The following is a 58246-nucleotide window of genomic DNA, read 5'->3' as shown; positions in this document are numbered from 1 at the left end:
TTCCCCTTCCCCTTCCCCTTCCCCTTCCCCTTCCCCTTCCCCTTCCCCTTAACCTTCCCCTTAACCTTCCCAAACCTCCCCAAACCTTGCTTTCTCCTTCCCAAACCTTCCCAAACCTTCCCTTCCCACTCTGCTTTGGTTCTGCTCCCTACCCAAACTCCTTTGGATGCTGATGGTGTCACAGGAGCCACTTCCAGAAAAAAAAATTCTCTTTTTGGAGCATCTGGGTTTGATTCCCAAAGGCACCTGAAGTGCTGAGCATCTCTGATCCACAGCGATCCAGGGATCCCAGTCAGCAGGGATCCCAGTGAGTGACAATCCCAGTTAGTGACAATCCCAGTCAGCAGGGATCCCAGTGAGTGACAATCCCAGTTAGTGACAATCCCAGTTAGCAGGGATCCCAGTAAGTGACAATCCCAGTTAGTGACAATCCCAGTCAGCAGGGATCCCAGTAAGTGACAATCCCAGTTAGTGACAATCCCAGTGAGTGACAATCCCAGTTAGTGACAATCCCAGTGAGTGACAATCCCAGTTAGCAGGGATCCCAGTAAGTGACAATCCCAGTTAGTGACAATCCCAGTTATCAGGGATCCCAGTGAGTGACAATCCCAGTGAGTGACAATCCCAGTTAGCAGGGATCCCAGTAAGTGACAATCCCAGTTAGTGACAATCCCAGTTATCAGGGATCCCAGTGAGTGACAATCCCAGTGAGTGACAATCCCAGTTAGCAGGGATCCCAGTTAGTGACAATCCCAGTTAGCAGGGATCCCAGTGAGTGACAATCCCAGTGAGTGACAATCCCAGTTAGTGACAATCCCAGTGAGTGACAATCCCAGTTATCAGGGATCCCAGTTAGTGACAATCCCAGTGAGTGACAATCCCAGTGAGTGACAATCCCAGTCAGCAGGGATCCCAGTGAGTGACAATCCCAGTGACTGACAATCCCAGTTAGTGACAATCCCAGTGAGTGACAATCCCAGTCAGCAGGGATCCCAGTGAGTGACAATCCCAGTGACTGACAATCCCAGTTAGTGACAATCCCAGTGAGTGACAATCCCAGTTATCAGGGATCCCAGTTAGTGACAATCCCAGTTAGTGACAATCCCAGTGAGTGACAATCCCAGTGAGTGACAATCCCAGTTATCAGGGATCCCAGTTAGTGACAATCCCAGTTAGTGACAATCCCAGTTAGTGACAATCCCAGCTGGCACAGCTGCAGTCAGCTGCCAGCTCCCATCACCAGCCACCCCAATTAACAGGCTGCTAATTACCGGGGATGCCGGCCGGGGCCGATCCCAGGGAGTGCACCCAGAGCCCCCGGTGCCGTTAGCGGGATCCGGGTGGGAGGGGCTGCAGGGCAGGCTCCCAAAGCAGGGTCCCAGTGGGTCCCAGCGGGATCCCAGCCAGGTCCCGGTGGGTCCCAGTTAGATCCCAGCCAGGTCCCGGTGAGGTCCGGGAGGGTCCCGGTGAGGTCCCCGTGGGGTCCCGGAGGGTCCCGGGAAGGTCCCGGTGAGGTCCCAGAGGGTCCCGGGAAGGTCCCCGTGAGGTCCCTGAGGGTCCCGGGAGGGTCCCGGTGAGGTCCCCGTGGGGTCCCGGAGGGTCCCGGGAAGGTCCCGGTGAGGTCCCAGAGGGTCCCGGGAGGGTCCCGGTGAGGTCCCAGAGGGTCCCGGGAAGGTCCCGGTGAGGTCCCTGAGGGTCCCGGGAGGGTCCCGGTGAGGTCCCCGTGGGGTCCCGGTGAGGTCCCCGTGGGGTCCCGGGAAGGTCCCGGTGAGGTCCCGGGAAGGTCCCGGTGAGGTCCCCGTGGGGTCCCGGGAAGGTCCCGGTGAGGTCCCCGTGGGGTCCCGGAGGGTCCCGGTGAGGTCCCCGTGGGGTCCCGGGAAGGTCCCGGTGAGGTCCCGGAGGGTCCCGGGAAGGTCCCGGCGAGGTCCCAGAGGGGTCTCCCTGGAGCCGTTCCCTCAGTGACCGCCAGAGGGCGATCCCAGACCGCGCTGGGCCCCGGCGGGAGCAAGAGGGGACAGCGGGATGGGGACAGTGACATGGGACAGTGACATGGGACAGTGACACGGGACAGCGACATGGGACAGAGGGATGGGGACAGTGACATGGGACAGAGACACGGAACAGCGACATGGGACAGAGGGATGGGGACAGTGACATGGGACAGAGACACGGAACAGCGACATGGGACAGAGGGATGGGGACAGTGACATGGGACAGTGACATGGGACAGAGGGATGGGGACAGTGACATGGGACAGTGACATGGGACAGAGGGATGGGGACGGGGAAATGGGACAGAGGAATAAAGACAGCAGGATGGGACTGAGCCATAGAGACAGAAGGATGGGACAGTGGGATGGGGACAGCAGGAGGGGACACACCAGAACAGGACACATCAGAGTGGGACACACCAGGGTGGGACACACCAAGGTGGGACACCCTGGGCTGGCACAGTAGGCTGGGACATGCCAGGGTGGGACAATGGGGTAGGACACAGCAGGGTGGGACACAGCAGGGTGGGATAGTGGGGTGGGACACAGCAGGGTGGGACACAGCAGGGTGGGACACAGCAGGGTGGGACACGCCAGGGTGGGACAATGGGGTAGGACACAGCAGGGTGGGACACGCCAGGGTGGGACAATGGGGTAGGACACAGCAGGGTGGGACACCCAGGGCCAGGAGGTTTTCCCCAGGATGTTTGCCACAGAGGCCTATCCCGATGGATAAGGGGGGCTCTGAGCTGTCCCCTCTCTGTGCTGTGGTGCCATTGGCCCACAGGAGCTCTGGCTGAGCTTTGGGTGTCGCTGTGGGACATGTCCCCCCCGCCCCGAGGCACAGCAGCAATGGGGACCATGGCAAGGGGGACATTTGTCCTTCACACGCTGATTTTGGGACAGCAGGACCAAACTCCTCCGACTGCCCCTGGAGTCTGCTCCGGGGGTTGCCGCATCCCCAGGGCCACCGGCCCCTCGGGGGGTCCCCCTTCTGTCACCATCTGCCCCCAGACGTGGGAGGGGTCAGCGCCCCTCCATCTGCCAGCGGGAATGTCACCCGCGGTGTCATTGCCAAATCCAGAGGCGCCTGCGGAATTGATGGCGCCGGATTTCCAGGCCGGTGTGTCAACAAGGCTCCTTGGCCTGCCGGGAGCCCCCTTAATCCCGCGCACAATTGCAGTTTGCTGTGCAAACAGCGCGGGGGGCTTTGCATGACAAACGCGTCCTTGGGGGGGCGGCGGCGGCGCGGCCGGGCCGGGAGCGAATCCCGGCATCGCTCCCGGGGATTGAGGCGCCCCCGGCTCACCCCATCCCCCCGGGAGCGGGGGGCCGCTCCCCCGCCCTGGTATCCATCGATTGACTTCTGGGAAGGGTAATAACAGCCGGAGATTGATGCTCTGAATCCCGGCCGGAGATCAAATGGAGCAAATTTTCCATGTGGGATCCGCGGGATAAAGCCCCGAGCGTCGATTTTGCCCCCTGGAAGGGCGGGTGAAGGGGACAGGGGGGCGAGGAGGAGGGAGAGGGGCGGGAGGAGCCTCCAGCCCTCCCCCTCCGCCAAACAATCAGAATAAAAGCAAATTATTTCTCCCATTTCCCTTCCCGAGATGAGCGATAAAGTGTCCATCCCGAAAAGCGCCTGATAACGCTTTAATTTCACTGCCAGGCCTAAAAATGCCATTTCTACGCAAAGCAGGGCCCGCTCTCCTCCCCGGCCGGCTTTTGATAAATGTTGGGGGATTTGTCCTCCCCTTTTTTTGCCCATTCCCGGTGTGCTCGGCGCAGGGGAAATGCCCCCGTGGCTACGAGCGCCGCACAATAAAGCAAAATCATATTTTAGTCAAAATAGGCAGACGGCGCTCGCAGCCAACTTTCAAATTAGCATTTTGAGGGCAAATATGCAGCAATTTGAGATAATGAGGCCTGATTATTCAATCCAATGAATGTTAAATAGGCGGCGAGGGCGCCCGCGCCTTATCTCCCCCGCTTTCCATTTATGTGACTTTAGTTTAGTTTTAATCGTTTCCCATTTGAACTCTTTATTTGTCTTGGCTCAGGCCCCTTCCCCCACAGCCCCGCTCCCCTCCGCTCCCTCCCTCCGTTCCCGGGCATCCCTGCACTGCCAGCTGGGATTCTGCACTGCCAGCCCCTTCCCAACGCCTTGGAACAAGTTTTGCTGCTTGGATTCCAAGGAATTGGGGCTGGGGGAGCTTTGGGTGCTGCTGTCAGTCCTGGTCTCTGTGTCCGGGTTTCGGGGCTGTTTTGATGGTTTGGGAATATTTGCAGGGATGTGCATCCTTGGGAAGAGATGCCATGGAATGTTTTGAGTTGGAAGGGAACAAAAAACTCATCCAGGTCCATGGCAGGGACACCTCCCGCTGCCCCAGGTGGGTCCAGCCTGGCCTGGGACACTCCAGGGATCCAGGGGCAGCCCCAGCTGCTCTGGGAATTCCAGCCCAGCCCCTGCCCACCCTCCCAGCCAGCAATTCCTTGCCCAGATCCCAGCCCAATCTCCCCTTTCCCAGTGGCAGCCATTCCCTGGCTCCTGTCCCTCTGTCCCTTGTCCCCAGTCCCTCTCCAGCTCTCCTGGAGCCCCTCCAGGCCCTGCCAGGGGCTCTGAGCTCTGCCTGGAGCCTTCCCTTCTCCAGGGGAACATTCCCAGCTCTCCCAGCCTGGCTCCAGAGCAGAGGGGCTCCAGCCCTGCAGCAGCTCCGGGGCCTCCTCTGGGCTCTCTCCAGCAGCTCCACGTCCTCCTGCTGTTGGCCCCAGGGCTGGGGCAGCTCTGCAGGTGGGCTCTCACCTGAGGGAGGGGCACAGGGACACAATTCCCACCTTTCCTTTGGGATCAGCCCAGGGCTGGGGGTTTTTGGGTCATTTCCAGCCTCTCCCACCTTCAAGGTGCTGCATTCCCAGCTCTGGCTCTTCCTTCACCCCTTCCCTTCCCTGCAGGGCTGGCGCTGCTCTCACTCCCACCCTGGCTCTCAGCTCCACCACACAACGGATCCGAAGACCCAGCGAGCCCTGGGAATGGGATCTGAGCCCTGGGAATGGGATCTGAACCCTGGGATTGGGATCTGAGCCTTGGGAATGGGATCCGAGCCCTGGGAATGGGATCTGAGCCCTGGGAATGGGATCTGAGCCCTGGGAATGGGATCTGAGCCCTGGGAATGGGATCCCAGCCTTCCCAAGAAAAGCGTGATTTGGCATCCCCAATCCCAATCCCAGTCCCATCCCCAATCCCATCCCCAATCCCAGTCCCATCCCCAATCCCAATCCCAGTCCCATCCCCAATCCCATCCCCAATCCCAGTCCCATCCCCAATCCCAGTCCCATCCCCAATCCCATTCCCAATCCCAATCCCATCCCCAATCCCAATCCCATCCCCATTCCCATCCCCAATCCCATCCCCATTCCCATTCCCAATCCCATCCCCAATCCCAATCCCAATCCCAATCCCAATCCCAATCCCAATCCCATCCCCAATCCCAATCCCATCCCCATCCCCAATCCCAATCCCAATCCCATCCCCAATCCCATTGTGCAGCTCCCGCTGTTCCTGCAGTGCTTTCCTTCTCTCCCATGAAAATCCCATTTCTCTGCAGCCCCAACCAGGAGCTTCTCCCATGCCCAGGGCGGGGCAGCTCCGGGCTGGGCAGCTCCTGGGGTGAGCGTGGGATGGAGATCTCCATCTCCATTGGGATGAGGAGTGGGATTTTGGACTAAAAGTATGGGAAAAGAGAAAAAAAATCATCGTATTGGTGTTGTGTTCCAGCTTCTTGCCAGGATGGGAGCTGGGTTTGTTGGGAGTCCACACCCAGTGTTTCAGGGGAGCACCAGGGTGAGCTGGGGGAGGGAGATTCCATGGAGCAGGAGGAGGAAGAAAAAATTATGTCATTCAAAAATTGAAGGAAACGTTAAAGTTGAGGGAGAAATGAAAGGAAAAAATTAAATTAAAATTGATGGGAAAAAATGAGATTACAACAGAAATTAAAGTCAAAGCAAAAATTGATGTTAAAACAAAAATGTGAAGGAAAATTTAAAGCAAAAAAAATTAAAGTTGGAGCAAGAATTAAAGGAAAATTTCACTCAGCCCAGGCTCACTGAGGATGCTGAAAAGGATTCCTGTGTTCCCTTTGATTCCAGAGTGGAATAAAAATACAGAAATTGATTTAGGGGTAATTAAAAACCCTCCTTATGCATCAAATGCAAAAGTGAGTGTGAAATCAAAGAGATGTATAAATTCGAGATAAATAAATAGGAGCAGGGCAGGGAAGGTGAAGGGCAGTGGAAAAAAATCCCAATTATGGAGGTAAAAGATGGGAGGTGGCGGAGAGGAGGAGATGTGCTGAGAGTAGAGATAATAAGAGCATCAAAAACTGGGGAAAAACAATCAAAAGAAGGGAAAATCAAAAGCAGATGCTGAGGAGGGATAAGGGGCAGCCGGGGGAGCGGGAGCAGGCCCTGGACCGGAGGGATAATTGGATTGGAGTTCATCTCGGGCGATAAGCAATTCCTGGGGAGGGTTTTGAGGAGCATATTTTAATGGGGATTTGAATATGGCCGGGCCAGCGCACCCCAAGGGGAAAACACGGGATTCCTGCAGCTCTCGGGTTTGCCTGGGGGCTTTCCGGGGAAATGGGGCTCAGCCTGCCCCGGGCAGCTCCAGCGCTGGCAGCTGCCTTTGGGGTGAGCGGGGACCCCACGGGAAGGGACCCCACGGGAAGGGACACGGGAGTCACGGAATGATGGGGCTGGAAGGGACCTCAGAGCCTCTTTGGTGTCCCCTCTCAGTGTCCCCTCTCAGTGTCCCCTCTCAGTGTCCCTGCTCGTGTCCCTGTTCAGTGTCCCCTCTCAGTGTCCCGGCTCGTGTCTCCTCTCAGTGTCCCCTCTCAGTGTCCCTGCTCATGTCCCTGTTCAGTGTCCCCTCTCAGTGTCTCCACTCAATGTCCCCTCTCAGTGTCTCCTCTTGGTGTCCCCTCTCAGTGTCCCCTCTCAGTGTCTCCACTCAGTGTCCCCTCTCAGTGTCCCCTCTCAGTGTCCCTTCTCAGTGTCCCCTCTCAGTGTCCCTTCTCAGTGTCTCCACTCAGTGTCCCCTCTCAGTGTCCCCTCTCAGTGTTCCCTCTCAGTATCCCTGCTCGTGTCCCTGTTCAGTGTCCCCTCTCAGTGTCCCCTCTCAGTGTCTCCACTCAGTGTCCCCTCTCAGTGTCTCCTCTTGGTGTCCCCTCTCAGTGTCCCTGTTCAGTGTCCCCTCTCAGTGTCCCCTCTCAGTGTCCCCTCTCAGTGTCTCCTCTTGGTGTCCCCTCTCAGTGTCCCTGTTCAGTGTCCCCTCTCAGTGTCCCCTCTCAGTGTCCCCTCTCAGTGTCTCCTCTTGGTGTCCCCTCTCAGTGTCCCTGTTCAGTGTCCCCTCTAAGTGTCCCCTCTCAGTGTCCCCTCTCAGTGTCCCTGCTCGTGTCCCTGTTCAGTGTCCCCTCTCAGTGTCCCCTCTCAGTGTCCCCCTCCCCTCTCGGAGTCCCCTCTCAGTGTCCCCTCTCGCTGTCCCCTCTCTGTGTCCCTTCTCAGTGTCCCCGCCCGGTGTCCCCGTCCCCTCTCAGTGTCCCCGCCCGGTGTCCCCCTCCCCACTCGGTGTCCCCCTCCCCTCTCGGTGTCCCCGCTCGTGTCCCCGCGCCGGAGCGGAACGGGCGCGCCGGGAGCGGTGGCGGCGGTGGCAGATGGCAGCGATAGGGCAGGGCTGGCACGGCCCCGCTGCCCCGGCCGCCCCTTATCGCGGCGGGATCGCTGCCCCGCTGGGCCTGACCTTGCCCCGGGCACGGAACGGCGGCGGGGCCGAGCTGGGGGGGTTAACGGGACATTAGGGACACTGAGAGGGGACATTGGGATTGGGGCCCGGCCCTCGCCCGGCCGGGCCTGGGAAACGCTCCCGGCTGGGAGAGGTGAGCGGTGGGGAAGGGTGCGCGGGGCTCGGGGCCACCGGGGGCCAGCCGTGGGGACACCGGGGGCCAGCTGTGGGGACACTGGGGAGCTGCTCCCGTGGGTGCCTGGCCACGGCAGAACGGCCTGGGGGGGCTCTGGCAGCCGGGGGGGGGGCACACACAGGTGTGGGGTGTGCAGGTGTGGGGTGAGGGCAGGGCACACCTGGGCATGAGCACACTTGGAAATGGGATGTACCTGGGCATGGACACATCTGGGAACAGGCACAGCTGGGAATGGGCACACCTGGGAATGGGCACACCTGAGCACAGACACACCTGGGCATTAACACATCAGGGCATGGACAGACCTGGGCATGAGCACACTTGGGTACAGACATACCTGTGTATGTACGTGTATGTACATGTACACACACATACACCGTGTATGTGCAAGGTATGTACACACCTTGTATGCACATGGCATACCTGGGCAGGGACCCACCTGGGCAGGGACACACCTGGGCAGGGACCCACCTGGGCAGGGACACACCTGTGCTCACACTCGTGTGGGTCTGGGGAACAGGCAGGCAGAGCCGTGCCGGGGATGCGGTGCCGGGAGTGCCCGGGCCGTGGCGGTGTGTATACGGCGGGTGTGGCCGCAGGGGTGTGGCCTCGGGGGTGTGGCCGCGGGGGTGTGGCCGCGGGGGTGTGGCCGCCCCGGGGCTGAGCGTCACCCCGGCCCCACCCCCGGGCCCCGCCCCCTCCGTGCGCCCCGAGCCCCGCCCTCTCCAACAGCCGGGGGGGCGGGGAGGGGCGGGGCGGAGCGGTCGGGGGCGGGGTCAATGCGGGTGGGGCGGGGCAAGGGCTGCACTTGAGGCGTGGCTAAGAGTCAGGGGCGGGTCTAGCGGGCGGTGGAGCCGTTGGGGCGGGGCTAAAGCCGAGCGGGGCGGGGGCAGAGCGCGTTGTGGGCGTGGTCAGAGCCGCACGGGGGCGCGGCCAGCCCGTTGCGGGCGTGCCCCGCGCGTTGTGGGCGGGGCCGGCCCGCCGGTGTCGCTCGCGCTGCGGCAGCGGCGGCTCCGGAGCGGGGCCCGGCCCGGCCCGGCCGCTTCTCCCGGCCCCGCCCGGCCATGGCGCTGCTGCGGGCGGCCGCGCTGCCCGCCGAGGGCTGCCCGGCTTGGCTGCCCACGCACGTCCAGGTGACGGTGGTGCGGGCCCGCGGGCTGCGCTGCAAGGGCGGCGGCAAAGGCAAAGCGGGCGGCAGCGACGCGTACACCGTGATCCAGCTGGGCCGCGAGAAGTACAGCACCTCGGTGGCCGAGAAGAGCGGCGGCAGCCCCGAGTGGAGGGAGGAATGTGCATTCGAGCTGCCCCCCGAGCCCGGGGCCTGCGGCGGGCTGGTGCTCACGGTGATGCACCGGGCGCTCGTGGGCATGGACCGGTTCCTGGGCCAGGCCCTGGTGCCCCTGGAGCCCGCCCGGCAGCGCGGCCGCGAGCCCGACGAGCGGTGAGTGCGGGGCGGCAGCGGGGCTGGGGCCGGGGCTGCACCGGGCGGGCGGCACGGGGTCCCAGGGTGGGCACATGGACTCCCCCAGTGCCCTGGCATGGCTGTCGCTCTGTCCCTGTGCCCCAGGGTGGGGACATGGACTCCCCCAGTGCCCTGGCATGGCTGTCACTCTGTCCCTGTGCCCCAGGGTGGGGACATGCAATCCCCCAGTGTCCTGGCATGGATGTCACTCTGTCACTGTGCCCCAGGGTGGGCACACGGACCCTCCCAGGCCCTGGCATGGCTGTCACTGCGTCCCTGTGCCCTGTGGGCACCGCGGGGTCCCTGGGTCCCCAGGACGGCTGCTGGAGGAGGAAGGGCATCACGGCTTCCATGGGCACCCTCGGGATGTGCCACGGGGGTTGGGGTGTGGCGGGTCCGGGCGTGCCCGTCTGGGCTTTGCGGGGCTCCCGCACCGTCCGTGGCCGTGCCCGCCGCAGGAGGGGCGGCCCTGGGGAGGGGTCCCGAGGCCGGGCTGGCTGTGTGACCCCCCCCGGAAGGACTCAGGGCATGGCAGGGCCTGGGGATGCCCGGGAAGGACATGCCGGAGGGTGGGACATCCCGGCTGTGCCAGGACGGGCTGTGGGACGGGGGTCCCTGCATCCCCCTGGAGGGAACCTGCTGGACAGGGCACCGGAGCATCCATCCCCGGGCAGGCACAGCATGGCCCGCGGTCCCTCTGCAGCCCCCAGGGCTCTGTGTCTCCTGCACCTCGTGGTTTGTCCCCTGGTGGCTGCGGTGGCTTGGCAGCCCCCCCGTTGTCCCCCGGTTTGTGAGGGAGGGTCCCCAGTTTGCGGTGCAGAGCCCAGCCCCGGGCTGCCCCCGGCACAGACCCTGTGCGTGGGGGCAATTGCCGATCCTCCTCCCTGCCCAGAAGGCTTTACAACAACCAGAATGTTTTCCAGCCTTTGCCCAGCACAGAAGCGCAGGAATGCGGCGGGGATTCCTGTGGGGAAGGAGTTTTGGGGGCTTTGTTCGGGCAGGGCTGGCGGTGCCCCCCTGGCCCCCCGATCCCGGCGGCCGTGCTGGCTTTGTGCCGGAGCTGCGGCCTTGCAGGGAGCCTCCCTCCCTCCCTCAGAGCCGGGACCGGGGCAGAACTGCGGGAGCTCTCCCCGTGCAGAACCGCAGCTCGCCAGCCCCGAGGCCCCCGGCGGGCCCAGAGGGGAGCGTGGGCCGGGGGAGGCGTCGGGAGCCCCGGGGACACGGCTGGCAGCTCTCCCGCCGTCATTCCGCTTTTCTTCGCAAAACGCCGGAGCTGGGCGGGTTCAGGGGCTGGGCCGGCATTCCTGGGGCCTGCTGGAAACGGGGCATGTGGGAAAAGCCCGTGGTTGGGGAGAGCCCTGCCCTGGGAAAGGTTTTAGTGGAGCTGGGCAGAGCCGGAGCCCCCCAAGGCCTGCTCCTTGGCCAGGGCCTGCTGCTGGCTCCTGGCATGCCAGAGGTCTCGTCAGGGGCTGGTAATCCCACGGGAGCAATGTCCAGCCTGTGTCACCCCGTGACACCAATCCTGCAGGCTGGAGAGCCCCAGGGGCTTGGAGAAGGCTCCAGGGAGACCTTCCAGCACCTTCCAGGGCCTGAAGAGAAAAAGGTCCCTCCCAACCCAAACCATTCCAGGATTCTGGAGCCCCTCTGCTCTGGAGCCAGGCTGGGAGAGCTGGGAATGTTCCCCTGGAGAAGGGAAGGCTCCAGGCAGAGCTCAGAGCCCCTGGCAGGGCCTGGAGGGGCTCCAGGAGAGCTGGAGAGGGACTGGGGACAAGGGACAGAGGGACAGGAGCCAGGGAATGGCTGCCACTGGGAAAGGGAAGATTGGGCTGGGATCTTGGCAAGGAATTGCTGGCTGGGAGGGTGGGCAGGGGCTGGGCTGGAATTCCCAGAGCAGCTGGGGCTGCCCCTGGATCCCTGGCAGTGCCCAAGGCCAGGCTGGACACTGGGGCTGGCGCAGCCTGGGACAGGGGAAGGGATGCAATGGGATGAGTTTTGAGGTCCCTTCCAGCCCATGATCCTCTCATTTGCCATCTGTCTCCCTCCCTTCCTGTACTTTGCTTGCATAAGGAAAATTCACTTCCCCTTGAGGCATTCAGGATCGCAGGAGCTTTTAAAACTCTATTTTCACCCGTGGCCCCTAGGATGGAAATGAGCATGGAAAACACGAGGGAAGCTCTCACTCTGTGTCCCTCTGCAGCCTGGAGGGGCCGTGCTGGTTTTTGGAGGAGAATCCCAGGGGCTTGAGCTTGCCCAGCTGGGTGGGAGAAGAATCGTGGGGAGCTCAGGGGGTTCTGGCTCTTTGGGAGCTCCCAACCGGCTCTGACGTCTGGAAACAACTTTGTTCAGGAGGAAACTTTGAGTCCCAGATTAGAAAGAGCAAAACAAACAGAGGCTCCCACCCTGGGGCTGTCCCTGCTGGGCCCAGGCAGGGCTGTGCTGGGGAGATAACGGGGCTGTGGGGCTGAGCCTCTGCCCTCGCCCTGCTGCCAGGGCAGGGGGAGCCTGCTCCAGCAAAGCATCCCTTGTCAGTGTGCTGACCTTGCTCTCATTTCCCTGCAGGTTTTTATTGCACAGGAACTTGAGCAGTGATAATTGTTATCCTTGTTTTCGGCTGGCTGGAAAATGTTCCGTCAGGCTTGGACTCTTCCCCGGGAAGGGGGGCCGGGGGTGTTTACGAGCTGCCTCGTGCTGCTCAGCCTGGGCCATTTCGGTGCTTTGCCAGGGGAAAATCAACTCCTGGAGTTGCACAAGAGCAGCCTGAGAGCTCTCGTGGCCTTTCTGGGCGTCCCAGGGTTTGTCCCACGCTCAGGCAGCTCCGGGGATCGGGCTTGGCAGGCAGAGCAAGCTCTGAGCATCATTTCCCCCTTTGCATTGAGCCTTTGTGCATCCAGAGAGCCCTGGGCAGGATCTCCTGGTCCTCACCTCCCTCCCCTGATCTGGTCCTGCAGCTCCCTGTGCTGTGCTCAGCCCCTGCAAAGCCAGGGTCCAGCTCAGGAAAAGAGAGATTTTTGGGAACTCACAAGTCAGCTGTTGCTTCTGCTTCCCAACATCCAGGAAATGCCCTTGGAGTCCCCCGTGGGGCTCATCCTGTGGGGTGGCAGCGAGCCAGGGACTGTCCCCTGCACACCCAGCCCATCAGCTGAGAATCCTGGAGTGGTTTGGGTTGGAAGGGGCTGTAAAAGTCATCCAGTGCCACCCCTGCCATGGCAGGGACAGCTCCCACTGTCCCAGGCACATCCAAGCCCCAGTGTCCAACCTGGCCTTGGGCACTGCCAGGGATCCAGGGGCAGCCACAGCTGGGAATGCTCTGGGAATTCCAGCCCAGCCCCTGCCCACCCTCCCAGGAAGCAATTCCCAGTTCCCAATATTCCATCCAGCCCTGCCCTCTGGCAGTGGGATCCATTCCCTGTGCCCTGTCCCTCCAGCCCTTGTCCCCAGTCCCTCTCCAGAGGACATGGAGACATTTCCCTTGGCCCAGGTGTGGCACCCTTTGGGTGAGCAGCAAGGGAGGGGACACTGAGGGGACGGGAGGTGCCTGGGAACACCTGCAGGGCTGGACCCTGGATCTGCCTGCCTGGGAACCCAGAATACCCTGATTTGCAGGGTGAGGCTGATGGTGGGAGGGAGCAGCTAAGGTCCAAGGTGTCCTTTAGCCAGCCCTTAGTGGCCATTCCCTGGTCCCTCCCTCTCTGCAGAACCATTTCCATTTGTCCCTGTCCCAAAGATCTCCCAGCCTTGGGACAGGGGAAAGGTTGAAGGTGCAGGCAGGGCTCAAACCCCAGAGCAGTGGGTGCAGCAGGAGTCAGGACTCCTGGTCTGCTTTTCCTGCAGTGACTTGCACTTGCTCCCGACAGGGAACTCGTCTGGGGGAGTTGTTCCCTCTGCAGAATTAGCTCAGCTCTGACTTCCCCAAAGCCCTTCCGTGCTGCACTTCCCTCTTCTGGTTCCCCTTCCTGCCCAGCTGTGGGGCACCTGCTGCTGGGGGGCTCTGGGGGGCTGCCAGGGCCTGGGGCTCTCCTCCCTCTCCCCCAGCACACGGCCTTGCCTTGGCTGCCAAACTTTGCCAGCCCAGGTCCTTGGGGCCACCAGGGCTTCTCTGCTCCATCTGGGCATGGAGGAGCTCCTTGGGGGAAGGGGACAGGGAATTCCTTGGGTTGGGGAATGCCATGGAGGCAGAGAGAGCAGAGAAGGAGGTGTGAGCCCCAGCACGGGCAGGGAGGCTGGGAAGGAGAGGGCTGACCCCGAGGCTCTCTAAAGGGCCCATCCTGCCCAGTGATGGGTGCTGCCCATCTGCTCAGTGTGTTGGGACCTTGCAGGAGTGAGAGGCTCCCTCAGAGCCAGGGAAGGTCCCAAATCCCTGCCAGGAGCCTCACACCAGGCACTTGTCCCTTGCTGGACTGGTGGGACCTGTCCTGTCCCCTCCTTGCTGTGGCAGATGCTTTCCTGGCACTGTCCTGGTGTTCCCCCTGGCATGGACCCGCTCTCATCTCCTCCCCCAGCCCCTCTGGAGCTGTGTCAGCCCACGCTGTGCCTGTGGGGTCTCCCTCCCTCGTTTAATGAAGATCAGGAGATCATTAGCAGTGGAATGGGGCTGTGGCAGCCCGCAGGCTCGGGGCTGTGCCATCTCCCTGGGACCTGGTGCTCCTTCCCATTCCCAGCCTGGCCTTGGCTCCTCGTGCCAGGGGAGACTGTCACACCCAGGCTGGAGCTCTCTCTGCTCCCTGGGGAGCTGAGCCCAGGCCACATCCCTGCAGCTCTGTCCTTGGCACGGCTGTCCTCAGGCTGAGGAGAGACCTTGCAGTGGGGTGGGGAGGAAACTGCTGCCCTGGGATGGGTTTGGGATGGGAGCTTCGCATCCAAGGGCAAAGAGAGTGCCAGCAAGGCTGGTGAGGGTCTGTGAGGGGGCCAGGAGCACCAGGGAGCTCCTGGCATGCCCTGAGCTGGGATGGTTCGGGCTGAAAATGCAGCTCTGAGGCAGGAAACGCCCTGGAGTGTCGAAATGCTGCAGGGGAGGAGGGGCTGCTGCTGCCAAAACTGGGGCAGGATGCTCTGCTGTGGGGGCAGGGGGGACAGCCAGGGCTGGGATGGCATCTCTGGGGACCGGGTGGGGTGACACCCTTGTGACCGGGGTGGGGTGACACCCGTGGTGACCGGGGTGGGGTGACACCCGTGGTGATGAGGGTGGGGTGACACCCATGGTGACCAGAACTGGGATAACACCCTTGGTGACCAGCTGACCCCAGGCAAGCATTTTCCCCGAGCTGGGAGCCCAGGGCAGAGGCCCCAGGTGCTCCACAGGGTGATGGGAGGGTAAATTTGGCTGTAATTTTGCTCCTACCTGCCCAGTTAACCCCATTTTCACCCAGTTGCCATTGCTGGTTTAAGGAGTTTAAAGCCCTTGCTCTGCTCTCCTGCAGGAAAACTCTGCTTTTCTCATTTTTTAAGATATTTGAGTGGTCTGCTCCCAGCTTAGCTCATCTGGCACATTGGTGTGTTGGTGGCTGAGAGCACTGGCCCATCACCCTCCATCATCTTACACCCCACAAAGCTGCAGACTCAGGCTTCTCACTGTGTCACGTGGATTTTCCAGGGCCCTGACTGCCTCCAGCGACAGAAAAACCTGCAGGACAAACCTGGGCAAACCCCTCAGTCCTGTTGGTGCAGAGCTGCAGGCCTGGGGCAGTTGGTGCTGCTGCCTGTGCTGTGCTCAGTCCCTGCTCCAGGAGCCTCCCTGCTCCCTCCTGTGCCTCAGAGCCTGGCTGCAGGGTGGGCTCTGCTCCCCTCCTTTTGGGGGATGCTCCTTGTGGTTCCTGGAGGAGCCCAAGGAAAAGCTGGCATCCTCTCCAGTGCCAGGTGGCGATGGCCTTTGAGCCCCTGCTGTGCCCCTCTCTGTGCCTGGGGCCTGTCAGAGCCTGTGCCTGGCTGAGGTGTGCTCAGACCTGCCCTGGAATTCTGCTCCATCAGGAGCCTGCCTGGGACGTGGGCTCTGGGAGCTCCATCCCTGGAGCAGCAGCCCAGGGGCTCCTCCCCAGCTCTGCATTCCCAGGGGGCTCTTCCCTGACAGACCCAGCGAGGATGAGGGAGTGGAGCTGCTGCTGGGCCCAGGATTCCTCCCCTTTCCCCTTTCTTTGTGTGTCACTCACTCCAGAGCAGGGGCTGCAGTGATGGATGAGCAATCCCTGTGTGACCTGCTCCCAGAGCGCTGTAGCTGGTGCTTCAGGCTGTCTGGAGCCCTGGGGCTGCTGTCCCTGCCCTGGGGCTGGTGTCCCTTCCCTGTCATTGGTGTCCCTGCCCTGGCATTGGTGTCCCTGCCCTGGCATTGGTGTCCCTGCCCTGGGGCTGGTGTCCCTTCCCTGGGGCTGGTGTCCCTTCCCTGTCATTGGTGTCCCTTCCCTGTCATTGGTGTCCCTGCCCTGGGGCTGCTGTCCCTGCCCTGGCATTGGTGTCCCTGCCCTGGCATTGGTGTCCCTGCCCTGGGGCTGATGTCCCTTCCCTGGGGGAAGTGTCCCTTCCCTGTCACTGGTGTCCCTGCCCTGGCGTTGGTGTCCCTGCCCTGGCATTGGGGGTGTCCCTGCCCTGGGGCTGGTGTCCCTTCCCTGTCATTGGTGTCCCTTCCCTGTCATTGGTGTCCCTTCCCTGTCATTGGTGTCCCTTACTTTGGGTTGGTGTCCCTGTCCTGGTGTTGGTGTCCCTTCCCTGTCATTGGTGTCCCTGCCAGGGGCTGGTGTCCCTTCCCTGTCGTTGGTGTCCCTTCCCTGTCATTGGTGTCCCTTCCCTGGCATTGGTGTCCCTGCCCTGGCATTAGGGGTGTCCCTGCCCTGGCATTAGGGGTGTCCCTGCCCTGTCATTGGTGTCCCTGCCCCGGCATTGATGTCCCTGCCCTGGCATTAGGGGTGTCCCTGCCCTGGCGTTGGTGTCCCTGCCCTGGCATTGGTGTCCCTGCCCTGGCATTGGGGATGTCCCTGCCCTGTCATTGGTGTCCCTTTGGAGAACAGTCATTCCCCAGCCTCTGGGGGCTGGTTCTGTGTGTTCACTGGCCGTGGTGCCTCTCCCAGCCTGAAGTGGGAAGGATTCTCAGCAGAGGGTGTTTCTCCTGTGCCCCCTGTGCCCTGGAGGGGCTGCCAGGAGCAGCTGCTCCCATGGGGCCTGTGCAGCAGCCCCTGGTGCTCTGCAGTCTCACAGTCAGCCCAGGGCTCATGTTGGTTTAACTTTGGGTTCTCGTGGGCAGGGCAGGGATCAGCAGCACTGCCAGTGTCACCTTGTCCCCTGGGTTGTGGTGTCTGGGCAGGTCACTGGGTGCCCACGAGGGTGGTTTATTGGGAGGCAGCTGGGGGGACATAAACCATGGGTGCTGTGGAGTGTGAGCAGGTAAATGCAGCTGGGCTGATCATGTCCTGACTCCTGCTCTTGCTGTCCCCAGTCTGCTTTACAGCTCCTTAAATCTTCCCCTCCTTCCTCTTCCCACCTGTCCATCCTGTGCTAGAGAAAAGCCTCAGATCCCAAAACAAAAGTGATTTGGGATGAAGCTGCTGCCTGTGTTCCCATGCCAGCCCCATCCTGGTGGCTCAGAGCTCTTTTCCATCCCTGGTGTCTGTCCTGGTCCCAAAGCTGTCCCCTCCATGCCACCATCTTCTGACCATGCCAGGCCTTGTCCCATCCCTGGCACAGCCAGCAGGGCTGGCTTTTCCCTGCTTTTCAGGCTGTTCCTGCCACTGGTTCCCACTGGAGTGACAACACCTCTGTTCCTGGCCTCTGAGTGCTGGGATGAGCCCTTTGGCAAGTGCCAGTCCGTGCTGGGATTTTTCTCACCTGGGATTTTCTCTGGTGTCCCAGAGGAGCACCGTGCCCAGGGCTCCCTGCCCTTCCACACAGCTCCAGCTTGGAGGAGCAGGGCTGGGCTCTGGCTGTGTGAGGAGCTGGGCTTGGTTCCTTGCAGCCTTGTTTGTGAGCACTTCTGGGAAGAGCATTTGGAGGGATGAACTCCCCACCTCAGCTGCTCCATCCTCAGGGAACCAGCCTGTGTTTATTTTCCATCTGTGCTTTCAGCAGCTCGCAGGGATCACCTGGCAGCATCAGCCATCCAAAACCAGCACGGGAACCAGCCCTGCAGAAAAGCTTCCCAGCACTGGCAGGGGAAGCTGGGGCAGGAACACGGAGCCAGACAAAAAAGCACAGAATTCCCCGGGGCTGCCTTGTTTTCTACCCTGTGCTTCCCCTCCTGGCTAGGTGAGCTTCCTCCTGGCCCAGCTGCCTCAGCTGCAGGGAAATGTCCCTGTGCTGGGCTCTCAGGGGGCTGTGCCAGGAGGGGCTGGCCTCAGTGTTTTCCCTGCATTGGTTCTCCATGCCCTGCCCTGCTCTGTCCCTGTAGCAGCAATCCTTGACTGAAGCTCGGGGCTCTCCTGCCCAGCCAGGCTGACCTTGCAGCGGGGATGAATCAGCAGGAAATGCCAGCCTGGAGCCGTCTGGGAAGAGCCTCTGGCTCTGGGCTGGGATGTGCCTGTGTCTGACTGCAGCTCTGAGCTGGGCAGGGCAGGAGGATTTCTGCTGCTCCAGGTGAGCCTGGCCTGCCCTGACAGTGCTCAGTGCTTTTGGGAGCCTTTGGGGCAGCACCTGAAGTGGAAGTGCTCCAGAAATGTTCCAGCTGTGCCTCCTTCCCTGGTGCATCCCTGAACCCCAGGGGTCACTAAGGGACTTCCCCAGAAAACTCCTTTGAACTCCCTGCTGGCAAAGCACTGGGACCAGTCTGAGAGGGAAACTGGAGGTCCTGGAGCCCAGGGTGTGCTGAGCAGGGCTGGTGGGGCACAGGAGGTCCAGCTGAGCTGCAGCTTGGAGGGGAATCTTGGGGACTCCAACCAGAGCCATCAGAGGGCAGAGGGGATCCTCCCTGGGATAACCCCTGTCCTCCTAGGGAATAACCTGCTCATGGCATCCCAGGGTTGCTGGCTGTGTCCTGCTCATGGCATCCTGGGGGCTGGCTGTGTCCTGCTCATGGCATCCTGGGGGCTGGCTGTGTCCTGCTCATGCCACCCTGGGGGCTGGCTGTGTCCTGCTCATGCCATCCTGGGGGGTGGCTGTGTCCTGCTCATGCCACCCTGGGGGCTGGCTGTGTCCTGCTCATGGCATCCCAGGGGTGCTGGCTGTGTCCTGCTCATGGCATCCCAGGGGTGCTGGCTGTGTCCTGCTCATGGCATCCCAGGGGTGCTGGCTGTGTCCTGCTCATGCCACCCTGGGGGCTGGCTGTGTCCTGCTCATGGCATCCCAGGGGTGCTGGCTGTGTCCTGCTCATGCCACCCTGGGGGCTGGCTGTGTCCTGCTCATGGCATCCCGGGGGTGCTGGCTGTGTCCTGCTCATGGCATCCCGGGGGTGCTGGCTGTGTCCTGCTCATGCCATCCCAGGGGTGCTGGCTGTGTCCTGCTCATGGCATCCCAGGGGTGCTGGCTGTGTCCTGCTCATGCCACCCCAGGGGTGCTGGCTGTGTCCTGCTCATGCCATGTCCTGCTCATGGCCAGCCCCATGCTCCCAAACCCCGAGAGGTTTCTCACTGGTGGGGAGAGAGCAGTGCCCAGGCATTCCCCGTGTAGCTCCATGAATGTTTCATGGGCCAGGGGTGTCTCTGTGCCCCCCTGGAGTGTCCCCTGCTGCCCAGGGGAGGATGAAGCCCAGAGGAGAAGGGAAGGTGTCCTGAGCAAATCCATGCCATCCTCATCCTCTGTGGGGTCACTTTCCCCCATAATCACATTCCTGTGCTCCTGTTTGCCCTTGGCTCACCCTGGGATGCTGCAGGACGAGGACAGCTGTGGTTTTGGGAGCTCTGTGTGTGCTCCCCGTGCCTGCCCTGATCCTGGCAACAGCAGATGTAAAAACAGACCTGGGCTGTCTCCCCAGGCTGCCCCTGGCACTGCTCCTCTCCTGACAGGGGGAGCAGGGAGGAGCAGAGCCCTTCTGGGGTGTCTGGGAGAGCTGGGCTGTGCTCGTTAACCAGCTGACCTAGATGAGTGTGCACAGCCCCACCGTGGGGGCTGGGGAGCCTCTGCCCCACGGGGCTGCTCCTGATCCAGGGGACAGCCCAGAGCCCCCCAGATCCCTGTGAGCCTCCCCAGAGCCTGCAGCAGCTTCCCCTTGCCAGGCTCTCCTGGCTGGGTTTGCTCTGCTTCCTCCCCCTCAGCCTCACCAGGCTGCTCTCCAGGCCCTGCCCTGCATGGCAAGCAGATCTGGGCTCCCTCTCTCTGGGGATGCACCCCAGCAGTGCTGGCTCTGTGCAGGGTCACAGGGACAATGCACATTTGTTGGCAAAGAGAATGTCCCAGCCTGTGACTTGTGCCTTCCATCTGGCTGGGGCTGCTCTGCCTGGGTGTGACACCCTGCAGGTGTCCCATGGAGGTGTCACCCTGGAGCTGTCATCCTGGAGGTGTCCCCAGGCTCTCGGTGTGTCAGCAGGACATCACCTGGCAGGGCAGGGGGCAGGAGCTGGGGAAAAGGAGCAAAAAGGAGCAGCTCCCCAGGGAGCAGAGGATGCTGGTCAGGAGGTCTCCTCCTCTGGGAAGCACATTCCAGCTGTAGGGAGCCGGGGAAGCAGCACAGGCTGGGACACATCTCCTCACCTGCAGCAATCCTGCTCCTGCTCCCCACCAGCTCTGGCTCTGGGACAGGGTTTCACTGCATTTTAACTGAAATTTTGTAACCTGCAAAGGCTCTGTGGGGCTGGGACCCCTCCAAACCTTGGGAGGCTCCCCCAGAGCGGGTGGCTGGAGGTGAGTGGCTCGTCCTGGGTGTGCTGTGCAGCGAGGGGCTGGATCCCAGCTGTGGCCTCCAACCCCCCCAGGAAGCAGGTCCTGGTGGATCCCTGGGGCTGGATGTGCTTGGCACAGCTCCCTCCCTCCCCTGCTCCAGAGCTGACTGATGTAACCCAGTTCTGCTCCTTCAGACCTGGAAAAGGGATCTCATGTTTGTTTTCCAGGTGGGTTGTCTATCCCATAGAAAACATCGTGTCCCTCTCCAGGATGTGACCTTGGGTGGCCCCAGCCCAGAAACCCCTCCCAGCATCCCCCCAGGGCAGCTCCAGGGAGGAATTTGGGAAACCCTGGGCTGTGGGAGGCGGTTCCTGGTGGAAAGCTGGAGTTTGTGAGTTGCTGCCTGGGACTTGTTCCCTCCCTGATCCCTCTGTCCTGCTGCATCCCAGCAGTTTGCACCTCCTGTTTCCACTGGGGCTGATTCATAAAAAACCCAAGCACATGGAGCAGCTGGATCCTCCCAAACCCTCGTCCTGTGCCACAAACTGAGAGCTCAGCCTAAAAATAGCCCCGTGCCTGTTGGAGGTGTAGCCCCGACTGCTGATGAGGTCTTGGGAACCAGAAATAGCTCCTGAGTCCCAGCAGGAGCAGAGGTTCTGCCTTGAACAGCTGCGTTTGGAGCAGCTCAGGCTCAGAGTCCCCTTGGATGCTCACAGGGCTGGGGCATGCTGGGGGCACACCCAGGCTGTTCCAGCTCCTCCTGGGGAGCTCCTGCCTTTCCCTGTGTTGATCCCCCCAGGTCCTCCCTGGTTTTTTCCATGGGATGATGTAAGGCACACAAATTCCTTTCAGAAGTTCTTTGTCTTTCCCGTGCAGTGACTCAGCCCCCCCAGGCTCTCCCTCCCCAGCTGCCAGGCTGCTGCAGCCCTTCCCTCCTGAGCTGCTTCCAGCTCCTCCTTCAAGTGGAGAATGCACTGGGGGATGTTCCAGGCAGCCTTTTCCCCTCCAGTCCTTTGGGAAGTGTTCTCCTGATGCACCTGCTGCTGCTCCCATCCCATCCCATCCCATCCCATCCCATCCCATCCCATCCCATCCCATCCCATCCCATCCCATCCCATCCCATCCCAGGGGCTCAGCCTCTTCTGGGCTGCCTTGCTCGAAGGGGTCAATGCTGCCTTTTTTCATGGATTTTATTTTTTCTTTCTTGCCTGGCTATTTTCAAGCTGGTAACCTGAGCACTGAAGGATTTGCAGTGGGCATTGGATGGGATGGGCTAAGTGAGTGGTGGGAATGGGAGTGGATTCACTGGGATTGAATTCTGTGTGTGCCCAGAAGAGTGCCAGGCACTGTCCCTCCTGCCTTTGTGTGCTGCCAGCTGTGCCCCTGGGATATTTACCAGGGAATGAGGGAATTTTGTGCCCCCTGTATGGCATCCCAGACTGGTTTGGGTTAGAGGAACCCTAAAGCCCATCCAGTGCCACCCCTGCCACGGGCAGGGACACCTCCCACTGTCCCAGTTCCTCCAGGCCCCAATGTCCAGCCTTGCCTGGGACACTTCCAGGGTGTGCTGTAGCATTCCCAGGCTTCCCAGCTCCTCCATCCAGGCTGTGAAAACTTCCCTGGCAGGAATTCAGGAGCTCCTGGAGGACACAACTCCAGTTTTTTCCTCACCCTGGTGCTTCCAGCATGGTCACACCTGCCCCCATCCCATCCCATTATCCCATTATCCCATCCCATCCCATTATCCCAATCCATCCCATTATCCCATCCCATCCCATTTTCCTTCCCTATTTTTTTTTCTTCTCAGTGACTTCACCCTCCAGGTGGATGTAAGACACCCCTGGGATTTTTATTTTCTGGGAAATTGTTAGTGCATGTCAGAAGTGTCTTCACCTCCCATTGCTCCCAGGAAGCACAAGATGGAGAAACAGGATCTGTCCTGAGCCTGGAGCTTTCCTTGGGCCTTGTTCAGGGGAATTTTAATCAGAAATTCATGTAATACTTGGATCTGGGCAGGCTCAGGGCTGTGGCTGTGCTGGGGTCCTGCTCATCCTGCTGCACCCCTGGGAAGTGGTGCCTGGACTGGCAGAGATGGGGCATCCCGTGGGGATGAAGTGATTTTTGGGAAAGAACAGGGAAGCACAGTCCCCTGGAGGCCTGTGTTTGGTGCTGCCCCTTTGGAATGTGGGAGTGGAGAACCAGGGGGTGGCTCTGGGTGTGTCTTTGCCTTGGTGTCCCCAGTGCCACCCTTCCTCCCCTCTGGCTGGAGTCCAGACCCCTCTGCCATGCCATTCCAGGGGCTGCTCCGTGCCCTGCCAGCTCCCAGGCCATTCCCTGAGGGAGCACCAGCACCTAAAGGGAGCCTGGGGGTGCTTTTGCCTTGTGCAGGGAATGGTTTGGAGGCTTTTCCAGTGTTCCCCCATTTCCACGGGCAGCTTTGGAGCAAAGTCTGTGTTAGGGGTTTTGTGTGGGGTGGGACAGTGGGAAGCATTCCCAGGAATCCTCTGGAATCAGTGGGAGCTTTGTGCTGGGCATGGCCAATAGCTCCTTCTGGAACCTGCTGTGGGAGTGTGGGAATTGCCCCCAGATCAGCAGCCTGGGACGGGTGGGCTTGTGTTGGGTGGGATTGGAGCTGCTCAGCTGCTGCTGCTGCCCCAAAGAACTCCTGGGATGCATCACCCTTTAAAGCACTTGGTCCAAGGACACTTCCAGGCAACCCTGAGTGTCTCTGTTGGAGTGAGACCCAGCAGGTCTGGCAGGAAGTTGATTGAGTGGATGCTGCTGAGCTCCTTTGCCATTGTGGGTCAGTCTCTGCTGAGAGGATCCCTGAGTCACTGGCTCTGGGACATTCCAGTCACGAGCACAAAGCGCCGGGGGCTTTGTCTCCTTCCAAACACAGCTCCCAGCTCTGCCTGCAGAATCACAGTGCTGGCTGGAGGCCTCAGTGAGCTGCTGGTTCCCAGGCTGTTCAGTGGAAGGGCAGCATGTGGCGTGAGGACAGGGATGGACATGGAGCTGCAGGTGCACCGGGGAGGGGTCAGGTCCCGTGTGCCACCTCTCTGTGGGGTGTTTGTGTCTCTGACTTGGGGTTTAGGTGATACCTGGGACACTTGGCTTAGAATCCCAGCATCACTGAGGCTGGAAAAGCCCTCCTGGATCACTGAGTCCAATCCCCAATGCCCAAAACACTGAGTGCCACATCCAGGCATTCCTTGGACACCTCCAGGGCTGGGGACTCCTGGGTAGTTCTCCTTTTCCCTGGAGAAACTCGTGCTAGATAACCCTGGTGCTTTCTCTCCTCAAAGTTCTGCTGGCTTGTGGCTCTGGGAGGTGACAGAGGGCCCTTCCCTTGTGTCTCCCCTGTGGCTGCAGGTGGCATAAGCTGCACTCCAAGGCTGGGAAGAAGGAGAAGGAGCGTGGTGAGATCCTGGTGAGCCTGCAGTTCACCCGGCACAGCCTGACCGCCAGCATGTTCGACCTGTCCGTGAAGGACAAGGCGCGCTCGCCCTTCGGGAAGCTCAAGGACAAGGTGACAGGCAAGAAGAAGTACGACCTGGAGTCGGCCTCTGCCATCATCCCCAGCAGCATGGCAGCCCTGGACATGGAGGATGACTTCGAGCTGGGGGGCAAGAAGTCCAAGCTGAAGGGCTTCTTCCTGAAGAACAAGCTGCGCAGGTCGTCGCTGACGCAGTCCAGCACGTCGCTGGGCTCCGACAGCACCATCTCCTCTGCCAGCCTGAGCCTGGCGGGCACCGTGCCCGAGGTGCCCAAGTCCCCCAGCAGACACGGCAGCCTGTCCACCGAGCGCTCTGGTAAGAGGATCAGGGATAATCCCCCGGGCTCCCCTTCCTTTCTGGGCAAGGGGCTGCTGAGACTTCTTGCAGCTCTGTTAACTGATTGCTTACCCAGCCACAGAACCAGGGATTGGGGAGTTGGTTACTCCAATTCCAGGAGTGGACCAGCAATGTGGAATTGTTCAGGTTGGAAAAGCCCTTCAGGATCACGGAGTCCAACCATCCCCAGCACTGCCAAGGCCACCACTGCCCCATGTCCCAAAGTGCCACAGGGCTTTGAAATCCCTCCAGGGATGGGGACTCCAGCCCTGCCCTTTCCAGGAAGGAATTTCCCCAATATCCACCCTGAGCCCCCCCTGGCCCAGCCTGAGGCCATTCCCTCTGCTCCTGTCCCTGTTCCCTGGAGCAGAGCCCGACCCCCCCGGCTGTCCCCTCCTGGCAGGAGCTGTGCAGAGCCACAAGGTCCCCCTGAGCCTCCTTTGCTCCAGGATGTCACTAGGAGGTGACATCCTGCACAAAGCCCCCGAGACCTGTGTGCTGGCACTGAGGTGTTTGCCAGAACAGGAGGAACATCCCAGATTTTGCTTTTCCATGCCTGCACCACGAGCTCCCAGGGTCTGGGGGTTCCTCAGGGCTGTTCTTTCAGCCCCTCGGGGCAGTCCCTGCCAGGAGGGCCCTGGCTGGGCCTGGCTGGGCCTGGCTGGGCTGGGCTGGGCTGGGCTGGGCTGGGCTGGGCTGCTGGCCCTGCCCTGGGTCACTGCTCTCTCTCTCTAATGAGCCGCCTCCGCTTGCAGGCAAAGCCCAAGCGGGGCCGGGGCCGGCTCCGGTGATTAAAACAATCTGAGCTCTTGGCACTCCCAGGGCAGTCATTTACAAACAAAAAAGGCCATTGTAGGGAATTAATTCTCCCTTGGAAACAAATACATCATTAAATGGTTCAGTTGGCTGAGACAGCACATTGCCAGGTTGGGTGGGAGTCCCTGGGGAGGCCCTGTGGCTTCTGCTGGTGACATTCCTGTGCTGGTTCCATCATCCTTGGCCTGAGCCTTCCAGCTACTGGGAGCTTCCCTTCCCATGGCAGGGGACTGGAACTGGCTGATCTTTAAGGTCACTTCCAGCCCAAACCATTCCGCAGTTCCATGAAGGAAGCAGCATCTCCAGCTGGGAGGGGTGAGCAGCTGTCAGTTGTTTTCCTCGGGTTCTCCATGACTTCTACCCCCAAAAACTGGCAGTAGCCACGAGGTCATAGAGACATGGAATTGTTAAGGTTGGAAAAGATTTTTAAGATGATCAAGTCCAACCCTCGAGGCAGTGGGAGGGAGAGGCAGGCACTGGGCCCTCCTGGCTCATCACACCAAGCAGTGGCCTGGAGCTCTTGGCCCCATCACCTCGTGTTCAGTGCAAGCTCATACATCACATGGAAGCTTTCAAACCCTTTAAGGAGCTTCTGAGGACTTCCTTGCATTTATTATCAAGCTCAGACAATGGGTTTGTCATCTTGCAGAGCCTCCTCAGGGGGTCCTCCCCTGCTGTGCTCAGGGACAGTTTTGTGTCCCCAGTGTGGCCGCACAGCAGCGAGCTGTGCTTTGCATTCCAAGGATTTAATCATAATCCTTGGAATGATTAGGGGAGCAGCAGGGAGAAGGCTGGGGTGGTTTCCCAGCTCTCTTTGGCGTGTGGAAGACAAGGATGGCCTGACCTGTTGTGTGTTTGCCCCCCGCAGTGAAGGAGCTGCTGGCCTCGCCCAAGCTGAGCCACAAGAGAGCGTTCAGCGACGACGTGTCGCAGGTCAGCCCCGCAGAGCTGGAGCCCAGAGCCCCGCCGAGCCCCCAGCCCAGGAGGGACCCCGGCTCCCGCTCGTCCCTGTGCATCAACGGCAGCCACGTGTACGGGGAGGAGGCAGCGCCCAGGAACCCGCCCAGCTCTGCCCCCCTGCCCGTGCCCCGCAGGCAGGACGAGCCCTTGGGCTTCACCCCCCTGCATGCCGAGCCCCACGAGGTGCCCTGGGGGCTGGGCAGCCTGGAGAGGGCCCAGCAGAGGGACGAGCCCAGGTTCATCCCGTCCCCTCCCAGCCTGGCCCTGCAGGAAGAGCTCAAGGTGTCCACCAAGGCCGTGACCCTCAGCAACCACCTGGGCAGGGCCAGGATGGAGGAGAGCACCCGCCTGGAGGGCAAAGCCAGCCCGGCTGCGCCTGCTCTGGGCTTCCCCACGGAGCCAGCCAAGGACAGAGCACCCGAGGACACCAGGAAGGAGGACAAGAAAGCCAAGGGAGGCTTCTTCCACCACGGGGGCAAAGGCCAGGGGGACAGAGGGACCCCCGTCCACGCCTCGGCCGCGGGGGATGAGAGGAGTAAGAGCAGCGGCTGGTTTGGGTCCAAGGAGCCCAAAGAGTCTCCTCAGAAACCCAGGTCAGTGCAAGGGGGTGTGGAGGTCCAGGCTGGTGATTCCTGCCCCAAATTTTGGATTTTCCTGTCTCCAGCAGCTCCTGGGTGCTCCTGGGAGTGCTCAGGCAAGGGCAGAGCAGGGGAAATGCTTCCTTGCTCTTAAATGTCTCAAAGGGAAGGGGATTTTCTTGGATCCTCTCCTGGCTTCTGCCAGAAACCATCTCTGCTGGATGTGGGATGTGTTTTGCTCTCAGGAAAGGGAGGGATCCCCTCCATGGAGAGGTTTCCCTCTGCAGAGGTGAGGCTCAGTGTGGTCACACCAAGTGGTTCTGTGGCCTCAAAATGCAGATTCATTATCCTTTAATGAGCTAAAAAAGCTTCCCTGGCAGTCAGGCTGGGATGTGGGATACTGGGATTTGTAATCACATTCCTGTTATGAACCCCACACCCCCTATAGGGTCTGGGCAGGGCGCAGCACTTTGGTTACATGAGATATCATGATTATTCCCAAAGTAACTAATCCCAACCCTGCTCTTTCCTCTTCCCATCCCACCCAGCCTTCCCTTCTCCCAGTTATGAATCTCTAGCTGTTCTTGCTTTGTGTGGTGATTCATCCCTCCCAATCCTGGGGGTTTGTGGTGTTTGTGCTGTTCCTGTGAGGAATTTATCACCCGTGTCCCCCCTGGAGCTGAGCTGGCAGTCCAGAGGTCGAGGGTGGTGTCAGTGAGAGGCAGGAAATGGGGTTAAAACCAGCCAGAGAAAACAACCAGCACTCAGAGCTGCTTCAGTTTGCAGGCTTGGTTTATTAGAGGGATTTTCTAATCTGGGCTGACTTTAACCTCATTTATTAAGCAGAAGGATTTGAGTTCAGTCTGAGCCTCCTTTAATGAAGAGGGCACTCCTGGTTTATTCCTCATAACCCGGCTCCCACGTGGGTTAAACTTGTGAGGGGATGAGCACATCCCTCAGCCTGGCTCCAGCATCAGCCCCGAGATTCCTCCTTTCCATGGGAAGGTGTCGTGCTCGTGGTGGCCTTGAGGCTGCACAGGCAGAGCTGGGGACACTGGGACAGGCAGGAGCTGCTCCCCTGGGCCAGGAACAGCAGCAATATCCCATCCCACTGGAGCTCAGTCCCACAAAGTCCAGCACTGGGAAGGGGCAGGCAGGATGTGAGACAAGTGTGAGGTCTGGGGGCTGCTGTGCCACACTCCTGGCATTCCCTGTCCCTGGCAGTGTCCCAGGGATGGGGCTTGGGGCACCCTGGCATGGTGGAAGGTCCCCGTCCATGGCAGGGGTGGAAGGGGATGGGCTCTAAGGTCCCTTCCAACCCAAACCATGCTGTGATTCTGGGATTCCCAGGAGACTCAAAGCCCTGGCAGTGGTCTGGTGTCACATCCCAGGGCAGGGTTTGTGCATGAGCCTGAAGGACTCTGGTCCCTGCACCCTGTCCTTGAGGAAGGACAGAGCATTCCCACTCAAGATCGTTCTCTTGGGTTTTCTTTCTAATTTTGGGAAAAGAAACCTGCTGGTTAAGGCCTAGAATAAAAAAATCAAAGCTTAAAAATCCTGCTGTGTCCAGGCAGTGCCTCCACAAGTGCCTGAGGCAGCCAGGGAAGCTGGGATGGGATGGGATGGGATGGGATGGGATGGGATGGGATGGGATGGGATGGGATGGGATGGGATGGGATGGGATGGGATGGGATGGGATGGGATGGGATGGGATGGGATGGGATGGGATGGAGCTGCCCTTGGCATCTCTCTCTGGGGCCTTTTCCTTGGGAAATGGGTGAGAAGCCAGCAGGCTGTCCCCTCTTGGCAGTCCTGGGAAGGAGGCAGGCAGGGCCATGATGCTCTGATTTCGAGGCAGGGATGTCAGATCCAGCTGGAGTTCAGCTCCTTGTCCCAGTGGATAATCACCAGGAGTGCCCCTAAGCACTGCTGCTTCCTGACAGCTCCCTGCCTCCCTGCTCTCATTCCCAGCCTTGCTCCTTTCCCAGAGAGTTCCACTCCATGGCTTTGTTTAAATCCACTTCAGTGCTCGCAGTTTAATCTCAGGCTCAGCCAGAGCTGAGCTTGGAGCTGCCTTGCTGAGGACTTTGTCTGTCTCTGAGGAGAGACTTGGGAGAGCTGTGGCAGCAGCTCCTCTGGCTGGGGCTTTCTCTCCCAAATCCAGGAATGGATTCCAAGCAGCACGAGCTGCAGGGAAGGAATTCACAGAACACTTTTGGGTGTTTAGGAGCATCTGAGTGGGCTTTAGGTGCAGTTTGCAATTGAGAATGGGAAATAGTGAGCTTGAACTGGAGCAGGGGGGATTGAGAGGAGGAGCTGGGAGGAGTGGCTCCTGGAGGATGGGGAAATGCTGGAGCTGCCTGGCTGGGAAGGGATTCTCCCTCCCAGTGTCCAGGGACTGGTCACTGGGACAGCTGAGAACCTTTGGGGAGCATTACAGGAATCCTTTGGTGACTGAGCCTGATGTCACCAAAAGGCCCTGTCCATCCTCCCAGGGACAGGGTTTGTCTCTGCCCTGCCTTTCCCAGTGCCTCAGTTTTCCTGGCCATTCATTAGGACATCATTAATTGTTTCAATTATAGACAACTGACCTCTCTGATTTTGTTTTGCTTCCTTACAGTGAACGACCTCGTGGGCCAAGCTGGTGGTTCAGGTCAAGGCTGTGCAAGAGCTTCTAGGTCTTGGTGGCTTCAAAGTGCCAGAGGGCAGGGGCAGAAGGGATCTTGGCGAGGAATTCCTGGCTGGCAGGGTGGGCAGGGGCTGGGCTGGAGTTCCCAAATTTGCTGTGGCTGCCCCTGGATCCCTGGAATGTCCAAGGCCAGGTTGGACACAGGCTGGGAGCAGCAGGAGGTGTCCCTGCCATGGCAGGGGTGGCACTAAATCCCAATTTAAAGTTCCTTCCAGCCCAAACCATTCCAGACTCTATAACCTCTGGGGCTTCTCTGATGTCCATCTGTGGCTGTTCAGTAGCAGTGTCACTCCTAGAGCTGAGTTAACCCTTGCTCTGGGGAGAAGCAGCCTCTGAACTGAGCAGTTTTAAGTCTTGACTTATTTGCAAAAAGGACTTTTCCCCTCCTGCTCTCCTGACTCTGGATACTTCTGCCAGCAGCACCCTCTCATCTGTTTGGCCACCTTGGATAGGCCAAGTTTAACCCTGAGCTGAAGGTGGTGAGAAAGCATCAGAATCAGTCACTTTGCCAGCCCAGAAGCCTCAGCCTGTAATTAGTTAAAAGGTCTGTAATTAGAAGGATGGTTGGAGTTTGCCTGCAGCAAAGCCCAGCCTGGCACAGCTCATCTCTACCCACTTGCTCTGCCAAACACACCCTTCCCAAAATAAGGAGCTGCTGCTTTGGGCTGGGTTTAACTGGAGCTTTATAAAGAGGGTTTTGTTGTGTGCTGGGTGGGTTTTGCTGAGCCCTCAATGTGGGAGCTGGCTCTGCAAACCTGTCTGTGCTCTCCCTGGGGACAGAACTGGGCATTTCTGCCTTCAGCCCCTATTTACACCCCGTTTTCCCTGATTCTTCTCAGGGAAGCAGGTCCCAAAGGCTCTGCTCACCAGCCCTGCTCCCTGCTAATCCCTGGAGCTCCAGGCTTTGATTCTGGAGGGGATGGAGCAGTAGGAAGATGTGTTTGCTCTTTGGAGGCTGAATAAAAGCCTGGTTGGGGGTTGTTGCTTTGAATGTCAGTGGTTAAGGGCTGTGTGTAAGGAAGAAGCTCAGCAGGTTTATTTGAGGCAAAGCCTGGGGCTGAAACAATCCTTTACATGTTTCCAGAGTTTCCTCCAAAGTTATCAGAGCTCTGCAGCTCCTGCTTCCTGTGGAGAATCCTGGTGATAAAATGGGGCTGCATCTTAGGCCTGGCAGCAGGAGAGAGAGGAAATTGTGCTCTGTCCTATAAAAACAGGGGCACCAGTTCCATTCTCAGGTTCAAGCCCCTTCCCAGAGCCCATACCCTTGGATCCAGCAGTGAGGCCAAATATTGACTCAGTTCCTCCCTGTTCCTCATGTGCTCCTGAAAAGTGCCTTTCCTAAGGGCTGGGAATGGGAGCAAGGCTTGGAGTGGCTGGAGCAGAGTCCTTGGCCAGGCTGGCAGTGCTCCATGGAGCATGGAGCTTGTGGCAGCCCCTCCAAAGCCAGCAGGACCCTGAGAGCAGAGCCTGGGAGGCTGCAGAGGTTGAGGAAGAGGGAGATGAAGGCCATGATGTGAAAGCAGGGCGCTGTGGATAGCAGGGATGAATCCAGGGGAGCCATCAGGGTCACAGCTGTGGCACAGGGATTGTGCAGCTCTGGCCCTGCCTTGGAGCAGCCCCAGGGATGGCGTGGGGTCAGTGTGGGGCTGGAAAATGGCTCTGTGCTGCTGAGCCTGCCTCTCCCAGGGATGGCCAGGAGGCAGGATGGGGAGCTGGACCCAGAGCTGGCACCAGCTCAGCCCTGATGTGCTTTGGAACCACCCAGGAACAGCACAGCCCCACTCCCACTCCTGAAAATGGGAATTGGGGCTGAAGTTGGCATCTCCCTGGGTTCCTACTGCCCAGATTTCTCCTGTTTTTTAAAATCCCTGTGGTTTTGAGGGCAAATGTCTGTAAAGGAAGATCTGTCCATTTGCATGGGGATGATGGACAGGTGAGGCCCAAGGGAAGAGCAAAGTGGTTATTGCACAGATAATTATTACAGATCATTTATGGATTGTTACAGGTGATTTATTATAAAGAAACCCAGCCCTTCCACCTCTGGAATTCCTATTTAAAACACATTCCCTGACTCCTTTCCTCTAGTGCTCCCACCCTGTACAAAAATGTCCTGGGCTGCTGTTCCCACCTCTTCCCAACCCCTTCCTGCACAATTCCTGCTGTGCCAGCCCTGCTCCTGCCAGTGGGAGGAGGTTCCTGATCCCTGCTCGGTCTGGAGCTGCTGCAGGATGCTCCAGCACCTCCATCCTGCTGCAGGATGCTCCAGCACCTCCATCCTGCTGCAGGATGCTCCAGCACCTCCATCCTGTGCCTTTCCACCCAGGGGAGCCCTGTCTGTGGGAAAATGGGGCTAAGAGCAACTTGGGAGTGGCACCCACGGCACAGCCCCGGGGCCAGCCCTCCTGGAGGGATTTCCCTTGGGCTGCAGCACAGCTCTGCCCTCAGCAGGGCTGCCTCCCTCCCTGCCCTTCCCATGTGCTGCTTTCTCCTGCAGGTGCAGAGTTCCCCACCCTGCTGCAGCCAGGCTGGGCCCTGCAGAGCCCTGCTCACCTTCCTGCAGCCAGGCTGGGCCCTGCAGAGCCCTGCTGATCTTCCTGCAGCCAGGCTGGGCCCTGCAGAGCCCTGCTGATCTTCCTGCAGCCAGGCTGGGCCCTGCAGAGCCCTGCTCACCCTCCTGCAGCCAGGCTGGGCTCTGCAGAGCCCTGCTGATCTTCCTGCAGCCAGGCTGGGCCCTGCAGAGCCCTGCTCACCCTCTTGCAGCCAGGCTGGGCCCTGCAGAGCCCTGCTCACCTTCCTGCAGCCAGGCTGGGCCCTGCAGAGCCCTGCTCACCCTCCTGCAGCCAGGCTGGGCCCTGCAGAGCCCTGCTCACCTTCCTGCAGCCAGGCTGGGCTCTGCAGAGCCCTGCTCACCCTCCTGCAGCCAGGCTGGGCTCTGCAGAGCCCTGCTCACCCTCCTGCAGCCAGGCTGGGCCCTGCAGAGCCCTGCTCACCTTCCTGCAGCCAGGCTGGGCTCTGCAGAGCCCTGCTGATCTTCCTGCAGCCAGGCTGGGCCCTGCAGAGCCCTGCTGATCTTCCTGCAGCCAGGCTGGGCCCTGCAGAGCCCTGCTCAGCCTGAGAGCAGGCTGGGATCCGGAGGGAGAAATCTTCCTGCACTGAACAAGCTGTTTCCAATAGACTTTTTCCATCAGGGGGTTGCTCAGCAATATTTTATTTCCTTTTTTTTTTTATTGCTGCAAGGCTCAAAGGCGTCTGTGAAGTGCTGCCAAACAAATAAATGAGGGCAGGGAGGTACCCGAGATTTATTTTGGCTGGCGGAGCCGTGTGCTGGGAATGGGAGGGGAAGGAGGAGCAGCAGCAGGAGGAGGAGGAGGGTGAGTCAGCGTTTCAGTGCTGCACAGAGCTGCTTCCATCAGACAAGTGTAGGTTTCCCTCTAGAGGAATCTGCCGTGCTCCACTCCTGCTTTCACCCAGCACTTGCAGCATCCTCCCTCAGGGAGGGTGGGAAAGGGCATTTTGGGCTCAGAGCAAGGCTCCTGCCAGTGCCAGGTGGTGGCCAAAGCAGGGATGTTCATCCCAAGGAATGGGGTGGGACGGTGACACTGCAGTTTGAAATCCCAGTGGAAAGTCACAGATTGTCAAACGGCCTCAGGCTGTGCCAGGGGAGGGTCAGGCTGGATATTGGGAACATTTCTTCCTATCAAGGTTTGTCCAGCCCTGGCACAGCTGCCCAGGGCAGGGGTGGAGTTCCCATCCCTGGAGGGCTTTAAAAGCTCTGTGGATGTGACACCTGGGGACAGAGTTCAGTGGTGACCTTGGCAGTGCTGGGAGTGGTTGGACTTGATGGTCTTAGAGGGCTTTTCCAACCTAAACATTCCATGATTCTTCTGCGTGGAATTTGCAGCCAAGAGTCCCTGAACAAACCCCAGTGGGTCCCAGCAGGAATGGGGTGGAGAAGCAGAAAGGAAATTCCCACAGTGGAGCTGAAGGAGGAAAATGAGAATCCAACAAAGATGGATTCAAGTTCTGCCTTTACATATTTGGCCAATATCAGCAGGTCCAGCACCTCCTGAGCCCCATCAGGACTTTACAAGGCATGGAGAGACAGGAGCCAGGGAATGGCTCCCACTGGGAAAGGGGAGATTGGGCTGGGATCTTGGCAAGGAATTGCTGGCTGGGAGGGTGGGCAGGGGCTGGGCTGGAATTCCCAGAGCAGCTGGGGCTGCCCCTGGATCCCTGGCAGTGCCCAAGGCCAGGCTGGACACTGGGGTTGGATCCACCTGGGACAGTGGGAGGTGTCCCTGCCATGGATGGGGTGGAAGAGGATAATCCTTAAGGCCCTTTCCCACCCAAACCATTCCATGGTGACCTGGGGAATGAAGACAGGATCATCTCAGGGGTGTGAGGAGGCCCTGAAGCTGTTCCTACACCTGTGCAGGTGGGGGATTGGTGCAATTCCAGGTGCCTGGAATTGCTGCTCTGGCATCAGCCCCCCCCAGGGGGAAACTTCACCCACTCAGCTTCTGGCAGCTGGCACAGTCGTTAGCAGCCAGTGCTCGTTAATCAGTGCAGCTGATTAATGCTCTGCAGCCTTTTAGAGCTGGAGCCCAGCAGAGCTGGATCAGGCCCTGGCTGCTCTTACTCAGCACAAAGGATGGATCTCAGTCTGGAGCAAAACATGGAAGCAGTGCCAGCAGGACAAGCAGAGGTGGGGCAGGGCTGTGTGCCCCTTGCAGCCACCCTGGAATCCTGGTGGTTGGACCTTGTCACCTTCCCTTGTCACCTTCCTTTGTCACCTTCCCTTTCCAGCTGGGAAGGAAAATTTGCCATGGTTTGCCCTGTTAAAATGTATTTGTGGAGGTTGTGACCTCATCCAGCTGAGTGGTCGGGTACTGAGCAGCTGCTCCCCTCTTCTGGGGAGCTCAGATCCGAGGGGGATTGGGGAAAAATGTCCAACCCTCTGCTGATCTCCAGGCTGGGAATGCCAGGAGAGGTTTCTCTCAACGCAGAGAGTGGCTGCCAGTCTGGGGTGCTTTGTGCCTCAGGGTCCATCAGCTTCTCCCAAAACTTCTGGAGACTTTGTGTGCTCACCCAGAGCTCAAAACCCCTGGGAGGAGCTGGGCTGCAGCTGTGGGGGCGTTCTGGCTGCTCCTCCCTGGCCTAAGCAGAAGAGGACATGGAGCAGGGTGGGGCCGTGTGGGGACCAGGCTGGGCACGGCCACCACAGCTGCTTTGTGACAGCAGGAGAGGGCACCCACGGGCTGTCTGTGCCCCAAGGGAGCTGCAGCTTTCACTCAGGGCGAAGGGGTGCAGGCTTTTCTTTGTCCCTGGGTTGCCAGGTCTCTTCAGTGGTGTCCTGTGGGTGCTGGAGCAGAGCCAGGAGTGTTCCCTGCCCCCAGACTGGCACAGGGGACTTAGGTGGGATGGATGGCTTCAGTGGGCACCTTTCCAAGGAGCTGCTCAGAGCAGGATGTGGGAAGGGGCTCTGCAGCTGCCAGGAGTGGGAGCAGGGGGTGTCCATGGTGGGGGCATCACTCATGGGCCGAGGAGCTGCCAGCTGAACGCCCTCCCTGCTTTGGGACCGACCAGCTGCACCATCACCAGCGTCAGCTCTTGCCTCAAGGTGGCATTTTGTGCTTTAAAATGTGTCTGAGGCGCTTGGTGGATGCACAATAACATGGGAATAGTTGTCCAAGAGACTTTGTGATCTTGCAGTGCCACCTGCAATTCCTCCCAGCACCTGGGCAGGGACATCTCAGGGTGGAGCCCCAGGGCTGGACATCCCCCAGGCACCTTGGCAAAGCATTTAATTTACTCCTTCTTCTTAAACCTTGGTGTGCCCAGAGCTGGCTGATCCACACCCATATCTCTGCCCAGCCAAGAGGGGAACCCTCTGGAGCTCTGTGGTGCAGGAGGCATCAATCCCATGGGATCTGTTATGGGGCAGGGCCAGGTCCCCTGTCCTGGGAGGGGATTGCTCCTCCCAAGGATGAGGCAAGGCCCAGAGGAGGGAGCCTGGCAGTCAGAGCAGCAGATGGATGTGGGGTGTCCACACCACACCCCCCGTAGTGATGTGAAAACGTCTGAGCCTGCTGAGCCTCCTTGGGGTGGTGACTCCACATTGCTGCAGTTGTTCCTGAGGAAGATCAATGAAATCCCACAGAGAGGTCCCTCAGTCCTGCTTGAGCAGGCAGCAGGGTGCTGTCAGCCTCACTTGGGGTGAGATTCTGAATTCCAGGTGTGTCGAATCCCTTCCACCTTGGGATCCCCCCTGGGGTTTCAGGCATCTTGGGCAGAAGTGATGTGACAAGGGACATATGGGAGGCAGGACAGAGTCCATAGTGGGGACAGGGTCCTGTCCTGGCCACATGCTCCCTCCTGCTGGGCTCTGGTTCCTGGGCCTCCCTCAGCCCTGTCCCTCCTTCCTGTCCCAGCATGAGCTCCGTGTGTGCTCCCCTGCTGGTCATGCTGGCAAACCAGTGAGGAGGCACTGGGGTGAACTGGGAAAGGCTCCTCTGTGTGCCTGCACTGATTCAGGTGACCCTGGTCCAAGAGCCCGGGCTGCTCCTCGTGCCCCCGGTGCCCCCAGCACCGGGACAAACTCACCTTGGGCTGCGAGAGGTGGGGAAACCTCTCTGGCTCCTGGGCAGAAGGGGAATGTGGAGGAGTGTCCTGGGAGCAGGGCCACCCCTTCCTGGGTGTCGTGCATGCCCTTTCCACGCCGTGACTCCATAATCATTGCTGTGCCTAACAAGAGCCAGGCATGGATTGGTCATTGCGCTGCTTGGAGCGTCTGTGGTGTGTGTGGTGTGTGCTTCCAGCCCTGTCACAGCATTAACCAGGAGGACTGTTCTGTCTTCCCTCCACAGCCTGGAAGTGTCTCCTCAGGTAGAAACCAGCTCAGATGCTCCTTCTCATTGTGCTCCCTGCTCCCCTGCCCCGTGCCCTGCTGCCCTTCCCGCTAGCATGCCGAGCTCTAACCTCCCTCCCGCTCCTGGAGACAGACAGGCCGGGTGCTTGGCCCCCACCAATCCATTCCTCAACTCCCTGCAGAGCAATCCCTTCTTTGAGGAGCTCCTCGCTGACCAGGTACTAAATTCTCCTTCACCTACTCACTTTCTCTCTAGTTTCCCGCCTGGGCCGCGTGCTGCACCCGAGGTCGCTGAGAGCTTTTATTCCTCTGAGGATTGCAGTCCCTCTGGCTCCCCAAGGCAGACGGAGCCCCAGAGGGAGTCTCCAGCCCAGAGCGTTGGTGTCCCCGTGCCAGAAACCAGTCCCCCAGCACCGGGAGAGCTCCCTCCGGCCGACACCGACCCCGCCGTCCCCCCGCTGCCCTCGGAGTGGGACGACACCTTCGATGCCTTTGCCACCAGCAGGCTCAAACCAGAGCGGAACAAGGAGAACTTCTTTGCCTCGGTGGCAGCAGAGGGCATGGCTTTCATCGATGACCCCAGAGCCAGCCCGACGGAGAGCTCAGCGGAGCCGCCCTGCCAGAAGGGCTCCAAAGTGTTTGAAAAGGCCGCTGAAATCCCTGCGGCTCTCCGCTCTTGGACAAATTTCTCCGCTTTAGACGTGGGGGCCAACCTGGTGAGCACCACCCAGGAGGCCACGGTGATCGAGGACGTGCTGAGCCCGGTGTCCGCGGGCTCCATGGCCAGGAGGAGGAAAAGCAGCACGCCCATGGTCTGGACAGCCGCCTTTGCCTCGGGCAATCCCGGGGACAAAGAGGCGTCGACAGGACTGAGCACTGAAAATAGCGCTAGGCAGGCGGGGGACAGCGGTGAGGAGGAGTCCTGCGGCACAGGGACGAACGGCTGGATGACCATAGCCACGGAGAGCGCCGCTGAGCCCGCAGAGAGCGCCGGGCAGCGCGCGGCTCCCCAGGGCCCCTTCGGCCCGCGCCCGCCCTTCCTGGGCGAGGGCACCTTTGAAGCCCAGACCTCGTCCCGTGCCGCCACCTGTGTGCTGCCCCGGAGCTCCTTCCCCCCCGAGCCGCCCCCCGAGGCCCCGCCCGGCGGCTCCGTGGCGGCCGTGCCCCCGTGGGTGCCGGGGGACGAGGCGGGCGCGGAGGCCGGGGGCGGCCCGGAGGGCGCCTTGGACATCCGCAGCTCGGTGTTCCGGCTGCAGGCCAGCATGCGGCTGGAGGCCAGCGAGGGCCTGCTGCAGTTCAGCTCCGACATCCGCGAGAGGCGCGTGGTGCTGGCGCCGTGGGCCGGGCCCCAGGGCCGCCAGGAGCCGCCGCCCGGCCTGGCCGGGCCGCCCCCCAAACCCCCCCGGCGGTTCGCAGCCGCGGGCGCCGTGGGGGACAGCGAGGACGAGGAGCCTGGTGGCAGCCAGCGAGGCAAGCAGGAGCCATGGGAAGACTCAGAGGGCCCAGGAGCAGAGATGGGATTGCCGAGGAGCCGTGGGAGCAGCGAGCCCTCCGTGCCGGCGCCTCCCAGCCTGCCCGCCCCGGGAGCGGCCGCCGCTGAAGCGGGGAGAGAGTTCGCAGTGTCCGACGGTGCCAGAGCTGCTGCTGTGGACTCAGCAGCTGGCTTGGAGACAGGAGCCGGCCAGCTGGGGACAGGGGACACCTCTGTGGGGGAACGCCCATCAGACATGAACGAGACAGATGTGACAGAGCGATTTGAGACTTGCACATCCAAGTTCTCCCTGGATGGACTGGACCGGTCGGGTGCTGAGGAGAGCTGGAGCCAGCCCCGTTTATCCCCTCAGGGGGCCACAGACAGTGCCAAGTGGGAAACGGCCTCCAAGCAGGAGCTGTTCCCTGAGGAGCCCAGTATATCAGGACTAAACCTATCTTCCAAGCTAGACCTGGGCCAGCCGACCAGCTGGACAGCTCTGGAAGAGCAGGAGGCAGCTGGGCATCCACACCCGCAACCCCAAAGGTCAGAACACAGGCAGAGGCCGTCCCAGCTGGAGCTGGCGTGCCAGGATGGCGAGGGGCGAGCAGGAGGGCAGCCCAAGCCCCGTGCCCCTCCCCAGGAGGCAGAGCAGGGCAGGACCCCCGCCAGCGAGGAGCCCGAGGGGCACTGGGCAGAGAGCAGGGTAGACTTCAAGAAAGCCGATTTCTGGAAGCCAGATAGGGCAGAGAGGCACACACAGGGAGCTTCAGCCCTGAGAAACCCCTTTACCCTGGCGCTGAGCCCCAATTCCCCGAGCAACCCCTTCGTGGAGAAGCCCCCAGCGCCTGTCCCTGTCCAAGCTGTGCTGCCCGAAAAGCTTGAGCAGGGCGACTTCAGCTTCTGCAGCCTGCAGGAGGAATCCCCCGGGCACGGCTTGCAGCCCACTAACGCTACCCCCCTGCATGTCAGCCAGCCCCTGGCCTTCTCCACCCCTTTCCTCGTGGCTGCCACTAACCCCGAGCCGTGTGGCCGCCCCCGGCCCCCCGCGGGGGTCCCCGCCCGCCGCGCCGCCGCCCGGCCCTGCCCGTGCCCGCAGCCCGGGGAAGCTTCGGCGCTCCTGGTTCTGCCCAGGGAGACACGGCCGGCTGAGAAGCCCCTTGGCCAGCAGACGACCAGGTGAGCACTGCGGGAAGGCGAAGGGCGTGTGTGTGTGGGAAGGTGAGCCCTGGCCCCTTCTGCTGCTGGCTCCTGCTGCTGCTGGCAGGGCTGTGCTCGGCTGAGCTCGCTCCGAGGAGGCTGCTCCACGCCGTGCTGCAGCTCCTGTTCCTTCACCTTCCCCTGGTCCCAGAGAGCCCAGCCCGAGCTGCTGGGAGCCTTGGCTCTCTGGGATGCTGGTGGGAGTGACCTCTGGTGTCTGGTGTGGCCAGGGCAAAGGGTTCCATGCACCCACAACCTGCCCCAGCTGGAAATTCAGAGCTGCACCCACATTGCACCCAGTGCTGATTTTGGCTCCATCATCCCCCCCTGTGCTTGCAGAAGAAATGCCTTTTCCATGCCTGCCAGGAGAGCTTGTGGCTGTTAATGCTCTCCTGAGCTCCCTCATGGCATGTGCACAGCTGCTGCCCCTGCCCTCGCCATCCATCCAGCTTTGGCTGCTTTCCTCTCAAGTGCCCATTGGGTACTGAAAACCTTCTGTCCATAGCAAAAAAAAGAGTTTTTCCACCAGGGCAAAATGCCCCTCTGCCCTCCCTCCTGCCAAGATGCCCATTGGTGATGAAGCACATGGGATTTAGCCTTGAGGCTGATGGGAATGGGAAGGGTGAAAGAAGGGGCTGCTCCTCCTCCCAGGTCAGTCCTGGGTCTGTACAAATGCCACGAAGCAAAGCTGGGCAGTTCAGGGCATGGGATCTTGCTCTGTGTCCTTCAGTTCATCTCATTTTCCTCGTTCTCCTTCCCCTGGTCTGCCTGGGCTCTGCCTGCCCAGGGGATTTACCGAGCTCCAGCGGGGATTTATTGATCAGCCTCACTGATCATAAGGCAAATGGAGCTTCCTGGGGGCACCAAAATGGTAAAATCCCACCTGCCCCAAGAGCAAGACTGGTTGTGGCTCTGGGGAGAGGAAAGGAGGGAGGATGGGGCCAGCAGAACTCACTGAGCTCCAGTCCTTCCACCAGGGGATCCCTCCCTGGGTTGAGCATGAGGTGCAAAGTGATCTTGGGAGCAAAGACAGCATCTGGCTGGATCTGTCAGATGATATTTTTTCTTCTTATTTAGGCCAGACCCTCCAATCATTTTTAATTGGATTATTCATCCAGCAGCAGATAGTCTTCTTCAAAATGCACAGGGCTGCTGCCCTGAAACATGGATTTTGTTATGTTTCATGGAAAGAGAAGTGTCCTGCTATCCCAAAGGGATCGCTGGGGCAGTGGAGTCTCTGTGTTGGTAGTTCCTGCTCATGGCCATCCCCAGCCTTGCCTGTGCATCCATCCAGGCCTGGCTGGCTCCTGGGATGGAATGGGCTGGGATCCAAGAGCTGCATATCCTGGATATCAGTGCTGGCTTCTGTAGTGACACATGGCCAGGAGCTCCTGAACTTCCCTGCTCGGGTTCCTCCAGCACCTTTTGGATACTTGCTGTGACTGAGGAACCTCTGAAGAGCTCCTGAGGCCTCTGGGGAAGGCTCTGAGGCTCTGAACTGCTTTGTAGGCCTGGGGAGATGTGAGAACTGTCCCACGGTGAGGGAGGAAGGCTGGAAGGGATCTTTTCCCAATCCCCATGGCCACGCTTCCCTTCCCAGGATCATCTCCTGTTGGAATCACCAGAGGCACACAGATGAGGAAAAGATGGTAGGAAAGAGGTGGAAGGAAAGAGGAAATACTTCCAACTTGGAATGGTCATTAAGTCCTGGCTGGAACAAAAGGGTCTGCAGGTGAAGGGGAGAGGGTACCTGGTGTGGGATGGTGAGAGTTTGGGGTGAGGGGCTTCAGTGCCTCCTCAAGAGAGCTGGAAATGGGCAGTGGGGTCCCATGGCCCTTCCCAAGTGGCCAGAGGCTCTTTGGTCATCTTGTGTGGCTGCTGGGGCAAGGGAGCATCAGCTGTAGCTCCCAGGTGCCTGGAGGGCCCTTTGCTGCTCCTGGGGATAGGGCAGGATGGTGGCTCCACTGCTGGGGACGTGTCACATCCCTGGGACAGGAGGGACCCCCAGGACACCCTGGGGCTGTGCCTTGGGAGCTCCACTGCCTGGAGGAGCACGGCTGCTGTGCAGCTCCTGCTCCTCCACTGGAATGCAGCAGCTGTGCACCTCCTGCTCCTCCACTGGAATGCAGCAGCTGTGCAGCTCCTGCTCCTCCACTGGAATGCAGCAGCTGTGCAGCTCCTGCTCCTCCACTGGAATGCAGCAGCTGTGCAGCTCCTGCTCCTCCACTGGAATGCAGCAGCTGTGCAGCTCCTGCTCCTCCACTGGAATGCAGCAGCTGTGCAGCTCCTGCTCCTCCACTGGAATGCAGCAGCTGTGCAGCTCCTGCTCCTCCACTGGAATGCAGCAGCTGTGCAGCTCCTGCTCCTCCACTGGAATGCAGCAGCTGTGCAGCTCCTGCTCCATTGGAATGCAGCAGCTGTGCAGCTCCTGCTCCACTGGAATGCAGCAGCTGTGCAGCTCCTGCTCCATTGGAATGCAGCAGCTGTGCAGCTCCTGCTCCATTGGATGTGGGGCTGGCCCAGCATCCTGTGGCATGTGCAGGTGACAGGACTGGGGATGTCCCAGGTACCGAGGTGGTGGCACAGGCTGCGCCTCCCTCGTGTCATGAGTGCAGAGAATGCTGTGTTCTGAAAATGAGGTGTCAGGTTAGGTCACCTCATCTTGCTGATCCTCGTGGAGCCCCTGGAGCTGGGAGCGTGGCTTGGCCCACCCCGGGCAGATCTGGAGAGCTGATCCTGAGCCCAGCCATTCCCCCTCCTCCTCTAGACCCTTGCTCCATGCACAGCTGGCCCTTGGGTGCTGTGTGGTGCTCCAGGCACAGCAGCTGGGCTGTGGGAGAGGGATTGTCTTGGATTCCTTCTCTGTGAGGAGCATTTTGATGAGCATTTAAAGGCTCCCTTTGGGAGCTGCTGAGGGAAATGCACCTGGTTTTTTCCTGTGCTCTGCAGTGACCTTGGGAGCGCCAGTGAGAGCTGGGACAGGGCAAGGCTGGCTCAGAGAGGGGGACAGGGCTGGGCCAGTGTCACTCTGAGATGTTCCATCTCGGCCTTAAGCTCCATCATAACTCAGATCCACTTGGGGTGCAGTTCTGGATTAGGAGCTGGTGAGCAGCTGATTCCACACTCCAGCTGATGTTCATTTACCAGGAGAGGAAACTGGTCCAGCTTCTTGCCAGGTCCACCAGACCTTCAGACCTGGTGTGAGGTGGGAAGCTCCCCTGGAAGACCTGGTGCCACCATCCCAGGACAAACCCAGCTCAAGGAATGTCTCCAGCTCTTGGATCCTCCCAGGGTCAAATGGAGGAGGCAGAGCCCTTCTCTGCTCAGACGAGCCCTGCACACACCACCCTCAGTGGGAAGCAGTAGGATAAAGAAATCTTCTCCAAAGTACCTTTTCCAGCCCTGCAGCAGTGACTGTTCCCACTGGCCATGGGGGCTGGCAGCTGCCTGTCACCACTGCTGGGTGGGAATATCTCCCTGTTCCAAACACATCCAGGCATTCCCACTGGCTTCCCAGGGCAGCTTGGTCCCAGGGAGGCTCCCAGCCACGCTCTGGTTGTAGCCTCTGTGCTGGCTGTGGGGGTGCACGAGGTGACAGTGACATTTGGGGCTCAGGCCTGGCTGGATGAGCGGCCCTGGTGGCTCCCCCAGCCCTCTCCTCACCCCTGTCCTGCAGTGTCCTGGTGGTTGTAGCTCCTGGTCAGGGTTTAGTGCCCCCAGGCAGTGCTGGAGCCTCATGTGCAGAACAGCAGCTCCTGCAGCCCCTGGCACTGTCTGTGGCTCCCCCTTAGGGCTGTGGGATCCCTCTCCATCCTGTCCAGCTGCCCAGGAGTGCTGGGCTCTGTCCTTGTGCTTGGACATCTCTGCCAAGGGATCAGAGAATCACAGAGTGTGCAGAGCAGGGAGGGACCCACCAGAGACATCCATCCAACCCTGGCCCTGCTCAGACCCCCCAAATCCCACCCTGGGCATCCCTGGAGCGCTGTCCCAGTGCTCCTGGAGCTCTGGCAGCCTCGGGGCTGTGCCCATTCCCTGGGGAGCCTGGGCAGTGCCAGCACCTCTGGGGGAAGAACCTTTCCCACTCTCCATCCTGACCCAGCTCCAGCTGTTCCCTGGTCCTGTCCCTGGTCACCAGAGGGAAGAGATCGGAGCTGCCCTGTGCTGTCCCTTGGGAGGAGCTGATCCTTTGGCTTGTTGGAGCAGGTTGGTGGCTGCCAGTGCTGTCCCCTCCCAGCACAGGGACAGCAGGAAGGATCACCATGGTTGAAGAGGATTTCCACATCCTTGATATGTCCTGATCCCATCTCCATGGCTGAAGCACAGCTGGGATGCACAGCTGGGATGCACAGCTGGGGCACACAGCTGGTGGGGTTGTCACCTGTGAGAGGCTTTGCAGAGCTCCCAGGTGGGGGTTTGGATGTTTCCATCCCTATGGATGGATGTTTGGATGTTTCCATCCCCCTGGATGGATGTTTGGATGTTTCCATCTCAAGGATGGATGTTAGGATGTTTCCATCACAGTGGATGGGGGTCTGGATGTTTCCATCTCAAGGATGGACATTTGGATGTTTCCATCCCTATGGATGGATGTTTGGATGTTTCCATCTCAAGGATGGATGTTTGGATGTTTCCATCACAGTGGATGGACATTTGGATGTTTCCATCCCCCTGGATGGATGTTTGGATGTTTCCATCCCCCTGGATGGATGTTTGGATGTTTCCATCCCCCTGGATGGACATTTGGATGTTTCCATCTCAAGGATGGATGTTTGGATGTTTCCATCCCCCTGGATGGACATTTGGATGTTTCCATCCCAACAGATGGAGGTCTGGATGTTTCCATCTCAAGGATGGATGTTTGGATGTTTCCATCCCTGTGGATGGATGTTAGGATGTTTCCATCCCCATGGACAGATAGTTGGATATTTCCATCCCAAGGATGGTGCACAGCTGTGCCTTCTCCTTGCAGGGAGGGAGTATCAGGTCACTTCTCTTTCCATCATGCTGAGAAGAAACTGAACTTTGTTCAAGCCCAGAAAGAACCTTTTGGATGAAAAGTGAGGCAAAAATAAATGAAAGTCTAATTCCCCCTTAACTGGCTCCTCACCCTCCTTTTGGCCTCGTGGAGGGGGACAAATTCTGTGGTGGCTTTCTGGCAGGTGACATTCAGCTCTTGGGCTGGAGCATCAGTGGTGATCCCCGACTAATCTGGGGGTCCCTGGGCAGCAAAAAGCTGCTCTGGGCAGTGGATGCAGCAGGTTCTGATCACACTGGAGCTGCGTTTGAGCCCCTGGCAGTCAGGAGTTGTGACCCACAGCGTTCCCAGGGAGGATGGGCAGTGCAGGTGTGGGCACCAGGATCTCAGCCAAACACATGTGCTGGGGCTCCTTGTCTCCTGTCTGGGTGGGAGCAGCTCCATGGGCTCTGCCCTGCCCTGCTGGCTCCCCTCGGAGCTGGAGAGCTTTGGGTGGCACAGACAGGGGGATTCAGCGGCTCCTCAGTCTCCTGGGTGGTGCCATCCCTGTACAATGCCAGGGACAGGGAGCGCTGGGGGTGCTGATTGTCCCACCCTTGTTGCCCACAGCCCCCACCCCGTGAAGCCCCTGAGTGCTGTGCAGGAGGGCTCCAGCGAGAGGAAGCAGCAGCCCAGGGGGGGCAGCCTGAGCTCGGCGCTGAGCAATGGCCTGGAGAGGCTGAAGACGGTGACCACCAGCAGCGTCCAGCCCCTGGCCCCGGCCTCCCAGCCGGACAAAACCGACCCCAAGTTAAAGGTAGGAGGCTGTGCCACCCCTGCTCCAGGAGTGCTGCTGTGGGGGGAGCCAGAGCAGGGCCTGCCGTGGCGTGGGCGAGGGTCCAGGCCTTGGGCTGCTCTGCCTCCCTTCTCCCATGGGCTCTGCACCTCCTCACCCCATTGTTCTCCCGTCACCTGCTTTGCTTTGGGGGTGGAGTTGTGCAGGGTGTGAGTGAATTCCTGCTTGTAGAAACATGGAATGGGTTGGGAGGGACCTTAAACCCCATCCACTGCCACCCCTGCCATGGGCAGGGACACTTCCCACGGTCCCAGGCTGCTCCAAGCCCCATCCAACCTGGTCTCCACAAGGTATGGAAGGTGGAAGGTGTAGTAGCTGCCTGACTGATCCCCTGAAGGGTTCCTAATCCTGGCGGGGGAAGGTCCTTCCTGGAGCTTTGCTGACGTGAATATACTCCAAACACTGCTGTGCTGGGGCCAGCAAAGCACCTGTGTCACCTCTGAGGACACAGAGGGTGTTCTGAGGGTGACCTGTCCACTCCCACTCCCTTTGCCTCCCCAGTGTCACATGGAAAATGCTGCTGGGGTTCACCTGATTGAAGGACAAGCACAACCCTGTGGGTCTCTGCACCCTGTGGGTGCTGCAGGGAGTTCAGCTGGTGCTTTATGAGCAGCACACGAGGTCTCTGTGGGTCCCCTGTGCCACTCCTGCCTCTCCAGTTTGGAAAGACAGACATGGAAAGTAGGAGTACTCTGGCTGTCGCTGCATCCTGCATACATTACCAGGAGCAGAGGTTTTAATCCCAGTCCCTGAATGTCCCTCTTGCTTCCCACCAGGACCCTGCCCAGCTGGACCAGTCAGCCAAGTATTACCACCTGACCCACGACGAGCTGATCCAGCTGCTGCTGCAGAAGGAGGGCGAGCTGAGCAAGAAGGAGGAGCACATCCACGAGCTGGAGAACTACATTGACCAGCTGCTGGTGCGCATCATGGAGCAGTCCCCCACGCTGCTGCAGATCCCTCTGGGGGGGGCCCAGGCCCCCTGAGGCTGCCCAGGGCAGCAGCACCCAGCAGAGCTGTGCCCCAGTAACCACCACGCTGCCAACACCCCCCGCGCCCCCTCCTCTCGCCCAAGGCCTCCAGTGGCTTCTGTTCCCAGAGTTAGCAGGAAGGGTTATCTGCTCCTTCCCAGCCCAAGCTTAGCCCAGCTCGGCTCCAGGGAGCTGTAGGGTGGTGGGCTGCCAGCACCCTATGGGGAGGAGCAGGGCCCTCCCCAGCAGGCAGGCAGGCGCCTCCCTGGGTTCCCGTCGCTGTGACCAAGTGCCACCTCCCGGGCACTCCTCCTGCCAGAGCTTTAAGTGACCTCTGGACATCTGAGAGCTGGAAACCATCTCCTCGTGACTTCATCCTGCTGCTGCACCTCTGCCCACACTCCTCCTCTCTCCCCTGAGGGTGGTGTCCCCTGGGTGGTGTTGGGCTGGTGGGTGACACTGGGGACCCTGAGACCCAGTGAGGCTCCCCCAGCACGTTCCTGAGCAGAGCCTGTGGGATGCCCCTTCCCCTCCTGCCCCAGTTACCCCCAGTGAAGGGTGAAGAACCAACTCCAGTTTGTGCCACTCCCTTACCACATTTGTGGGAGATGTTGCACAAAGGGACAGCACCAGGCCTGGGGTGGTGTCAGAGCCTGGCTGGGCCACGCTGGCTCTGTCACAGCACCACTGCCAGGCTGGCTCTGTCACGGCACCACTGCCAGGCTGACACTGCCTGGGTCCCTCGTGGCTGGACTGGGAATGTGGCAAAGGGAGCGTGGGATGGTGCCCCAGGAGTGCTGCAGGAGATCCTGTGCAGGCCCCACCCAGCAGGGGCTGCTGTGCCCTGGAGGGACTGAGGAGTGCAGAATCCACACTGAATTTCCACTCAGTATTCCCAGGAATGGCTGCTCACAGCTGCCCTGCCCTGCCTCTGCCTGATCTGTCCAGCACAGCCAGAAAATGCCCCCAGAGCAAGGCCTGAGGGGGTCTGACCCCTCTGCAGGGCCCCTGCAGGGTCAGGCACCCCAAACACTCCTGGCACAGCCCAGAATTCCTGAATCCTGGCAGGGCAGTGCCCAGCCTGCTCCCCTGATCACATCCACATGCTGGGATCAGCTCACCAGGGCAGTGCCCAGACTCAGGGGCAGCTCTGTCCCCTGCTGACCCCTGAGTGACCCCCCCAAAGGTGGAGCAGTGTGAGACCACGACTCTTTTCTTTGTTCCAGTTGTAAACTTGTCTGTTGCAATTTGCATCAAACGTCTCTTTTGGCGTGCCAATTTCCTTTTTTGTTTCCAGTTTTGAAGTAAAGTTATGTTTGAAGTAAAGTTATGTAAAGTAAGCTGGCCAAGGCTGCCAGGGACCCCCTAGAAGGCCTGAGGGGGTCCCAGCCCATACTCAGTCTCCACAGATAAGGAGCACTCCCCGGGGCAGCACTTTGGGGTGGAGTGAGGATGAGGAAGGTGTAGGACTGGTGTAATTGCACCAGTTTGGAGGGGTGTCATTTTTGTTAATTGGGGTTACATCTTTCCTATATGCTGACCTGATAAGTTCAGGGTGGGTCAGGTGTGGGTTGGGAGGTTGATTTTGAAGTTGGATGCAGTAATGAGCTTTGGAGGACCCCAAGAGCTCTAATTCCTGGGGCTCCTCTGGTGCTCAAGGCAGGGCCTTGGTCCATCTGTCCCAAGTGTCTGCCAGATTGGGTTTCTTGTCTGTGGTTGGGAATTCATTTGCTGCTGAAGGAACCCCTAGCAGGCACATTGACAGAGGGTTGTCCACGCTGCCCGTGGACAGGCAGAGATTGTCCTGCTGTGAAGTCTTGGCCACTGTGACCCTGATGTTCTCACTGGGCTGAGGGACAATCCATGCACCAGCTGATGGAAGGGTGAGGAGCATCCAAAATCCTGTCTGGGACAGTTGGGGATTCCCTGCCACTGGAGACGTGGCAGGATGCTTGGGGGTGATGAGTTGATCTGTGAGTTTGAAAAAATGGATCTTTGGACTTGTATGGCTTTAGCAGCCCCTCATATCTTCCCATCTGATCCCCTCAGCTTTTTCTGAGTAGAAAAGGGGAGGGAAAACAAGAGGGGATAACAGTGCAACAAAATGAAGAGGGGAAGCAGTAAAACCAACCAAGGAGGGGTAACAGTGCAAAACAAAGAGCAAATGAAACTGAGCAGAGAGCCTTATCATCTTCTGGAGCAGTGCAGAGTCATCTTCTGTGACAAACGTCTGTGTTTACACTCTTCTCTCCTCCACGCCTCCTGAGCTTGATCTCTGCTGTCTCTGAGGTCCAGTAGGAGTGTCTCTGGGTGCTGCATTTGGCAGTTGGATGTACAGCTTGACATTCCTGCCTGGAATCCACCTTGGGCCAGATCCACTAGACATGCAAGCATAACCTCTCCCCCAAGTAATTAATGGAAATGGACTGGGGGTCTTTGATCAGCACAGGGGGTTTCTCAGTGAGCTGGGATCTGTGCATGTTTGGAGAACTGCCTGACAATGGGGGATTTGGCTCTATAAAGGAATTATTAAGAAAATTGATGACATAAAGAGCCTTACATAATCTTTATACATTCAGTAGTGTTTCAGCTCCCCCGTGCTGCTGATCAGGGACTCTCTTGAGTGTGCAGTGAGCCCTCTCTACAATGGATTGCCCCATGGGGGAGTGGGGAATGCCAGTGGTGTGTTTCACCCCCCACCGATCTAGGAACTGTTAGAAATTTTTGGAGGTGTGAGCAGGACCATTATCTGTTTGGGGAATGCCTAGGGTGGAAAATGCTAGGAGAAAATGGTGGATGACATCTTTTGTCTTTTCTCCTGCATGGGCTGATGCAAATAGTGCCCCAGAGAATGTATCTATGGACACATTAATGTATTTTTATCTCCCAAAAGGTGCATAATGTGTGACATCTGTTTGCCAGAGCTGAAAACTTTCAAGGCCTGTGGGGTTAACCCTGGCCCTCAGAGAGGGCAAAGCAAACAGTTGGGGCAGGAGCCCATGATTGCTCTTGCCTGTTCTCTTGTGATTTTAAACACCTGGGCAAGGGCTGGCACATTTTGGTGAAAAAACTGATGGCTCAGTTTAGCCTGATTGAAAATGTCTGGTAGGGTGGTCTGCCCTGCCATGGCTAAAATATCTGCCCTCCAGTTGCCTTCTGTGACTGGTCCTGGGAGGTCAGTGTGTGACCTGGCATGCATAATGTGATATGGTGGGAGAGGAGGTGTGTTAAATTTGAGAGCAAGCTGTAGAAATCTGGGTTTGGCACTTCCTTTAGCAAGGAATGTTCTGCCCTTTCAGCTATTCCAGCAACATAGGCCGAATCAGTAACTAAATTTAAGGGCTGTTTGAATTTCTCAAAGGCTCTGACAACAGCTGCTAATTCTGCAATTTGTGGGGATCCTCAGACAATCTGAACATCAGACTCCCACTCTTGAGTGTCAGGATTCTTCCACGTCATAACTGAGGTGTGGGATCCCCCTGAACCATCAGTAAATACAGTCTATGCCTTTGGAGAAGTTCTACTTTTTAATGAATTTGGGACCAAAAATTAAGCAAGCATTAAATAGTTTATGTTTTGGTGGGTGGATGGAGATTTGGCTGGCTGTCCAGAGTGAACTGGAGGTGTTCACTGGTTTGGAGCAGAGGTTCCAGACTGTTTAATGTCACTGGAAGCCAGATGCCTGTGAATTCACACCCCACAGGCTCCTGAGGCGAGCTCTGGCCTTTACGATAAGCTGGGCTGTAAGCTGCTGAGGTGTTGTGATGGTCTTACTTGGTTTGTGTGATTGAAACACCCACTCTGTGATCAGGAGCTGATCTCTCAGAGTGGAGTCCCACTGGAGAATGAGCCCATGGAACTTGGGTGACTCAGCCAGGGTGACAAATTGGAAAGGCAGGATCAATGCAGTGGGCTTGTCTCGTGGACAATGCTTCTGGTACCTTCTGGATCACTTCACGGGCCCCTGGTGTGATTGCTCCTGGGGAGCTGAGGCCATCAGGGCCTCTCAGGAGATTGAAAGGGGGTGACAAGTCCTTGGTCATGATCCCTAGCAGTGTAGAAACCCAGCTGATGCTCCCACAGAGCTGATGAAGGTCCCTCAGGGTTCTTGGGTTGTCCTGATGGTGAGCTGCTGGGGCATCATGGTCCACTCGCTGACCCAGAGTCCAAGGTAGGTCCACGGGCAGGTGCACTGAATCTTCTCTGTAGCAATGTCAAATCCTGCTCCTTCAACAGCTTGGATAGTCTGTTTGAGAACAGTCTCCAAGTAATAGCCAGTCTCAGTGCATGTAAGGCTGTCAGCCATACAGTGAAAAATTATGGCATCAGGGAATTTTTCCTGAATGGGCAAGAGAATGGGCAGCAAACATTTGGCAGATGGCTCATGAGTGTTTCATCCCTTGAGGAAGAACTTCCCATGGATACCTTTTTAGAGGAGCTTGTCTGTTAACTGATGGCACCGAAAATACAGATCTTGGGGCATCTTTAGGATGGAGTGGGATATTAAAAAACAATCCTTAATATCAATGACTGCAGTTTCCAGTCTCAGGAGCATTGAAGGTGAGGGCAGCCCAGGCTGTAACAATGACCTCGTGGTCCTTCCTGAGGTCTTGCAGGAGCCTCCACCTGTCTTTGCCCTGTTTGCAAATGACAAAGACAGGGGTGTTCAAGGGCTAGTGGATGGTGCTGTGTGGCCCCTAGACAGCTGCTCCTGCACTAGGGATTCGAGTGCCTTGGGTTTGTCTTCTACCAGGGGCCACTGTCCCACCCAGATGGGACCCTCTGCCTTCATGTCAGTGGTGAGGTGGGGTGCTCTGCAGTGGCCCCGGCTGGAAATCCTGTGGGTGTGAAGGGATTTCTAGCCTGGCTCCCCATTGTCTCTGCCCCACACAATGACAGGTGCCTTTACCACAAAAGGCCTTCCTGTGGCAATTTGACCTCAGGACCTTCCGTAAGGATTGACCTTTGACTCTGCATAGAGGTGGCAGCTGCTCCAGTCCCAGAGATGACTCCACTGGCTGGCACCAGCTCCCAGCCCTGTGGCCACTTGGAGTGAGCAGTGATGGTGACATCCGACCCGGTGTCAGCCACACCTGGAACAGAAGCTTTGATACCTTTGGTAGACAAGCCACACTCTCTCAGAGGTCTGTCTTGGCCTAGCATCTCTGCCCAAAAAACCACAGAATTTTCTGGCAAAACATCAGTCCAGGTGGGTACAAGAAAAGCTTGGGTATAGGTGTGCTCTTAGTCAGACACCAGGGTGGATCCATACATATGACAGTGATCTCCTCCATTGGCCCCACAGTCTGGACTTCTGGGAGCACATGTAACTCGTTAACAGTGTCTCCTATGATTAAAATGTCTCCTGGCCCATCTGGAGGTCCAGGTTTACCAGCTGGGTTCAGCAGATCACTTCATCCTCAGATTTAACAGAAAGGGCTCTCAGCAGCATTCTCTGCGTCCCTGCCTGGACGTGTTGGCAGGCCTGGGAGAGTCAGCCCCTTCCTCATAGTCACTGTTGTCACAGATGGTTTCTCTGTGCCTGGATGCTCTGAGATTGTGGGAAAAGAGGGATGAAACTGCTCAAAAGAAAGATCTCACAGGAGTTTCACTGAGTCGACCAGGCCTTGAGACCTTGAGGGTTGTCAGTTGGCCCCTGATCCCCAGGAAATTGGGGTTTTTCCCTCGGGGAACTAGAGCACTTGGCTGCAGCTCAAAATCCAGTGGCTGGCCAGTGGAGATGCTTTCAAAGGGCTAACGAGAAGCCCCATGGTCAGGGTGCCAATTTTTAGCAACGTGGGGTTTAGATGGTGGAAGCTGCTGCCTAATTCCCAAGAAGCATCTCCTGTGGAAAAGCTACTGGGTTTTTTTTTTTTTGGTTTTGGTTTTTTTGGTTTTTTGGGGTTTTTTTGTGGGTATTTTTTGTTGGGGTTTTTTTTGTTTGTTCGTTTGTTTTGGTTTTTTGGGTTTTTTTCCTGCCAGATCCCAGAGTTGTGGCTGCTGGAGCCTAGCAGGCACGGAACAGTGGGGAGGGATTTGTCCCAGAGTTCTTGGGGACATCTAAGGGGGCTCCTGGTGGCAGGACAGCCCTGTCCCCTCAGTGAGGGGCTGGAGGAGCCCCCCAGTCTGTGCAAAGGTGGGATCTGCTTTGTGTGGGGCTCCAGGAGCAGCAGGGAGCGGGGACAGCCCCGTCCCTGCTCTGTCCCTGCTGTGTCCCCACCCTGCTGGCTCCTCAGTCGCTGTCTGAGTAGGCTCCCAGCAAACCCAGAGAGGACGTGGCTGCTGCTGCTGGAAGTGAGCCGGTGGTGGCCGTGGTGCCTCGGGTTTCCATCCCCTTATCCAGGGCAGGATCTGGTTTCTGCTTCCTGCGGGCCACCAGCCCGGCCAGCTGGGCCTTGGTGCTGAGCTTGCCCAGGCTGCGCTCCCAGCTCTCCATCCTCGGCCTCTTGCTCTGGGGGTACTCCTGCAGGATGCCCGTGGGTTTTGTTGGGGTTGTGGGATTTGGATGGCGTTTTGCTGGTTCCTCGTCAGAGTCAGAATCCACCAGGAGCCGGCGGTTCTGGGCCTGTTCCAACATGGCCTTCATCTCCTGCTCGTCCTCCTCCTGCTCCTTGCGCCTCTGCTCCTCCTCCAGCTCCTTGTGCTGCTTCAGCATGGCCTCAAAATCCACGTTGGCCTGGCGCTGGTTGAGCTCCTTCAGCTCCTGCAGGTTCTCCAGGACCTCCATCTCCAGCTTGGAGTCCTTGGTTCGGTTCTCCAGGACCTTCATGGGATTGTTGAGCTCCTCCTCTTCCCTCTCCTTCTGCATCCTCTTCTCCTCCTCCTCCAGGAGCTTCTCTGCCTGGAAGTTCCTGGTGGCGCCGTGCTCCATGGCGTAGTCCGTGTTCTGGGGGTCTGTCTTGAAGGTGATCTCAGCCAGGCAGCGCGGGCACTTGATGTAGAAGCGGAAGATGGGCAGCCCCAGGTAGGACTCCTTCTGCACCGTCTCCTTGCGGGCATTGAACTTCTTGCCCTTGTAGATGTACTCCCCACACGTCCTGCACCTCATGTTGAAGGGGGCCATGAGCCTCACCACGTACTGCCGGTCCTTCGGGAGCCGCAGCTTCGGGATCTTGGCGGGGTCGAAGTCAGGGGGGTAATATTTGTTCAGCACTTTCCGTTCCGACATGGCCGCGGCTTCTCCCGATCCCCGGCGCTGCCCCCGCGCCGCTCACCTCGCGCTGGGCACCCCTTTGGAGCAGAGTGGGGTTCAGATGGTGGAAGCTGCTACCTAATTCCCAAGAAGGGTCTTGCCTAGGTTTGAAGAGCCAGGTGTCTGCTAAGCAAGGCAGGAGTCTCCTCTGAAATGGAAAATGTAAACGGGAGGTTCTGCTGGAGCAGGGATCCTGCACAAGGGGGGAGTTTTCCTCTGAAGCTCCAGGGCTGCTGGAGATGGGCCTGGTGTTCCTCTGGGAGTGCAGGGCAGGAGAAAGCTGCTCCTCTGGGAATGCAGTGGGCAAAGGCTGCTGGGCTGTTTCAAACCTCAGATTATATCCAGGTAGGAATGCTTGGCTCCTCCCCCTGGGCAGAGCATCTCCCAATGGGATGATGGAATTTTATCAGTGAGTCTCAATGGCCCATTGACAGAAGGTAATTAATAATTAATGGCCCATGAACAGAAGATAGTTCCCAGAGGGAGGATTGGTTGTGGAAGAGATAAAGAAAACTGCTCAATTAACAGAAGGTAACTGCCCCACCTCTGACAGATGGGAACAGAATACACAATTAAATCTTTCAACCCAAGGCACATGTCCTGTAGAAAAGGAGTAAGAGTACCCTGCTTGGGTAGGAATTCAGGCAAAGCAGTCAGGTCCACACACCACACTCTCCACGGCTAGCTCAGCCAAAAGAGGCAAGAGGGGCCTTTTGTAGGATAAATTCCAGCGAGGTTAATTCCAGCAGGCTGAAGGGAAATCAGGGACAAAAGAGGAGACCATGTGCTCTGCATAATCTTAGGTATGGGTCAGCAGGCAGTGACCTGAGGGCACAGGGTGGCACAGTGCCCTTTGCCCTGCCCTGCAGGGAAGGTGGGATGGGCATCAGGGATACCACAGCCAGTGAGGAAACAGGGAAGGGAGAAACCACGAGAATTTGGGACAAATGGGGAAGGCAAGCTTGGGGAGGATCATGTTGTGAGGCTCCATGGGGAAGTCTTCTCTTTCAGCCTAGGTGGGGAAAACTCTGTGGTAGAATTTTCTGGGCTGAAGCCTGGAGGTTTCAAAGGGTTCCACACCTGATTTACCTGGCTGAACTGGAGCTACTGTGGAAGGGCATAGGAAGGATGTTGTTCCCTCCCTCATCCTGCCAGGATTTTGGCTGGAGAAGGTGCCCGTGCAGGCAGAGGGGCAGTTGGAGTGGGATTTCAACATGAAAGGCATCTTCTCCCTCTTCTCTACCTCCCAAAGTCACTGTGTTCTTTTAAAACCTCTCTGCTCTTCTCTTTACTTGCCTCAGTGTAGACCATGCCTGTGAAGAATGGTGCCTTTTGCCACAGGCCAGTAGCAGTTTCCTACCCCACAAAGGCTCTGCAACCCCGTTCTCAGTCCCACACAGCCTGCCTGGGGCAGGCTCCTCCTCTGTTTTCCTTCTCACCAAGAAAATGGAGATAATTGTCACCCAGGGACAGCAGAGCCTCCCCACCCCCTGTGCAGGTGCCCTGGCTCCTTCCAGGCGTTCTGCACAGCGCCTCAGGAGAGGTGGGGGCAGAGATCAGGAACAGACACAGCAGGCAAGGGCAGGCTGAGGATTCCAAGCTAAAATACAGCTGGAGACAGAAGTGGGTCAGGAGGAAAGGAGCTTTGGCCCTGTCCAAGCCTTGGACCTCTGCATGAGGAGGAGGAGGAGGAGGAGGAGGATGTGTTCCCTGGGAGAACAGCAGCCATGAACCTCCCACTCCTTCCTGCCTCTCTCCTCCTGGGAAATGCCTGAGGTTTGCACTGCTCCAGCTGTGTTTCTGCTCCTCCTCCCTCTGTGTGCCTGGGTGGGATGGGGGTGTCCAAGGGAAGCGTTTCTCCCGTTTCAGAAAGTGCCAGGAACCTCTGTGCCCGTGGGGTCAGACCCCGTGCCCCGGCAGCCTGAGCCCTCTCTGGGTGCCCAGCTGTGCCCCCGGGAGCAGTCAGGGAGGAGCTGTGGGCGCTGGGAATGCAGCCCCGGGCATGCAGCAGGGCACGGCAGTGAGTGCTGGGGAAAGGGAGAGCAGTTCCTCAGGCGGGCATCAGCGGGGGAGCTGCAGAGCCAACATCTCCCATGGGAGCCAGGGCCCCTCTCTGGCTCCCAGCCTCACAAACATCCTGGTCTTGGCCCCGTGCCCCTGCAGGGACGGCTCTTGGTGCTCCGACACAAGTGCCAGTGTTTATATGGATCCCACGGCCCCTCCCGCCCACCTCTCCCTCCTCCCAGTCGTGTCTCACCGCCTCCCTCAGCCCCCTCTGCCTTAGTCAGCTCTGCCTTGTTTTGCTCCAAAAGCCTGAACGTTTTGCACTCGAATATAAAAAGTTACTCTCAGAGCTCAGCAGGCTGTACCAGGTGTGCAGCCCCGCCAGCAATAGGTGCTTCCACATCTCCTGTTTGCAGCAATACCTGTTCTGTTCCCAGCAATACCTGTCCTACTGCCTCATCTCCTATTCCAAATACCTGTTCTGTTCCCAGCAATACCTGTTCTGTTCCCCCATCTCCTGTTCCCAGCAATACCTGTCCTACTCCCTCATCTCCTATTCCAAATACCTGTTCTGTTCCAGCAATACCTGTTCTGTTCCCCCATCTCCTGTTCCCAGCAATACCTGTTCTGTTCCAGCAATACCTGTTCTGTTCCCCCATCTCCTGTTCCCAGCAATACCTGTTCCCTCCTTTCCTGCCTTTCCAGCAGCAGGTGCTTTGACATCTCCTGCCTTTCCAGCTATAGGTGCTTCCACATTTCTTGCCTTTCTAGCAATACCTGTTCTGTTCCCTCACCTCCTGCCCTTGCAGCAATGGGTGTTTCCATACCTCCTGCCTTTCCAGCAATACCTGCTCCTTCCATCTCCTGCCTTTCCAAGAATACCTGTTCCCTCATCTCCTGCCTTTCCAGCAATACCTGCTCCTTCCATCTCCTGCCTTTCCAGGAATACTTGTTCCTTTCCCTCACCTCCTGCCTTTCCAGCAATGGGTGCTTCCATAGCTCCCATTTCCAAGCAATATCTGCTCTTTCCATCTCCAGCCTTTCCAGGAATACCTGTTCCTCCTCTCCTGCCTTTCCAGCAACAGGTGCTTCCACATTTCTTGCCTTTCTAGCAATACCTGTTCTGTTCCCTCACCTCCTGCCCTTGCAGCAATGGGTGTTTCCATACCTCCCTGCCTTTCCAGCAATACCTGCTCCCTCATCTCTTGCCTTTCCAGGAATACCTGTTCTGTTCCTTCACCGTACATGCCTTTCCAGCAATGGGCGCTTCCACAGCTCCCATTTCCAAGCAATATCTGCTCTTTCCATCTCCTGCCTTTCCAGCAATGCCTGTTCCTCACCTCCAGCCTTTCAGCAATTCCTGTTCTATTCCCTCATCTGCCTTTCCATCAATGGGTGCTTCCACACCTCTTGCCTTTCTAGCAATACCTGTTCTGTTCCCTCATCTCCTTCCCTTGCAGCAGTGGGTGTTTCCACATCACCTGCCCTTGCAGCAGTTCCTGTTCTGTTCCCTCACCTCCAGCCTTTCAGCAATAGGTGTTTCCACATCTCCTGCCTTTCCAGGAGTAGCTGTTCTGTTCACCCTCATCTCCTGCCCTTGCAGCAATAGGTGTTCCCTCATCTCCAGTCTTTCCAGGGAATACCTGTTCCCTCATCCCCAGCCTTCCCAGCAGTACCTGCTCCTTCCATCTCCAGCCTTTCCAGCAATCCCTGCTCCCCCATCTCCCGGTGTGCAGCAATCCCTGCCCCTCCCAGGGGCAGGAGCCCAGGTGTGCAGGGCTCCCTGGGTGCTGCACAGTGTGGAGCAGTGATGGGTGCTCTGTGTCTGTCCCCCAGAGTTCAGCAGGTCCCTCCCTGTGCTTGGGACAGGTGTCCTACAGATGCTCCTGTCTCTGTTCTGTGTTTCCCCACCCTCTGGGCTGAAGCTCTGGGGTTTCCCCCTCAGCACACAGATTTGGTTCTGTGCACAAGGGCAGCACAGCAGCCCTGCAGTGGGGTCTGTGGTGGTGCTGGTGTTAAACCTCCACCTTCCCAAGGCAATGGTTCTGAGGACCTAAATGCTTCCCCAGAGAGGGAGGGGATGAGGAAGAGAACTGGGGAAATGCTCTCAAGTTGCCCATCTGGGATTTATCTCCGTGCTCAGTGACTGAATCTGCTGTTTAGTGATTTACTTGGGCTCCCAGGGGCAGGAGCAGCGTTCCTGCTCCACGTCCTGGCTGTGCCCTGAGCTCTGTCCCTCTCTGCTGAGCCCCAGCACTCCCCCAGGGTGTTCTGGGCCAGCAGCAACCTCTCCTGTTCTGTTTCAAGCCCAGCCATAACACCCCCTGTGGTTTTGCCTTTCTCCTGGCGTTTGTTTTCCACTCCTGAGCTGTTCCCCCGAGGCTGCAGCAGGGTGCTGTGCTCTGCCTTGCTGCCAGCCCACAGCTGGGCTCTTGCTTCGCCCCACAGCTTGGGCCATTTCTTTTCCCCTTGCCTGGTCCTGCTGGCCACGTGTGGGCCAGGAGAGCCACCAAGGTTTGTCCTCAAACTGGAACAGACCTGAGGGATGTGGATTCTCCGCTGTGATGTAGACTCAGCCTTGTCTGGGGGGGAGCCCCCAGTTTGGGGTTAAAAACCTGGAAAAGCATCCCCAGGTGGGAGAAGTGTGGGGTTTGGAGTTGTTGGTTTCCCTCTCTTCACGTCGCAGGAAGTGGGTTCTGTGTGTCTCATGTTTTAAAGAGTTGCAACTAATGTTTATAAAGAGCTTGTTATTTACGTTTTAAGCACTTTAAAAAAAAAATAAAAGTTGTTCAAGCTGTTCCTAGACACTTCTGATTCATTGACAACAGCGTCTGTGCTGACGGCGCCTGGACACTGAGTGACATTTCTGTTTGTCTGCTGCACGAGGAGGAGGAGGAGGAGGAGGAGGAGGGTGTCCAACTCCTCCAGCAGCTTTCCCGCACCTGCCCCTGACAGTCCCTGAGTGCTCAGTGCACTGGGGAATGCTGCAGGAACCTGGAGTTCCACCCCAAATCCTGCTCCTGGCCCAGGGGTGGGGCACAAGGGGTTTGGGATCCTTTGGGTTTGTTGGGAGGGGGAAGGTTTGGGAAGGTTTGGGAAGGTTTGGGAAGGGAAGGGAAGGTTCGGGAAGGAAGGGAAGGGAAGGGAAGGGAAGGGAAGGGAAGGGAAGGGAAGGGAAGGGAAGGTTCGGGAAGGGAAGGGAAGGGAAGGGAAGGGAAGGGAAGGGAAGGGAAGGGAAAGGGAAGGGGAAGGAAGGGAAGGGAAGGGAAGGGAAGGAAGGGAAGGGAAGGGAAGGGAAGGGAAGGGAAGGGAAGGGGAAGGGAAGGGAAGGGAAGGGAAGGGAAGGGAAGGGAAGGTTTGGGAAGGGAAGGTTTGGGAAGGGAAGGTTTGGGAAGGGAAGGTTTGGGAAGGGAAGGGAAGGTTTGGGAAGGGAAGGGAAGGGGAAGGTTCGGGAAGGTTCGGGAAGGAAGGGAAGGGAAGGGAAGGGAAGGGAAGGGAAGGGAAGGGAAGGGAAGGGAAGGAAGGGAAGGGAAGGGAAGGGAAGGAAGGGAAGGAAGGGAAGGGAAGGGAAGGGAAGGGAAGGGAAGGGAAGGGAAGGTTTGGGAAGGGAAGGTTTGGGAAGGGAAGGTTTGGGAAGGGAAGGTTTGGGAAGGGAAGGGAAGGGTTTTGGGAAGGGAAGGTTTGGGAAGGGAAGGT

General features: G+C 58.8%; 3 protein-coding genes across 4 annotated transcripts; 2 read left to right on the top strand and 1 right to left on the bottom strand.

Annotated features, from left to right (window-relative positions):
- Positions 1-8994: 8994 nt before the first annotated feature.
- Positions 8995-46680, top strand: RAB11FIP5 (RAB11 family interacting protein 5). Of its 2 annotated transcripts, none has more exons than XM_059845572.1 (6): positions 8995-9406; positions 23531-23970; positions 25676-26360; positions 36159-37919; positions 44158-44344; positions 45160-46680. In XM_059845572.1, exons 1-6 carry the CDS (start codon positions 9030-9032, stop codon positions 45367-45369), a joined length of 3660 nt encoding a protein of 1219 aa, XP_059701555.1. In that variant the 5' UTR covers positions 8995-9029; the 3' UTR covers positions 45370-46680. The 2 variants fall into 2 exon arrangements, with proteins under 2 accessions (XP_059701555.1, XP_059701554.1); XM_059845571.1 differs by having other exon boundaries at positions 36159-38552.
- A 4906-nt stretch (positions 46681-51586) lies between these two features.
- LOC132326856 (splicing factor YJU2-like) lies at positions 51587-52522 on the bottom strand. The gene has a single exon (XM_059845574.1). It carries the CDS (start codon positions 52520-52522, stop codon positions 51587-51589), a length of 936 nt encoding a protein of 311 aa, XP_059701557.1.
- A 1791-nt stretch (positions 52523-54313) lies between these two features.
- On the top strand, positions 54314-57349 carry LOC132326857 (uncharacterized). The gene is made up of 2 exons (XM_059845575.1): positions 54314-55136; positions 55173-57349. The coding sequence occupies exons 1-2, from the start codon at positions 54314-54316 to the stop codon at positions 55268-55270; spliced, it is 921 nt and encodes a 306-aa protein (XP_059701558.1). The 3' UTR covers positions 55271-57349.
- The last annotated feature ends 897 nt before the right edge of the window (positions 57350-58246 follow it).

The sequence above is a fragment of the Haemorhous mexicanus genome, chromosome 4, assembly GCF_027477595.1.
Source record: "Haemorhous mexicanus isolate bHaeMex1 chromosome 4, bHaeMex1.pri, whole genome shotgun sequence".
NCBI classification, from domain to species: domain Eukaryota; kingdom Metazoa; phylum Chordata; class Aves; order Passeriformes; family Fringillidae; genus Haemorhous; species Haemorhous mexicanus.
This window is presented reverse-complemented; position numbering and strand designations above follow the sequence as displayed.

Coding starts and splice junctions, on each gene's coding strand:
- RAB11FIP5 (XM_059845571.1), top strand. CDS start 9,030: ATGGCGCTGCTGCGGGCGGCCGCGCTGCCCGCCGAGGGCTGCCCGGCT. Junction 9,407..23,530: donor GGCCGCGAGCCCGACGAGCG/GTGAGTGCGGGG, acceptor CTGTGGCTGCAG/GTGGCATAAGCTGCACTCCA. Junction 23,971..25,675: donor CCTGTCCACCGAGCGCTCTG/GTAAGAGGATCA, acceptor TGCCCCCCGCAG/TGAAGGAGCTGCTGGCCTCG.
- LOC132326856 (XM_059845574.1), bottom strand. CDS start 52,522: ATGTCGGAACGGAAAGTGCTGAACAAATATTACCCCCCTGACTTCGAC.
- LOC132326857 (XM_059845575.1), top strand. CDS start 54,314: ATGCCTGAGGTTTGCACTGCTCCAGCTGTGTTTCTGCTCCTCCTCCCT. Junction 55,137..55,172: donor CTGTTCTGTTCCAGCAATAC/CTGTTCTGTTCC, acceptor TCCCAGCAATAC/CTGTTCTGTTCCAGCAATAC.